Source organism: Chenopodium album, chromosome 11, assembly GCF_948465745.1.
Source record: "Chenopodium album chromosome 11, dcCheAlbu1.1, whole genome shotgun sequence".
Lineage (NCBI taxonomy): Eukaryota > Viridiplantae > Streptophyta > Magnoliopsida > Caryophyllales > Amaranthaceae > Chenopodium > Chenopodium album.
Genome location: NC_137844.1, coordinates 45,782,441 through 45,854,529, shown reverse-complemented (window position 1 = coordinate 45,854,529; position 72,089 = coordinate 45,782,441). Strand labels below are relative to the sequence as shown.

At 39.7% G+C, this 72,089-nt stretch overlaps 1 non-coding gene across 1 annotated transcript; it reads right to left on the bottom strand.

Moving 5' to 3' along the window:
* Nucleotides 1-31,984: 31,984 nt before the first annotated feature.
* LOC145569728 (small nucleolar RNA R71) lies at nucleotides 31,985-32,090 on the bottom strand. The gene has a single exon (XR_014096270.1). It is a non-coding gene; the product is annotated as a small nucleolar RNA R71 (small nucleolar RNA).
* Between the last annotated feature and the right edge of the window lie 39,999 nt (nucleotides 32,091-72,089).

The window sequence follows — 72,089 nt, the reverse complement described above, 5'->3', positions numbered from 1 at the left end:
AAAATATAAGTCCTGGGCTGAGGAGGCGAAGGAAACCTTGGTCAAACAAATGACGAAGGATTACAATTCCATTATGCGGATGACCTGTGAGGTTGTTTATCTGGGCTCTAACTACAAAACTTGGCAAGCCAAGTTTGATGAGGCCAACTATGAGTTCAACGTCCAGCTCCTGAAGCAAGCCGAGGAAGAAGCGACCAATGATGCTGAGGTGTCCGCCTCTACAGAGGACTCGACCTCCGGGATGATGATCAGGAGGTGATGAGTGTCATTTATGGCACTCATTTAGCCGCTTTTAGGAGGGATTTTAATTGCTTTTATAACTCTTTTATCTCTTTTTCTTTAGTTTTACTTGTTATTTCTCTAGTTTGTGTTTTCCTTAGTTGTTTTCCCATTTTCTTGCATTTCTTAGTTTATTTTTCCTTTTCTCCTTTATTTATTTGCTTCTCTTTGATTTCAGAAGATTGGTGATGTCTAAGGAGCTCAATGGCTTTTTCTCGGGACTTGTAAGGCTCAAGATGCAAGCCGGTCTCTCCCCTTGAAGCTCAAGTGATAAGGAGTGCAGAGTCCAAGTATTCTAGGCCGCGCTCTCAAGTTGCGTGGGCATCAAAAATGGTGTTGAACTCATCGTGGAGGCCTTTGGAAACTGCCACCTGTAACATGCATCAAGTGGAGCGCACGGAAGCATCAACGGACGCACGAGAAGGAGCTGCCCCACTCCTAGAAGCGGGCACGCACGAGGGCGGCGCGGGCGCGTAGAGTAATGGCGCAGGCGCGCAAGTGGGAGGTGCGGCCGCGCAACCCTTCTCCCCCTGTTCCGTACCCATTTCATTGCGGCCGCGCATGATGAGGAGAGGGCGCGCCTATTGGGGTTCTTTTTGGACATTTAACTAACTCCTCCTTTGTTATTTTTACTATATATAGAATTTCTTCATTTTTAGAGAGAAGAGGAGACTAGAATTTGTAGTAGATTATATTTTTGGAGAGAGAAGCTCTATTTGGGGAAACTTTTGTTCTTAGATTCTAGAGAGAGAAACTTGGTGATTTTGATGAATGCTACTTTCAATCTTCTTCCTCTTTGATTTTGATCAAAGCTTTATAAGAATTCTTTACTCTTTAATGTAATTTTAGTATTTGATTCTTGATAGTTGGTCAAATTACTTGTTGTTTGTTTGATTTGATTTTGATAGCTTGAGTATATTTTGAATACAATGTTGATGATGAAATTGGTGATTAGTTTAGGTTTGCTATTTAATTTTGCAATGTGTAATGAGTAAATAGGGATGTGGTGAAGCATGTATGAGTGATTAAAATTGTGATTAAATTGGTTGGTGAAATTTGTGCATTTGTTTGGTGTCTTGAGGAGTGATCAACATTAACTATCAAGCTAGATTGCATAACAGTTTTCATTGATACGACACATTGATTTGGAAGATATTATTATTGATTGATCTTGCCTTGCGTAGACACCAAATTGTGTCTCCCCAAAAACCAAACCCAGTGATGAGTACTTTTCACGTCATTGAATATCGAGCAACGTCAAATGTTGAAGAGTCTCGTGAATTCTGCTGTTTTCTAAAATGATTTAATAAAAATAAGTCATTTTTGTTTTCGAAAATCATTCATTTCGTATCTGTAGACACCCAAATGTGTCTCCCCAAAAACCAAACCCAGTGATGAATACTTTTCACGTCGCTTGATTAACGAATGAGGTGAAATTGTGAAAAGTCTTGTGATGCGGTCATTTTAATAAAATACTTCTTTTTGTTTTTGAAAATATTTATTTTCTTACTCTATTTTATGAAAATAGCCAGTCTAATTTAGTTTGGTCCATGATAAGGGTCCAATAATATTGTAGTTGGATGGGGCTTGAAAGGAGTTTTCCAACGATATATTATAAGCCCAATTCCGATGAATAATGAGGAAGTTATGGTTCAAATGCTAATTTGGGTCTGAAATGGTTTTATGGCCCAATGATCTAGTGGAGGGACCATTAATTATTGTTCCTAAAATTATTAGGATTAATTATAGTCTTCTGAAATAGTTTGGAAGGTTATTTTGAGTTTTAATAGCATTAGGATTGGTAATTAATATCTTTGATAATTGATGAATTTGGTTTAAAATAAAACAAGTGTTTTGTTTTGATGAAATCTGATTTGAAATTGATTGAAACGGAGTTTTAATTGCTTAATTATATTAAGAAAAGGTCCGTACAAAGTGCATTTTATCTTTTAATTGTCGCAAAACGACAAGCCTGTCGCCAAACGACAGAGCTTGTCGCCATGCGTGATTCTTGTCGCATGGCGACAGACTCTGTCGCTCGCGACAGGGAGCGGTTTTATTCCAATTCAAATTCTGATTTGTCTCTATCGATTCCGGACTATTTTCTTTTAAATAGGGGTCGTATTTTCCCGTTTTTATTCATCAACAATTCACAATCATCAACAACAATCTAATTCTATTCTTTTCCCTCTTTCTAAACCTTCCCCTTTTTACAAAATTCCGCAATCACGAGTTCTAGACACACCTAGCCAAGTTCGAAGTCGCCTTCGCCCTAGACGTGAAAGGTTGATAATTTCTGAGGGTTTGGTCCCAAATCTCTATTTCAATTATTTAATTTAATTGTTTGATTTAATATTTTCCTTGAAGTTACTAACGTGTGTATTTTGTTATTAGAAAAAAATACGAGGCATCCAAGTAAGTTGTTTTAATTGCTCTATTTCTATAGAAATCATGCTTTAATTATATTAATTCCTAGTATCATGTTTAGGTTGCTTCCTAATATTTCTAATATCATGTTAGGATCATGTTAGGGATTAAAGCTTTGATCTTTAATGCTTAGTGACATGTTAGGATTTGTTATTAATCTTGTTAGTATCATGCCTAGGATCTTGCTAATGTTATTATGCTTTGATGAGATTGAGAATAATATTATGATGATGATTGTAGTCATGTTGCTTGATATATATATTGTTGTTATTGCTTGATCACGCCCTCTCTTGCATGTTTAAAGGGAATTTGTACTTGTAATCACGCTTAATAAGATAATTAATAATCTTGCTTAGGTTAATATGATTATAATTCGAGTGATCGCCAATAATAGTTTTTTTTGTGCATTAATATACAACCAACATAAATTAAACAGGTTTAGGGTTAATATATTGATTGTATGTTAGTCAGAAAGCGCAAATGAATATGAGAAGAATAAAGTAGAGGCCTATTATTAGGGCAGGTTCAATCTCTTTTAGGTTGGATTTGTACCTTCATCCCCGAATATCCAGTCATGGTTCCGGACCACTATGGAGTTAGCAATCTCATGGATCGTGAAGGGGTATAACCTTCATCCTGTGAACGGTTTACAAGTTCCTAAAACTTGTTGGCGACACTTTGCTCTAGCTTCTTTCCCTTTGGACGTCACCATGCTTAAGTGTAAGATCACAGTGGGGCTCAAGTGTGGGATGCTTGAAATATTCCCTACAGTTTTTTTGGCGACTCTGCTGGGGACGATTTCTATTTTAATTCCTAAAATTTATTTTGGCAATAATTTAGAATGAGTGGATGAGACTCGATACGTTCTAAGTATTCATCTGCGTAATTTTGATTGACATTATTGGCATGAGCATAAAAAAGGTCCGCATTGGAAAGACCATCCGTAATGCGTCAAAAACATAGGATTTTTACACGTAGGAAATTTGGGAAATATCTTTCACAATTAGGATCTAAAAAACGCTACGAAAAATCGAAAAATTCAAAGAACAGAAAGCTGCTGAGGCATGTAGGCGCCGAGAAAACGGAGCCAGCGCCATGCGATGGCTCTGTCGCTGCGCGACAGAGCTATCTTTTGGCTCTAGGATAGGTTGTCTCGTGCCATGTTCTTCCAATACCGAGGCAGAAATCTACCTTCTTTGTTTCGACCGATTCTAGTACTTTTCGCTCGGTTCTACTTCCTGATTGAGTTTTTCTCACTTTTCTGAACCCATATGTGTTCTACATATGGCCATAACCCTCTGGGAGTTCATGCTTCATCTACCCAATCGAACGCTCATAGCAACGAAGGGTACATCCGAGTTTGTTGAATTCACCAAACCGTGGAAGCGAGAACTCGCGGGGTCCCATCCACACGCGCCAACCCTTCTAAAGGTAAGGCTTCCGTGCGGTGCATCCGGACTCATAACCATGGACCCTCTTTGACTAACCCATAACCTGAACTTTAGAGAACTAGAGCAATGGTTAGGTTGCAAACTCATTGCATCATATTGTGATTACTTGACTATTTGTGCATTCTTACTTGTGCATAGCCTATGTGTGCTCACACTAACCGTTTGTTTGACTTGTGCATAAGTTTTAATAAACTAATTAATGACTATAGGACTTTTCTTAATTAATTACTTAATTAATACGAGTCTAAATAATTTAATTAAACCAGACTTAGTACGACTATAGGCCATCCTTTTAGGGTAAAGCACTGGAAGCAGACCTAGACGATTGCTCCAGTAATGGTGCAGGAGTTTGGACTATGGCTCAACACGCTAGTGTTCAGCGCTATGCGATAACTCTGTCGCATGGCGCTGGTATTTAGCATGTGGCGACAGTCCTGTTGCTTCAGCGACAGTCTAGTTCCTTGCTCGAGTCCTCACGCCGAGTCTAATTAATCGATTTTCAGAATATTTATTTAGTTCTTAATTGATTCTAAGCACATAGTCCCATGGTCTTACACAAGTGTCAAAGCATACCACTTTCACTCACTATTAAGAGCACGCACTTTAGATTTCACATTGACCATATCTAGAGAGTCTTGTGTGCGCGTGTTTTCCGTCATTTTTATTATGGGGGTAAGTCGGATATTAATCCTCCAATTAAACCATAATGGTTGAACCTTAAACTTGATTCTCAAAAATATACACCCTATTTTTACTTTTTTTTTTTTTGCCTTTTTTTTTAAAAACCAATAAAATCAAAGTCAATCTAGTCAAGTCATTAAAATAAATGGTTTAATTTACAGTACTTGGTCAAGAAGAGAACGTCGGCTAATCAAAGACAACTCTTTTGTTCAAATCTCCCTTTTTGATAAACTGATTCGTCAAAAGAGAAAGGCTAAGAGATTAATGGCAACCCAAGAAGAAGTCAATCAACTTAGGCAAGTCAATGACCCTGCGAGACAACTACAAATGCAACAAATGGAGGAAAGTTTGAACCAACTCTCCAACGATTAGAAGTTCCAGGGCATTAGCTCACAAGGGGTTTCCGTGAAAAAGGAGCTTCTTCCGCAGAAATTCAATGGCAATGACATCCTTAGGTTCAAACCTATTGACAATCCTTACTTCCACTTGAGAGCTTTTGAAACTATAATGAATATTAAGGGGATAGATAGGAAAGTCTTTAATTCTTTGTTCTCTCTATCTCTTGAAACCGTTTTCCAACAATGGTTCTTTTCTCTTGACAAAGAAAAGATTTCTACTTGGGATGGGATAGTGAACGCTTTCATTGATAGGTACAAGTGTAATGCAAGTTGAGATTGATCATAGAGAGCTTGAAATGCTTAGCAAAAAGAGAACAAAGGTTTCACTTCCTTCTTCAATAAGTGGAGGGAAAAATCTGCCAAAATGGTTGAGGTACCTAGTGAAAAAGAATCTGTAAGGATGTTCATTAAGAACCTCTAGGAAAAATATTCTAAGCATCTCAAGTACCAAAGAAATTTGAGTACTTTCAAGGCCGTTTACGACGTAGGAATCAACATTGAAGACGACTTTGCAAAATAAAAAGCTTCCAATAACTCCAACAGTGGCTGGAAAGGAAAGAAGAACGACAATCCTTCTTCTTCCAAAACCACCCACTGAAACAATGTTAGCACCTTTAATCTGAATGAAGTCCTTGCTATGAATAATTAAGGACAAAGGAAGCCATTTAGAAAGAATTATATCCCTATTAGCATGAGTTATGACACCACATTTGATCGTCTTCATGAAAAAGGCCTTATAACTCCCATTAGACCATTTGGAGATCCACCGTCGAAAAAAGGACGGCTAGTTGGAACCCCAATGCACATTGCAAGTACCATCAAGGTAGGGGTCACCTTACTGAAAACTGTTGGAAATTAGAGGAAGCCATTCAAGATTTGATTGATAGCAACAAGATTCCATTGCCTCCTGCAAGTAAAAAGCCAAGTATCAACAACGCTCCACTTTCAGATTCCTTGGCTATTTTCAATGAGGAAAATGATATTGACCCATTATCCCTCATCGAACCAATTAAAGAAACTCATGCCCTTGAAAGAGAGGAGGAAACCTTTTTCGACGCCATGAGTGATCTTCACTCTACTCAACAACTTTCCACAAAGGAGGAAGTAAGGGCCCTTAATCAATTGATGAAGGAAGTATTGGCCGTTTGTAGAGAAGCCCTTGATTACATAAAGACGACTCAAAATAAACACAACGTTCAAAAGGAGACACCTACAAAGGCTATCAAGAGAAAACCATTTTCTCTACAAATAGTTGAAACACCTAAAAAGAGTGACAAGTCTTACACTCCAATTGGGACCTCCTATGCTAACACGTTCCAAATGCTCTTCGAGAGTGGGAAGATCAAACCTCTTGAGCCAAGACCATTTGAATCATTGAAGAGAACAGACAAATTCTAATGTCCATACCATCAATCACGAGGACATATCATAGAGCACTGTTTCAAATTCAAAGATCTCATCCAGAAATTAATCGACAATAAGAAGTTGGTCCAAATCCCACTAGAAAAGGATGTTAGCATCAACGGAGTATGGGAGAGTGATGATGAGGATGTTTACCTCAAAGATGTAGAGGAAACCCCACTTTCCACAATATACCTAGTAGGTGACATTTGGGATGAAGAAGATTCACCCATAGATGTCCTTACAAGATCAGGGAGAGTACAACCTCCCATCACTACACAACCTATCCCTACCACTCAACAAGTTCCTATACTGATTATAGAAGACAATGACGTTGTCAAACAACTGAAAAAGACTAAGGTCAAAATGAACGTATGGAAGTTATTAGCCACATCTCGCGAGCATAGAGTCACAGTAATGGATGATTTTGCTAAGGTGGGATAGATTAAGAAACCACTCCTGAGGGGTTAGCTAATTTTCTCACAAGTGATCTTCCAAGTCCCATAAATCTAATCACCTTTTCCGGCAAAGACTTACCTCCAGAAGGTGATAAACACAATAAAGCCTTGAACCTCACAGTAGTCTGCAAGAGAATGAATGTCCCAATGATTCTTGTAGATAATGGGTCAGAAATTAATGTCTGTCCACTACGAACTGCAAGGATGTTGGGGATAAGAGACGAAGATTTGTTTCCATCAACACAAGGAATAAGAGCTTATGACAACACTCATCGCCAAGCTCTTGGGACCATTACCATGAAAGTCACCGCGAGAGTTATAGAGCACGCTACAACTTTCTAGGTGGTTGACATCAAAGCCGCTTTCAACTTATTGTTGGGACGCCCTTGGCTCCATGACCTTAAAGCCGTCCTGTAGGGAATATTTCAAGCATCTCACACTTGATCCCCACTGTGATCATACACTTAAGCATGGTGGCGTCCAAAGGGAAGGAAGCTAGAGTAAAAGAGTCGCCAACAAGTTTTAGGAACTTGTAAACCGTTCACAGGGTGAAGGTTACACCCCTTAACGATCCAGAAGATCATTAACTCCAATAGGTCTGGAACCATGACTGGAAGTTCGGGGATGAAGGTATAAATCCAACCTAAAAGAGATTGAACCTGCCCTAATAATAGGCCTCTACTTTATACTTCTCGTATTCATGTGCACTTTCTGACTAACATGCAATCAATAGGTTAACCCTAAACCTGTTTAATCTATGTTGGTTGAATATTAATGCACAAACAAATCTATTATTGGCGATCACTTGAATTATAATCATATTAGCCTAAACAAGATTATTAATTATCTTATTAAGCGTGATTACAAGTACAAATTCCCTTTAAACATGCATAAAAGGCGTGATCAAGCAATAAAAAATAATAATATATATCAAGCAACATAACAACAACAATCATCATCATAATAATAATATTCTCAATCTCAAAGCATAATAATATTAGCAAGATCCTAGGCATGATACTAACAAGATTAATAAGAAACCTTAGCATGTCCCTAAACATTAAAGATCAAAGCTTTAGCTCTAACATGATACTAACATGATATTGATATATTAATTATTATTAGTACGTAGCTATTGATGGTGTTATATATCTTTACACATTTTGGTGTACTTACATATTATTGTTAATTCAATATTACAATGATGTTACTTTTGATATGATATATATATGTAATTTTTATTTCATGTTATTATTGTATTATTATTAATAATATTAATGTTAATAATAATAATAATATTATTATTATTATTATTATTAATAATATTAATATTATTGTGACAGGTCCCTATTATAATTAAGACATGACTATTTATATTAAAACAGGTCACTAATTATATTATTACAAATTAATAATAATTTTGGCAAAAAAAAAAAAAAAAGGAATGGCAAGTGGTTTAGGTTCAGAACCGCTTCCCATTTGAAGAGAATGGCAAGCGGTTTGGCGCCAAAACCGCTTGCCATTCACATCAAAAGGCAAGCGGTTCTGAACCGCTTGCCATTTGAATGGCCATTGGCAAGCCCCCCATTAGGGAGCGGTTCAAAACCGCTTGCCATTGGGGGGTTTGAACCGCTTGCCAATTTGTTTTTTCTACTAGTGATATGATATTAGAAAACATAGGAAACACCCTAAACATGATACTAGAAAGCAATAATAATATCCTAACATGATGCTAGGAATCAAAATAATCAAAGCATGATTTCTATATCAAAAGATCAACAATTATATTACTTACTTGGATGCCTCGTATCTCTTTCTAATAACAAAATACACACGTCAGTAACTTCAAGGAAAATAATTAATCAAACAATTAAATTAAATAATTGAAATAGGAATTTGGGACCAAACCCTCAGAAAATTAAACCTTTCACGTCTAGGGCGAAGGCAACTTCGAACTTGGCTAGGTGTGTCAAGAACTAATGTATGAGGAATTTTGTGAGAGGGAAGGTTTAGAAAAAGAATAGAGAGAGAAAGCTTCTAGCTTTTAAAGAGAGAAAGAAAGAGATGATTGTTGTTAATGTTGATGAATATAGATGATGATTGTAGATGATTTCAAAACAGGGAGATACGACCCCTATTTATAAGAAAAATAGCACGGGATCAAAGAAAATCATATTCGGAATAAAACTCCTCCTGTCGCAAACGACAGGAGCCAGCACCAAACGACGAGCGTCGTCGCCAGGCGACGAAGGCCAACGCCAGGCAACGAAGGTCAGCGCCTAGCGACGACACCGTCGTCTCGCGCTGGTCCAAAAGTCAACGCGCTTTTCCACGCGTAATTACCTTCAACACCGGTTGCAGGTAATTAAGCATCCGAGCAGTTTCCGAAATATATTTTATTCTAAATAAAACATCCCCCTTTTTTAGTTAATAGTTAATAGGCCCCCCTCTAGATCATCGGGCCACCTTTAAAAATCATTAGGTCTAATCTAATTTAATCCATAACTTCCTCTTAAGTCATCGGAATTGGGCCTATAATATATCATTGGAAAGCTCTTTTCGAGCCCAATCCAACTACGCTATTATTGGACCTTTATTATGGACTTAATCAAATTGGACTGTCTATTTTTCACAAAATAGGAGTAAGAAAAGAAATATTTTTAGAAAACAAAAAGAGAAATATTTTAATAAAAACATCCTCATCATTAGACTTTCCACGCCTTCACCTCGTTCGATAATCAAATGACGCGAAAGGTATTCATCACTGGGTTTGGTTTTGGGCAGACACATTTGGGTGTCTACACGTCCCTTCATCACTTCATCAACAAGTAAAGGCCATAGTTGGAGGAATCCCTATCACAATCGATGCCTCCCAATTGAGAATAAAAGCATTGATAAACCTCTCGTAAACGTGGAGCACGATGAAAATGATGAAGACTTATGGGGCTTTAAAGCAGAAGAGGTCTCCTTAATTGAGGAAGATGAAAGGACCCCTCTTTGTCATGATCTCCATTCAAACATGATAGTCTATGGCATACTCCGAAAACAAGGACACTTTCCCGCAATGACTCTAGGAAAGAAAAAAGGAGTAGCCACGCAAACGAAATCTCCTAGCCTTCCTAAATTAGATACTTTTGGACTTGGTTTTGAACTGACTCCAAAAGACTATAATCAAGCCCGAGAAAAGGCTAATGCGCGGAGGAATGCTCGTACCCACAAGAAAGAAATCCCAGTGGATCAATATCCCCTCACATTAAATGGACAATTTGTAAGAGAGGGTGAAGATTATCCATGCTACGAATTTCCCGAGCCCTTTATCAAAGATGGAATAAGACAACCTGGGTTCGAGATCTTCCTAGATTGCCACTTCTTAGATGACATCCCAACTCCTATCTATAAGGAGAAAGCACCTCCATGCTTTGACTTCAATGTCATGGGACTTCTTTTTGGGCACGAGAAAAATAAGCCGAAGTATGTTGAAGATAACTCCGCGCTCATTCAGACAGCAGTACAAAGTAAGAGCTTTGACCCCTCCAAGCTTATCACTCCAGTAGAGGGACTAGTCAAGGGATGGCGAAAGACTGTGAAGGTGACTACACCAAGATCTCTATAACAACAGGACACAGACCCATATTTGAAGAGTCGTCTAAGTCAGAGTCTGAATCTGAGTCCTCCCCCATCGAGTTTTTGAAATCTTAGATATAACACCTATCCCTAGCTCTTTTACTTTGACATCTTCTCCCAAGATAGTTAGTAGTCAAGTCCCCACGGACATTTCTTTGTTTGACTTAATGGTTTCAGAATTTAATAACATGTCTTCTTTCGCTTACTCCTCGTGTCATTCCTTAACTCAAGATGACGAGCATTGCTTAACTAACAATGAAAATGACAAAGAGATAATTAAAGAAGTGGAGACACTTGAAAATAAAACACCAATAATAGAAGACTCTGAAATAGTGGATATTTCAAAAAATCTAAACATAAAAAGAGAAGTTAAAATCGGACTAACTCTTACTAAAGAAGAAAGAACCGGTTTAATTAATCTACTAAAAGAATTTATCGATGTATTTGCTTGGTCATATGAGGATATGCTAGGAATAAATAGAGAAATAGCTCAACACACAATACCACTAATCCCAGGAATGAAACCTGTAAAACAAAAGTTACGTTGAATGAAACCCGACGTAGCTCTTAAAATAAAAGAAGAAGTTCAAAAACAAATTACTTCAGGTTTTATTAGGGTATCCAAATACCCAGAATGGGTTGCAAATGTGGTGCCAGTTCCAAAGTGGAAGGGTAAGAATGTGTGTTGATTATAGAGATCTAAATAAGGCAAGTCCAAAGGACGACTTCCCTTTACCACACATCGACATTTTGGTAGATAATACAGCAAATCACGCGCTTCTCTCGTTTATGGATGGTTACGCGGGGTATAACCAAATTCTCATGGCCGAGGAAGATATGGAAAAGACTACATTCATAATGCCATAGGGAACTTATTGTTACATGGTAATGCCATTCGGGTTGAAAAACGCGGGTGCCACTTACCAAAGAGCAGCAACTGCCTTATTGCATGACATGATGCACAAAGAAGTTGAGGTCTATGTGGATGATATGATCGTCAAATCAAAAGATCGTCCAGGACATCTAATAGCTTTAAGAAAATTCATCGAAAAGTTGAGAAAATATAACATGAGGTTAAATCCATCTAAGTGTGCCTTTGGAGTAACTTCAGGAAAACTCTTGGGATATGTTATTAGCTCTAGAGGAATAGAGATAGACCCAGCCAAGATTAAAGCAATCATATCAAAGCCGCCGTCCAAGACTGAAAAACAGATTCGAGGATTCATTGGCTAATTGCAATATATAAGTAGGTTCATATCCAAGTTAACCACAATATGTGAACATATATTCAAGAAATTAAAGAAGAACGTGCCAGTTATATGGGACGATGAGTGCCAAAAAACCTTTGAGAAAATCAAAGCCTATCTCGCTAATCCTCCCGTACTAGCACCTGCGCTCCCAGGAATCTCTCTTAGGTTACATTTAACAGTCACAAAAGAGACAATGGGGGCTATGCTCGCACAAGAAGTAGAAGGAAAAGAAAACGCCATCTATTACTTAAGCAAAAAGATGCTCGAGTATGAAGTACGCTATACACCACTTGAAAAATTGTGCCTCGCATTAGTGTGGGCCACAACTAAGTTAAGACACTACATGCTCGTTCATACAGTCTATGTAGTATCTCGGATGGATCCACTAAAGTATCTCTTCGAGAAATCTACACTTAATGGGCGAATATCAAGATGGATAGTCAACTTAGCCCAATTCGATGTAAGGTTTATGCCCCAACAGGCTATAAAAGGATTAGTGGTCTCGGACTTCTTAGCATATTTCTCAATAGAAGATTCGACCCCCATACATGAAAACGAGTTTCCAGATGACGATTTAATGCTTACAGAGGATGATACATGGACGTTATACTTCGATGGAGCATCAAACCAAAAGGGTTGTGGCGTGGGAGTATTATTAGTATCGCCAAAAGAAGAACATATCCCAATCTCTATAAAGTTAGATTTTGACGTTACCAATAATGCTGCAGAATACGAAGCATGCGTGTTAGGCCTTGAAACAGCTTTAGCATTGGGAGTAAAGAAACTCCAAATATTCGGAGATTCATCTCTGATCATCAACCAGATTTCTAAAAGGTGGAAAGTAAGGAGTGAAAGCTTGGCCCCTTACCAAACATATTTGGAGACTCTCACTAATCAATTAGAAAAGGTAGAATACACATATCTACCAAGAGAGGAAAACCAATTTGCTGATGCTTTGGCAAGGCTAGCCTCAATGGTTACAATTCCCACAGAAATCAAGCATATGCCTTTAACAATAGAAAAGAGGCATAAACCGGCTTACATTCAAGCAATAGAGGACGATGAGGTAGTTCAAGAAGAAGAAGCAGAAGAAGAACCTTGGTATACAAACATCCTCAAATACATCACCAAGGGACAATATCTACTCCATGCTGACAAAAGACTTAAACGAGCCCTAAGGCTTTTGGCTTCCCAATATGTACTCATAAACAACGAGCTACACAAAAGGGTACTGATAAGTGACTTTTATGTCACTTTTAGGGTGTTTATCGAGTCGTTTCTCGGCTTATTTTTCCAATAATTTAACCCTTTTTGTCCTTTACTTCTTTTATTTACTTATTCTCGTCTTTTATCTTTATTTCGAGTATTTTAGTAGTTTTTAATAGTTTTTAGCTTATTTTCTTAATTTATTTAAATTATCTTATTTTCTTTGTTTTTATTTTAAGTTTTTAGTTCTTGTTTTTTAATAAGTTCCTAGTTTCTTTTATTTTCTTATTTTATTTTCATATTTGTTTTACTTTATTTTATTAAATTTCTTTTGATTTTATTTTTAAGTTTATTTTATTTTATTTTATTTTTATTTTATTTTGTCTCGTGGTTATACCCTCGTGTTTTGGTTGTAGGTGTTCCGGGTTTCAAGTTCAAATCGTGTTCGGGGTCCGAGGTTCGAGGCAAATGCACAATGTCCCTGCTCTTCCCCTGCTGCCACGTTAACCATCACCACCCCACACCTTAACCTCCACCACATCAGTCACGCACCCATCTCCCCTGCTCCCTACTCTCCCTCACGCAAAACAGCCCAACAACAACAACCAGCAGCACTAATTAAACCACCAATCAAACCTCCAGCCTGCAATCCCGCAAACACCACACACAATAACACCACCTCCAATACACCATCACCCCGCAATATCCCTCACAACAACACCTCCAATCAGCCTCGCAATTCATTCACCCACGCACTCCACCGAAACCACTCACAGCCACCACCACGCAAACCCCAACAGCCTCCACAGCCACCGCCAAAACCGCCATTAATAAACCACCAAAACAACTCCATATCAGCCCCCAAACTCACCAACACCAACTCACACCAACAACAATCAGCGTGTCAATCAAACCCGAATCCGCAACAATTGCATTCCCCAAGCTACCCAGACCTTCGCGGCCGCGCAGCCCTGTCAGAAGGCGCACCAATTGGACTCCAAAATCAGAGTCGAGGCAGTAGCTATTGTGCGACCTCTGCGCGACGTCTTCGCGGGCGCACAAATGAGGGTAAATCACGAGCTTTTCACGTGATTTTTAATGAGAATTGGACGGCCACGATTTTGGATGCTAGATGACGATGATGCGATGAACGGAGCTGATGCGTGTGATGGTTGATGATGCGCTGATGGTGTTTGAATTGGAGCAGCAACGAGAAAGAGGAATTGGGGGGAGTCTGATTGTTTTATTTTGTGGGTTGCTGGGTGTTTTTCCCCTTTTAATTTCTTTTTCCTTTTTACTTAATTTTCTAGTTTTAGCTTTGTTTTTTTTATTTGTTTTAGTTTAGTTTTATTTTCTTTTTAATTTCTTTTATAGTATTTTAGCTTTGTATTATAAATACCCCCTTTGGGGTTATTTTATCACAACTTTCAACTCTAAACATTATTTTACCCTAGATTAGATTAGAGTAGCTATTTTATTTTCTCTCTCTTAGGGTTAGATTAGGATTTTCTCTCTCTAGTTTAGGAGTAGTTTAGAGAGAGAAAGCTTGGATTTTTCATGGAGTTTTGAGAGGTTGAAGATACAATTTGTGGATTTTTCTTCTCATTAATTCAATGAGTCTTTCTAACTTTCTCTCACCTTTATTGCTTTCATTTATTATTGTTTTTTCTTATTTATTTGTTGTTTTGAGTAGATTAATTAGTTTAGTTGTTTGATTCTTGCTTTTATTATTATTTTACCTTGTTTTCCATGTTTTTGTTCATTATGTTAGCTTAGATTTTGTTCTAGGGAAATGGATGAAGGTTATGTTAATTAATTTAATGATTGATTGTGATTAGTATGAAATTGTTTCTTGATTATTGTGTATGGACGATGCTTTTATGGATTAGAATCTTTCTAGCTAATTGATTCTATGTTCTTAATTGTATTTTCAATCAATTGCGCGAGAGTGAGTTGGTTGAGAGCCCTAAATTCCTCCATACCTTTGCTAGGCTAGTTGCACGAGAGTGAATTAGTTTAGTAGGATTATTAACATGCTTAATTGTGCGAGAGTGAGTTAAATGTGTTAATCGTTCCTAATCATGGTCATTTTCATCTAATTGTATGATGTTATTGAATGCATTGATGTAATTGGATTCCACTTTCCCTAGTTTTAGTTGTTTGTTCTTAGTTGTGTTTATTTTAACCTCTCTCTATCTCACAAGCCTCCCTAGTAGTCTAATTAGCATAGATGGATACACTTAGTCCTTTTGGGTTCGACCCTTTACTTACCCCTATACTTGTATTAGGGTAGTTTAGGTTTTATAAATTTCTAATTTGATTAGGGGTAGTAGTCGCAACGACCTACTTAATCCCGCGATCAGGTACCTAAAGGTCGAGCTCTCTTATGCATAGGCAAAAAGGAAGCCCAAAGGGTAATGAGAATAGTCCACGAAGGAGTATGTGAAACTCATGTGAATGGCAAGATGCTAGTCCAAAAGATAATGCGCGAAGGATATTATTGGGCTACCATGAATAGGGACTGTTATCACTATGTGAAAAGATGTCCTAAATGCCAAATATACGCCAACTTGCAGCACGTTCCTCCATCACTTCTTTATACTTATACTTCACCATGGCCATTCTCAACATGGGGAATAGATATTATTGGAAAGATTACTCCTCCTAGGACAGGAAGTCACGAATACATCCTATTAGCAATCGATTACTTCACGAAGTGGGTCGAAGCAGCATCATATGCAAAACTCACTACAAAGCATGTAGCACTCTTTATCGAAAGAAACATTATATGTCGATATGGAGTCCCACATGAAATGATAAGTGACAATGGAACTCACTTTCGAGCTGAATGTGAAGAATTGCTACAAAAGTATGGTATTCAACACCATCATTCTTCCCCATATAGGCCTCAAGCAAATGGTGCGGTAAAAGCAGCCAATAAAACTTTAAAGACTATCATCGAGAACATGGTGGAAAATTACAAAGATTGGCCTGACAAACTCCACTTTGCTCTTTGGGGTTATCGCACGACAATTCTCTCATCAACAGGAAATACGCCATTCTCCTTAGTCTATGGAATGGATGTCGTACAGACTAGAAATACCTTCCCTACGCATTGCGTTGGAGAGTAAACTCGATGAAGTCGAATGGACTAGAGCAAGATATGAAGAGCTAATTCTACTTGATGAAAATGACTAGAAGCTCTACATCATACTCAATGTTACCAAACTTGTATGGCTAGGAACTTTAATAAAAAGGTCAAGACAAGAAACATCAAGGTAGGAGAATTGGTGTTAAAAGCATTAAGGAGGAATATTCTAAACCCAAGAGGCAAATTTAGGCCTAACTGGTCCGGACCATACATTGTCAAAATCATCATATCAGGAGGTGCTGCAAAGTTAACTGACATGGATGGTAATGAATTTTCAAACATGACAAATCTTGACCAACTTAAGAAGTACTACCCATAATTACTTGAGTAGGAAACTCAAGAGAGCTACGTTTGGCCTGATTCCTTAGGAAAGGATACGTAGGCAACCCTTTACAGGGTGCGACCACTTTAATTTTAACAAACATCGGTTCGTCAGCAACGGAACAGTTGGCGCACAAAGATTAAGTTCAGCGCGACACAACGCAGCTGTCGCATAGCAACAAAGGTCAGCGCATCGCGACAACTCTTATGGATGGCGACAAAGTCCGAATCGAAGCGCCAGATGTTCCACATTAATCTGGGCAAATTTCGGTATTTTTTTGAAATTTTCGACTTCCGTACTCGAATAATTTTCAAAATAATTCAAGTTGTTTTCATTGCTTTAAAAAAGAATTTTTAAATTTAAAAAGCTAAAAATGCATTAATAAAATAAAATAAAAATTACATTATTGATGGAATTTTAAAAAGCTTAAAAACATAATCGACTTATTTGTCTCATAAATTGAAAGAAAAACAATGCTCTAATCTATCTTCTCCTTCCTAGCTCTCTTCCAATTCTCGTCTGCTTCCTCTTCATCATCCATTACTTTTGCTAGTAAACACCCTTTTGAAGATCTACATTCAATCTTGGTGTCAATAGTTTCTCCAATAGCCATTACGCCGTGTTTCTTTTCGATCCACACTTTCTTTTCTGTAGAGTCAACCTTTATTTTTCCTTTACCTTTAGAACTCTTCTTCTTAGGCATGACAGGAGTCTTGAATTTAACTTTTTCACCCAGACGCTACTTAAGAGGTATTTTCTTTTCCCCTAAGCGGTCTTTCACATTGGTCTTATTAAGTTTCCGAGCTTTGTTCTTGTTCATTTTGAGATCGACCAAGCAACCATTGCTTCAAATCCCTGTACAAAGAAGGAGGAATCTTTTGGGTAACAACTTCCCATAAAGGTCTAGCACAATAATAATCATCAAACCTTTCTACATCCTGAGGAACAGGAAATTCGTAGGGACGACGAAGATCACCAAACGGAACAGTTTGAGCTAGACCTTATTGTCTCCTCACCCTGGAAGGATAATAAAAGGTCAACTTTGTCAAGCTAGGGAGACGACAAAAAGTTTGGCTATTGACACCAACCATCTTCTCAATCTTCCACCAAGGAACGACCCACTTGATGGAAAAGTCGCAAGATTCAAAAATCCTACTCCATTTCCGGCGGCCAATCTTTATGGAAAAGCGTTTCTTCCGTATTACAAAGCAATTTGGAATATAGTTGTCCACATTGTCAGGAGGGCCAATTAGTTCAAGCCTCTCCATTAGCCACATCTGTAAAAATTCAAATGCAAATATTTATTATTACTATATAAAGTTAAATATTTTTGATTTCCGTAATTAAAAATACTGATTTTCTACCTGTAATAATATTGGAGAACCTCGAAGAAGTGTTTTTAGATCCTTTTTCTGTTCATCTAAACCAAGCATGGTTTCTCTAACGATCAACGGCATTGGATTTCTGCCTGATTCAATTTGCTCCATGACAGGTGCTAAAATAGCTTGACCCTCATTAATATTACCACTAGTAAGAAGATTTTGATTCAATATGCAAAAAAGGAAGGCTCTTCTCCTATAAGCATGAAAAGATTTGGAGCGTGGTCTATCAAAATAAAAGCGTGCAAATTCTTTCAAATTCACTATGTTACCATGCACAATATATTTCAAATCCTTGTCCTTAAGGTTAAGGAAACACTTAAAATCTTTATAATAATACTCGCTTACTTTTAGAATTACTGCAAGATTTAGGGAAGGGAAGCCTAGTATGGCACCAAATTCTACCGGTAAAGGACAGATTTCATCATAACCAAATCTAAAGCAGTGAGTATCTGAATCCCTATATTCTAAGGCGGTATGAATAAAGTCTATGTCAAGATTTACCCCCTTTATACCATAGATACCCCCCATATGGAAAAAGTTAAGTTCTTTTCTCTCTTTAGCAGTCAAAGACCGGCACCACTCATGAGTGAAATCGCTGAAACTCTTAGACATAATCCCAGCGTCAACGATAGAAATCACGCATCGCGTGATGCCTGTCGCATCGCGCCAGCCAAGATCCGGTTGCGCCAGCCTTGCTCGCTACGCAAACCAAGTTTTCTTGACTTTGACTCAGTTTTGTACTAGGATTTTACGCTTTTATCCTTTCTTTTCAGAAAATTAGCCAAATCCGTCCTCACTGTAAAATTTTTATAATATTTTTGACAAATCTTTAGTTTAATCAAGTTTAAGCTTGATTTTTTTTCTCTTTTTTTGGGGGAGAAAGTCGGATACCCTCCATAGATAATAAAAATGACGGAAATTTTTGCACAAAATTAGTCATAATTTTTTCACACTTGCTTGCATAAATAAAACGAAAAATAAAAATGCAAAGCTAAAAATAAAAATAGAAATCATATATATACAAGCATCCGAGTCAAATAAAGCAAGTCCTACAAGGTCAAAATAAATACAAATACAGGTACATCTATGATGGTGGACCCGCAAATCTAAAGGAGCACCAAACATGTCAAAAAACTGTACAGTCCGAGGAGTCAATCCCTCGCCAGCAGCCTGATCAGAAGGAGCCGAAGACGAGAGAGTAGGGCCAGCCTTTCCAGGCTCACCTTGCTGCACTCCTAAATGTTGAGGCTGCTGCGACGACGAGCCAACCTCGTACGTCCCACCACCCACTAAAGGAGCTGTTGTCATGCCTCCTTGGCCAGCCGGCCCCCCGATGCACTTTCAGACGAGGAGCCAGAACCCTCTAATTTGACAGTATGATCCGACTCTAATCGACCGCCCTGATTCCCAGCCGAGGTTCAACGACGCCTCGAGTCAGATCCCGATAACACTCTCCTAGTTTCAGGTCTCGTACGAGTGCGCGTCGGAGGAATGGGCTGAAACACAAAAAGTAAATCTAGTCAAGCACAGAAGGGCAAATATAAACATAAAAGAAGTCAAGAGAAATACCTCCATGCCGTCGTCACCACGACGACATATAGCTCGGTTGCTCAACCTCATGAGCTGGTACCGAAAGGTGTCCATGCCCCTCGCCATCCTCAGCATCACCTCGCGAGAAAACTGCCAAGTCACAAAGCCAGAGATAACCAAAGAAATCACACGACAAAGATAATAGATAAAGTGACTCACTAAAGTCTGGTGTCGAGGAATCGACTCCTCTACGAAGTGCCATGGCTTAGGGGCCAAGGGAACCATCTCCTCAACAGGAACAAAAGTGCCCTGGTAGACGATGGATACCGGTGGAGGCACGAAATCTCTGGTCGAAGCCTGTCGAATCAAACCCGAATAATTAGGATTGACTTGGGGGCTATCAAATGAACAAATGGAAAATGCAAAAAGCATACCTCTCTCGGCTCTAGCAAGGTGGTGGAGCCAAGCATGGCAAAAGGCTCTCCTCATAGAAACACTCCGAATGGATATGACTCCTCCAATCTGAACCCGTTGATGTCCTAGCCGCCCGGGCTCTCAACCTCTTCTGATCGAACATGTGACTAGGAGGGCGAGAAGGAACTATAGGGGACTCTAAGGAGTGCTGAGTCGCAACTCTCTTGAGATAGACCGCAGCATCGTATGTCCCCTGAAAATACCGACGCTGAGCAGTGTACTGCACGGCCAATGCAGGAAGGACAAAGTCATCCCACGACCGAAATCGAACCTCGGGCTCCTACAAGATGAACATCCATAAGCTCCAATTCCGCTAAGGGTAAAAAATAAACGCAGAGTGTTAAGAAGAATACTGAGAGAAGTAACTCTCGAACACGAGCAGTAGCGGTCTGGTCGTTCACACGGCCTCCACAACTGGCGGCAATGGGGAGCGCACGAGGCGAATGCCTCGCTGGTGAAAAAGAAGGGAAATACTCGTAGAACCAGACTTGTGAGACAAGATAAAGTGTCAGCAAAAGCTAAACACAGAACCAAAAACAAGCTCTGGTTATAAGAAATATACCTCTACGATCCCCCAGATACTGGAAAGCGTGACTTCCCCGTCCAAACTACGATGGCGAAAAGCGAGTCGGAATCCAAGCAGGAAGTCAGCATAGGCCAAGCTGGCCCAATCATATGATCTGACCATGCGAAGATCACGAAGAGCAGGCAAGTAGTAGAGTAGCACACGGATACCCTTGTCAGGGGAAAAGGTCCCCGATAAAACGATCAAGGCAAAGATGCGTACCTGTTGCTCAAGGGTAGTCGCACCGTCCAGAAAAGCCTCCATCAGCATGGTCCGACGAATACACCGAGTGCTGATCTGTGTCGATTGAGCCTCGGCACGAGCTCGAATGGCTATGAGGTCGATCAACTCCTCTATCTCCGGAAAGTAAACAGTGATGTCGCTGCCGAAAGGGACCGCGGTCGCCCGAAACTCTAAACCAGTAATAAGAGAAAAATCGAGAGGAGTGATAAACATTTCACCCCACAGAAAATGAAAAGTGTTAGTGGTGTCCAAAAAGAACTCCATTAGAGCTCGAACTAAGCAGCGGCCCGACGAGAAAGAGTGCACGGCCCGCGTAGTCAGTAGAAGAGGAGTCAGACCGCAAGACTCCCAAAGCTTGCGTAACTCAATGTTGTTGCGAAAATATAGGTTGTATATCTGACCGACAGATACGTTGCCTGAGCCGTGACAACGAATACAGTCGCCTGTCATCCCGAGCCGCACACGCTCTGAGATGTAAAGATGAGGAGCAAAGTAGAGAGTGCACTCATTCCACTCAGGGAACTCTCTTAAGCTGGTAGAAGCTCCCTCGCCTCTATCAACAATCTTGTCTTCCCGATGAGCGTCACGGGAGCGAAAACCAGAGCCGCGATGTCTAGCCATGCTAAATTATGAAAAATGATGATAAATCAAAGGTTTTATAGTATCCAAGGTTCGCCTAGCCGCATGATATTATGTTCTAAAAAAAAAACAGAGTACGTAGTACTAAAAAAGAGTATGATTTTGATTCAAGCAGAAATAGCATTTTCAAGTAATTAAACAATTTCTTACAATACTATAGCAAAAATTATGACAAATTGAGTATGGATAGCTGGAAAGAGCATCAAGAATTAGCAACATTATTCTCACGAACTCAAAGGAGTCAACAATTGCAAAATGTTCGTTTCTTCACCAAATTGAGTCAAACAAGTCTCAAAACACTCTCAAGGAAATATACAAGTATAAGCAAATAGATTCATGACATAAAATTCAATAAACACGGCAAATTAAGCAACATAAGTTTTAAATTTTCGAAAAACTCACGAGCAAATATGCACAAAATTGTGCAAAACCGAGGTGAGTTTGAAGGAAACTTATATGGATCAGGAAAGTAGAGATCGAAAGCTTCAATTTGCAAGAAACTCGAGCAAATTCGGTTGAGAAACGAGCAAGAACGAGTAAGATGAAGTTTTTGCAAGAAACTCGAGCAAAATGAACAGCAGCAGCGAAATGAAGGAGAAGGGGTTTAAATCCGGAAAACCCGACTCTGTCGCGACAAGATATATGCGTGGCGACAGCAGGTTCCTACGCGCGCTGGCTCAGCGACAAGACATATGGCCCCCATACTCGATTATGTGGACCTCATACAGCAGTTTGGATTCCTTGGTACGCCAGTTAGCCCCTATAAGCAAATTGACATGATTAGTAGTCGGCTCGATTACAATCGCAATAGGTGATCGGCCTGACAACGATTGTCTCATTTAGCTTAAAGCCTCTAAGTATTGGCTCATCACAAGCACCAAGGAAATGTTTCACAAAGCAAGTATAATCACCGAGGTAATGGTTCACAAGTAAGCACAAGCGCCAAAGTACCGGCTCATTACAAAATACGCCTAGGTACTGGCACAACAAGGAATCACAATGAAGTAACAACAAATAGCAAAGCAAAGTATTAGCGCTGAGGATTAATAAGCAGTGATCTTCGATAACTTTCCTAAGAAAGTTATCACGCAAAACTGAGGATCATTACAAGCAGAATGGTCTTCGACGACGTTTCCTAGCATGTGGAGGGTTGTCACAAACAAGTGAAGAAGACTACAAGCAGAGTCAACTTCGATGACGGAAGTTGTCATAAAAGTGGAAGATGGCTACAAGCAGAGTTATCTTCGATCGTGTTCCCTAGCTTGCGGAAGATGGTCACAAAGCGGCAGAAGAGTGCTACAAACAGAGAAATCTTCGATGGTGTTCCCTAGCTTGAGGAGGACTGTCACAGCGGAAATTAAAGGTAGGTACAAGCAGAGCAGTCTTCAGGCGATGTCCCCTAGCTTGTGGAGGTCGTCATAAATTCAGCAACAAAATCGGTTACCCTAGAGACGTGTGCTCGACGGTATACGTGTTTCTTAACTCTTTTATCTGTTTAACTAATTCTAGTTTGCAGGTATCAGCGTTACAAGAATGATTTAGGATCGCAGAACGTTCTAAATTATTCTCCATCCCTATCGCTAATTTGGGTCTGAAATGGTTTTATGGCCCAATGATCTAGTGGAGGGCCCATTAATTATTGTTCCTAAAATTATTAGGATTAATTATAGTCTTCTAGAATAGTCTAGAAGGTTATTTTGAGTTCTAATAGCATTAGGATTGGTAATTAATATCTTTGATAATTGATGAATTTGGTTTGAAATAAACAAGTGTTTTGTTTTGATAAAATCTGATTTGAAATTGATTTAAACGGAGTTTTAATTGGTTAATTATATTAAGAAAAGGATTCCGTACAAAGCGTGTTTTATCTTTTAATTGTCGCAAAATGACAAGCCTGTCGCCAAACGACAGAGCTTGGCGCCATGCGTGGTTCCTGTTGCATAGCGACAGACTCTGTCGCTCGCGACAGGGAGCAGTTTTATTCCAATTCAAATTCTGATATGTCTCTATCGATTCCGGACTATTTTCTTATAAATAGGGGTCGTATTTTCCCGTTTTTATTCATCAACAATTCACAATCATCAACAACCATGTAATTCAATTCTTTCTCCCTCTTTCTAAACCTTCCCCTTTTTATAAAATTCCGCATTCACGAGTTCTAGACACACCTAGCCAAGTTCGAAGTTGCCTTCGGCCTAGACGTGAAAGGTTGATAATTTTTGAGGGTTTGGTCCCAAATCCCTATTTCAATTATTTAATTTAATTGTTTGATTTAATATTTTACTTGAAGTTACTAACGTGTGTATTTTGTTATAAGAAAGAAATACGAGGCATCCAAGTAAGTTGTTTTAATTGCTCTTTTTCTATAGAATTCATGCTTTAATTATATTACTTCCTAGTACCATGTTTAGGTTGCTTCCTAATATTTCTAATATCATGTTAGTATAATGTTAGGGATTAAAGCTTTGATCTTTAATGCTTAGTGACATGCTAGGATTTGTTATTAATCTTGTTAGTATCATGCCTACGATCTTTCTAATATTAGTATGCTTTGATGAGATTGAGAATAATATTATGATGATGATTGTTGTTATGTTGCTTGATATATATTGTTGTTATTGCTTGATCACGCCCTCTCTTGCATGTTTAAAGGGAATTTGTACTTGTAATCACGCTTAATAAGATAATTAATAATCTTGCTTAGGTTAATATGATTATAATTCGAGTGATCGCCAATAATAGTTTTTTTTGTGCATTAATATACAACCAACATAGATTAAACAGGTTTAGGGTTAATATATTGATTGTATGTTAGTCAGAAAGCGCAAATGAATATGAGAAGAATAAAGTAGAGGCCTATAATTAGGGCAGGTTCAATCTCTTTTAGGTTGGATTTGTACCTTCATCCCCGAATATCCAGTCATGGTTCCGGACCACTATGGAGTTAGCGATCTCATGGATCGTGAAGGGGTGTAACCTTCACCCTGTGAACGATTTATGAGTTCCTAAAACTTGTTGGCGACTCTTTTGCTCTAGCTTCCTTCCCTTTGGACGCCACCATGCTTAAGTGTATGATCACAGTGGGGCTCAAGTGTGGGATGCTTGAAATATTCCCTACATTATCCTATTTATAAAAAACGTCCAATCCAGTTTAGTATAGTCCATAATCAGGGTCAAATAATTGTGTAGTTGTATGGGGCTTGAAAAGACCTTTCCAACTATATTTTGTAAGCCCAATTCCGAGTTATAATGAGGAAGTTATGGTGAAAATACTAAAATGGGTCTAAATGAGTTTGATGTGCGACCCAATGATCATGTGGAGGGTCCATTAATCTTAATTATATTTATAAAAAAATTAGGTTTAATTAGAATCTTCTATAAGTTTCTAAAAGATCTTAATTATCCTTTTTAAAAAGAAAAGATAAAGAGTTTAAAATTGAATAAAACTCCTCTTTTTGAAAGTACTAATTTTATTCGAAATGAAAGACGTTCAAAGATGATCAGATATTATTTTCATGCCTCATAAATTTTATCCAAATGTTAAATGATTGAATAGCTCTTGAAATTATCTTTCCAATGATATATTATAATATTAATTCCGAGCTATAACCAAAAAGATATGAAAGAAATACGAAACTCTATCCAAAATTGACACCTTTCCACTATTTCGGTTATATCTTTTATTCTACCAAAGATTTTAATTTGATTCCAATTGGATTAGAAAGTAGACTTCAAGAGAATTCCAACGACATATTATATGACTTATGACTTATTTTAACTTCTTGATCAAAAGTTATGATAAAAACAAAATCCGGAAAAAAATTGTATTTATCGCGCCGCGATGGTCCCATCGCGCCGCGATACTTTATATCTTGCCGTGTCAATAAGAATTTTACTCCGATTCGAATTCTAAATCTTTTCTATCGTTTATGGATGTTTTTCTCTATAAATAAGATTGATTTTCTCTGTTTTAGATCACCAACATTCAACAATCATCTTTCTATTCTCTCTCTCTTAAAGCTAGAAGCTTATTATTTCTTTCTCTTTCTTGATTTTCTAAACCTTTTCAAAAGCTTTTCAAAATACACAATTCCTCCATCACGAGACTTAGACACACCTAGCCTAACTCAAAGTTCCCTTAGGACTCGACGTTAAAGGTTGATAGTTCTGAGGGTTTGGTCCCAAATCTAATTTCAATTATTTAAATTAATTGTTTGATTTAATATTTTTATTGAAGTTACAAACGTGTGTATTGTTTTGATAGAAAGAGATACGAGGTAAAAAAGGATTCTAACGCTCATTGCAAGTACCATCAAGGTAAGGGGTATACTACCGAGAGTTGTTGGAAGCTAAAAGAGGCCATCCAATATTTGATTGATAATAACAAGGTTCCCATATCTCCAGCTGGCAAAAAGACCGAATGATGATAGAGCACAAGACACGAGGCGAGCTTCAATGATAAGATTTCGTGACCTCTTTTTCTATATTTTTATTCCTCCTTTCCCCAATAATTCTAGCATAGGCATTCCTCATCTTCCTCATTAGATTTATTAAGAATTTTTTTTTTTATCCTTTTCCATTTTAATAAAATAAGAATTTCTTTTCTTGCATATGATCATTGCATTGCATTGCATTAAAAAAAAATCCATGTCGAACTAAGCACAAGGTATACTAGTGATTTGAGGCACCCCTTGTAGCCATATCATATCACTTTCACCTTTCAAATATACAATCCTTTCTTGATAAAACATTTTGAGCCTCGTCTAACAAAAGACCTTTCTTTTTTCAACCCACATCTACCTAACCTTGGGATGGGATGTTGTGTAACTTATGCAAGTACTAAATACAAAAGCTTTAGTGATTTTACCTAGATCTCAAAAATTCAAAAAAGCAAAAAATAATAAAGTGTGCAAAAGGGCAAGTGTTCCAATGTCGTTGATATGAACATGTCTTTGATATGAATACGTCTCAAATTACATCTCTTATCGAGTGCTCGGTACCGTGCTTGAGAAACATGAATGCGAAGTAAGTGATAGACCGCATGATCAAAATTGCCTACACTTATCAAAATTAAAAAAATTGCAAAAGCAAAAAAAGAGAGAGTAAAAATATAAACAAAAGAGAGTTCAAAAGTGAAAAACCTCAAGCATAAAAATACCAAGATTCAAAAGCAAGGTTGCACACCTTGAGAGCTTATCTAGGGTCTTGAGCCTTTATCCCCTTCTTCTTCAACCTTTAGCTTAACCACGTTACAACCCTTAAAAGACCTCTTTGAGGTGTACACACACTTGTGCGAGGTTCGGCTAGAACTACGTTCGGCCTGATTCCTAATGGATACATAGGCAACCTCACATTGAGGTGCAACCGTAATAAAAATGCATTTATATTCATATTTACATTCATCATGATCATATTAAGGGATCTCCAATGCTCATCCCTATCCATTTAGAGCTAGACTTGGGGGCTTGATCCCTACATCATTAGCCTACCCAGCCCAAGAGTCACCATCATTTGATTCTTTTTGAAATACTTTTCTACACCGTTAGCCTTTGCGGCCAAACTTTAGTGTCACTTTCATACACATCACAGATACATGGCTAAATAAACCTTCCCTTAGGAACCTTTTGTCATGAAGTCTTAACACAACTTTAAAGCTTGCCTTTTTATACCAAAATCACTCACTATCATAATCATCATTACATCACAAAGCACGAATTACTTAGCCTCCGAGCCTAAGCTATCAAAAACTTTCATCATCGAGTCATCAACTAGGATAGCCTAGGATGCTATAATCCTTTCAACATGAGATACAACATCAATGCATACACTTGACTAAGCTCATTCAACATGCACCACAAACGTTCAAACACTTCACTTCGATTCTTTTTCGTGTCTTTCTTTTTCGGGAGAAAGTCGGTACCCTCCACAAAAATGACGGAAATTTTTTGCTTTTTCTTCATTTTCGAGTCGCACGAGAAAAATCACAATACAATGCTCACACGAGTCATGTACATTGAGTCATGTCGTGTTACAACACATTGAGTCGAGTTAATTTAAACACACCGAGTCACAAGTACCCTAAACCTTGAGTCAACCTCAAGTCAACCAAACAAAATGAGTCAAACATAGCAAGCCTTAGGTTAACCCTAAGAAAAACATAAGCAAAGTTCTGTAGTCCAAAACATAGATGCAGGTGCACTAAGTCCCAGACGGACAAGTGATCTTTACGAAGGTCTAAGGCAAATGACGCTAGTTTTTTCAAGACATGATAAGCTATCACTTTCAAGGCGTGAAGACGAGAGAATTTGACAAGACGACTCAAGGCGTAGTGATCTTCGACAACATTCCCTAGGATGAAAAATTTGTCCCCCGATTTGAGAGTATAGCTTAAGGCGAAGCAATCTTGGATGGCGTTCCCTAAGATGTGGAGGCTGTCGAACAAAACAACTTTGATTCAACAAGAATTTATTGTGTCCTGAGGCATGGACGACTCACACAACAAGTTTCTCTAGGCGAAGAGATCCATAATTACCGGACAAGTTTTCCCAAGATGAAGAAAAATTGTCGATTGATGCACACTTCTCAAGGCGTAGAAGTAGGCGATTGCATCCCAAGGCGTGGGTACTTAGTGGTATTTCACTTGCGAGCTACTCAAGGCGTAGAGGCTCATGGCAGGACTCTCAAGGCGTAGAAACTGTTAAACTATTAGACTTCCCAAGACGTGGAAAATCATCATTCAGAAGACTGCTCAAGACGAAGGAGTCTACGACATGTTGCCCGAGGCGAGGAAATTTGTCGTCATTCATTTGTGAGTTGCTCAAGGGGTAGAAGCTCACGATAAGGATTCCCAAGACGTGGAGGACCGTCATCCAATGGATCGCTTGAGACGTAGTGGTTCAGTGGTTCACAATAAGAATTCTCGAAGCGTGGAAGATTGTCATTCAGTGGATTACTCAAGGCATGGTGATTCGCGATAGAATTCCCGAGGCGTGGGAGATTGTCATTCAGTGGATCACTCAGGGCATAATGGTTCGCGATAGGATTCCCGAGACGTGAAAGATTATCACTGCAAAACTGAAGATAGCTACAAGAAGCGGTCTTCGGCGATGTTCCCTAGCTTGTGGAGGTCGTCACAACATGAATGCTGCAACAAACAAAATCGGTTACTCTAGAGACGTGTGCTCGACGGTGCAAGATACACATTTCTAACTCTCTTATCATCTTAACTAATGCTAGTTTGCAAATATCGACGTTACAAGAATGATTTAGGATCGCAGAACGTTCTGAATCATTCTCCGTCCCTATCACTACTTTGACTTTTGTTTTCGAAAATTTTGTTTCTCCAAACTCAGTCAAAGTGGGGGCTTATGTAGCCACCAAACTATGTCTCCCCAAAAACCGAACCTAGCGATGAGTAATTTTCACGTCATTGAATATCGAGCAAGGTGAAATGTTGAAGAGTCTCGTGAATTCTTTTATTTTCTAAAATGTTTTAATAAAAATAATTCATTTCTGTTTTCGAAAATCATTCATTTCGTATCCTACTTATGAAATCGTCCAATCTAGTTTAGTATAATCCATAATCAGGGTACAATAATTGTGTAGTTGGATGGGGCTTGAAAAGAACTTTCCAACGATATATTATAAGCCCAATTCCGAGTTATAATGAGGAAGTTATGGTCAAAATACTAAACTGGGTCTAAACGAGTTTGATGTGCGTCCCAATGATCATGTGGAGGGTCCATTAATCTTAATTATATTTATAAACCAATTAGGATTAATTAGAATCTTCTATAAGTTTCTTAAAGATCTTAATTATACTTTTTCAAAAGATAAGATAAAGAGTTTGAGATTGAATAAAACTCCTCTTTTTGAAAGTCCTAATTCTATTCGAAATGAAAGACGTTCAAAGATGATCAGATATTATTTTCGTGCCTCATAATTTTTATCCAAATCTTAAATGGTTGGATATCTCTTGAAATTATCTTTCCAATGATACATTATAATATTAATTCCGAGCTATAACGAAAAAGATATGAAAGAAATACGAAACTCTATCCAAAACTGACACCCTTCCACTATTTCGGCCGTATCTTTTATTCTACAAAAGATTTTAATTTGATTCTAATTGGGTTCCAACGACATATTATATGCCTTATTTTGAATTCTAGATCAAAAGTTATGATATAAACAAAATTCGCAAAAAAACTGTTTTATAGCGCCGCGATACTTGTTATATTGCCGTGTCAATAGGAATTTTACTCCGATTCGAATTCTAACTCTTTTCTATCATTTCCGGATGCTTTTCTCTATAAATAGGAATGATTTTCTCCGTTTTAGATCACTAACAATCAACAATCATCTTTCTATTCTCTCTCTCTTAAACCTAGAAGCTTATTCTTTCTTTCTATTTCTTGATTTTCTAAAACTTTACAAAACCTTTTCAAAATACACAATTCCTCCATCACGAGACTTAGACACACCTAGCAAAGCTCAAAGTTGCCTTAGACCTCGACGTTAAAGGTTGATAGTTCTGAGGGTTTAGTCCCAAATCTAATTTCAATTATTTAAATTAATTGTTTGGTTTAATATTTTTATTGAAGTTATTAACGTGTGTATTGTTTTGATAGAAAGGGATACGAGCCAACAAAGTGAGTAATTTAATTGTTATATCTTTAAAAAGCATGCTTAAATTCTTTTAATTCCTAGTATCATGCTAGGATGTTATTTATTGCTTTCTAGTATCATGTATAGGTTGCTTCTTATTTTCTTCTATCATGTTAGTATCATGTTAGGGATATAGCTTTGATCTTTATTGTTTAGTGACATGCTAGGATTTGTTATTAATCTTGTTAGTATCATGCCTAGGATCTTGCTAATATTATGCTTTGATAAGATTGAGAATACTATTATAATGATGATTTGTTGTATCAATATTATGATGTCGCTTGATATTATTGTTATTGCTTGATCACACCCTCTCTTGCAGGTTTAAAGGGAATTTGTACTTGAAATCACCCTTAATAAGATAATTAATAATTTTATTTAGGCTAATATGATTGTAATTTAAGTGATCGCTAATAATAGATTTGTTTATGCATTAATATTCAACCAACATAGATTAAACAGGTTTAGGATTAATATATTGATTACATGTTAGTCAGAAAGCGCACATGAATATAAGAAAAATAAAATAGATGCCTATTTTTAGGAAAGGTTCGATCTCTTTTAGGTTGGATTTGTACCTTCATCCCTGAATATCCAGTCATGGTTCAGGGCCACTATGGAGTTAGCGATCTCATGAATCGTGAAGGGGTATAACCTTCACCCTGGGAACGGTTTACAAGTTCCTAAAACTTGTTGGCGACACTTTTGCTCTAGCTTCCTTCCCTTTGGACGCCACCATGCTTAAGTGTATGATCATAGTGGGGTTCAAGTATGGGATGCTTGAAATATTCCCTAAACCTTGCGATTTTCCTTTGAATGTCAGTCGTAGGGACCTCTAGCTTGACCCTTGGAAATAACTTTACAAGTGATTTTGATTGCATATGCAACCTTCCCTCATATTGTTCGATTGGTTGAATTCTTACCCAATTAGTATGATTGTCGTGAATGCATGTGGATCCTAATTCCCTAACATCTTTAATATTGTTCTTTATATTCATTTAGTAGCATTGTTTAGTTTGTTTAGACCAACCCTTATCTAGACTTGGAGATAGCTTAACTTGAGACTTTAGCTTATACCTCATTCCCTTGGGTTCGACCCGGACTTACCCCTATACTTAGGGCTGGGTTTGGTTATAAATTTGGTTTTGATCGGGGGATACTTAGAATTCAACGACCTAGGTTTTCCTCCCGTAAAAAATGGCGCCGTTGCTGGGGAATGGCATGGTTATTTGCTATTGCTGATTGAGTCTATTCCATCTTACTTGAAAATACAAAAAGATTTTCTTTCTTTTAGGCTACATTTGTAGCCGTGCTACTAACCTTTTCTTTGAGATTGTATGCGTAGATCTTGTGTTCATTCTCTATTGCCTTTTGATCTGGAAATTGAAAGGACAATTACAAAGTTGAGAGTTGCTAGACGTTCTCCAAGGCAAGAAGAGGAGCAAGTCATCATGGGAGATAACCAAAGAGTGGCATTAAAGGAGTTGGGAGTTTTGGGAGCCTATAGGTATGAGAGTGGGATTGCTCTACCTACAACACCGGCAAAAGATTTTGAGATTAGACCGGCCATGATTATCTTGATGGTAAGGCGTCAATTTAGTGGTGAAAAGCATGAGAGTCCCCTCAACCATCTTAAGGAATTTGAGAAGTATTGCAACACTATCAAAGTAAGTGGGGTTTCTCAAGAGTTTATTCGCCTTAAGCTTTTCCCTTTTTCTCTCATTGGACGTGCATTTGAGTGGTTGGACAAGGAGATGAAACCAAAATCCTTAAGGACATGGGATGAGGTGACAAAAGAGTTTTTATCTCGATTCTATTCTTAAAAGAAGACGGTCGAAGCAAGAGATCTCATTCAAAGATTCAAGCAAAAACCCAATAAAAGTCTTTATGAGGCATGGGAGAGGTACAAGGAATACCAAAGAGAGTGCTCACACCATGGGATTCCTACCTATCAAGTCATCCAAGTCTTCTATGGCGGTCTAAGCCCTCGTGGAAAATCTTACCTTGATGCGGGAGCCGGAGGACCAATAATGAACAAGATGGAGGAGGAGGTGGTGGACATAATTAAAGATGTAGTGAGGTATTATATGGGTTGGCAAGATGATGAGAGTGAAACAATAAGCAAAAGTGGTACTTTGGTGTACTCGGTTGATCACATCAATGCCATCAAGAACTTGTCCTCACAAATCTCGGAATTAGGGAAAGAAATGACCTCCATCAAAGCCAAACTTGAGAGTGCTTCATCACAAGCACCAATTCTTCCCTCCCAAAATAAGGGGAGAGGTACATTTCCTAACTTAAATTTCCTTCCCCTTCTAGCAACATGTCTAGGGGCTATATGTTTTATGATTTGTGTGATTCATATGATCATGATGCTTCAAATTGTCCTAATACTTCTTTTGATGGATGTGATGACTATGTTGGCAATGAGAATGAACATGTGAATTATGTGTCTAATAACAATGTTGGACCTAGATTTGATAATCAAAGAAATAATGGGAATAGGAACTATCATAATGGGAATTTTGATAATTATAACCACAATGGGGGTTATGAATACCAAGGAAACCAAGGTTTCTGAGGCAACTATAACCACCAAGGTCATGGTGGTCAAAACCAAGGCCAAGGATATGAGAACCATAATCAAAATTATGGTAGTCATAACCAAAATGGCCAAAATCAAGGTCGGGGCACTTAGAGTAACCAAAATCGGGGCATTTTCAAAACAACAATCAAAGGGGTCCCCCACCCGGTTTCACTCCAAAGGTTCAAGGTCAAAATCTACCCAACCATCTTCTTCTAGAGGTAGTTTAGAGGATGTCATTGAAAATCAAATCAAGGTGTTGAACACTTACATGTCATCTAGTGATAAGAAGTTTAATGACATGATGATTCATAGTAAGATGTTGGAGAATCAAATTTTTCAATTGGCAAATGTTTTGAAAGAGAATGCTAGCCCTTCTTATTTACCATCTCAAGGTTTAGATCCCAAGAGACCAATTAATGCCATAGTGACAAGGAGTGGTAAGATTCTTGAGAATGTAGTGCCTAAGAAGAGTGAGGCTAAGGAGAGTCCTAATGAAGTTTTGGTTGAGGATGAGGAAGGAAAAAGCTCTTTGAGTAAGGATGTAAGTGAGAAGCCAATTGAAAAAGAAAAAGAGAAAGTAAGAGAAGTTATCAAACCCAAGCTCCCATATCCCTAAAAGTTCAATAGGCACAAACTAGATGAACAATTTGGCAAATTCATAGAGATGCTTAGGCAACTTCATCTTACCTTTCCATTTACCGATGTCATTGACCAAATGCTAAATTATGCAAAAATCCTCAAGGAAATCTTGAGTGGAAAAAGAACTTGTGATGTGACGGAAACGGTTAGCTTGACCGAGAATTGTAGTGCAATTATTATGAACAAGATGCCGCCCAAGTTGAAAGACTCTGGGAGCTTTTCTATCCCTTGTACTATCTATAAGATGAAAATTGATAATGCCTTGTGTGACTTAGGAGCTAGTGTTAGCCTTATGCCATATTCGGTTTATTAAAGACTTGATTTAGGGGAACTTTTGCCTACCAATATTACCTTGCAACTAGCCGATAGATCAATTAAGATTCCAAAAGGTAAGATAGAGGATGTTCCTTTAAGGGTAGGAAAGTTTGTAATTTTGGTTGATTTTGTTGTTCTTGAAATGGATGAGAATGCCAATATTCCTATCATACTTGGTAGACCTTTCCTTGCTACCTCGGGTGCCATGATTGATGTTAAAATTGCTAAGATTTCTCTCAAAGTTGGAGAAGAAGTCATTGAATTTGATTTGAATGAAAGCATGAAATATCCTTCTTCTTCACTTGAAAATTGCATGAGATTTGAAATCTTGGATAATATTGTGAATTCTATGCATGAGCACTTTCTCACTTCTAATGATACACTTGAGTGTGTTTTGTTGAATAAGGAAAAGATAGGTAAGAATGGCAAGGAAATGGCATTCTTTGAAAGAGTCATTGATGAGAGAATGGAAGAGAGTGATGATCATATTTGCATGGGAATCTCAAGTCAAGATGCGTTGTAAGTAGGCCTCAACTAAGGAAGGTAAAGGTGTCCCAATGGTAGAGCTCAAACCCTTACTATCACACGTTAGGTATGAATTCTTGGGCCCAAATTCTACTTATCCCGTTATTATTAGCTCCTCCTTGAGTGAGAGTCAAGCTCAAGAGTTATGTGGTGTTTTGAGAAGGTACCAAGGTGCTTTGGGTTATACAATTGATGACCTCAAATGTATAAGCCCGGCTTTATATTCACACCATATCACTCTTGAGGAGGGCACCTCACCTAGCATTGAAAGGCAACAAAAGCTACACCCTCAAATGGGGGAGGTAGTTAAGAAGGAAATCACTAAACTATTGGATGCGGGAATCATATTCCTCATCTCTAGCTCTAGATGGATTTCCCCAGTCCACGTTGTCTTAAAGAAAGGAGGCATGACCGTTGTAGAGAATGAGAGAGGTGAGCTCATTCCTACAAGGACGATCACGGGATGGCGAATGTGTATAGACTATTGACGTCTAAACATATCCACCAAAAAGGATCATTTTCCCCTTCCCTACATTGATCAAATGCTTGAAAGACTAACAATTCACAAGTATTATTGTTTTCTTGATGGATATTTCGGGTTTTTCTAAATTCCTCTTCACCCGGATGACCAAGAGAAAACAACTTTTACTTGTCCATATGGAACTTTTGCCTATAGGAGAATGCCATTTGGGCTTTGCAACACCCCCGCCACTTTCCAACGATGTATGATGAGCATATTTGGAGATATGTTGGAAAAAGAAATAGAGGTGTTCATGGATGATTTATCGGTAGGTGGTGTTTCATTTGAACCTTGCCTTGAGAATCTTGAGAAATGTTTCGCTCGATGTGAGAAGGTGAATTTGGTTTTGAATTGTGAGAAATTTCATTTCATAGTTGAGGAGGGCATTATCCTTAGTCACAAGATCTCCCACAAAGGCATAGAGGTGGACAAGGCGAAGATTGAAGTGATTAAAAAGCTTCCACCTCCGGTTAATGTGAAAGGAGTGAGATCTTTCTTAGGACATGCCGGGTTCTATAGAAGATTCATCAAGTATTTTTCTCTTATTGAAAAACCTCGCAATGATCTTCTTCAAAAAGATGTCGTATTTGTATTTAATGATAGATGCTTGGAAGTTTTTAACAAGTTAAGAAAAGCTTTGATCTTTACTCCCATTGTCCAAGCCCCGAGATGGGATTTACCTTTCTAGTTGATGTGCGATGCTAGTGACACAACCATTGGGGGAGTGCTAGGTCAAATGGTGGATAAGAGGCATGTCATCTACTATATGTTAAAAACCCTTAATGGAGCTCAAAGGAACTACACAACAACAAAAAAGGAATTCTTGGAAATTGTGCATGCTTTTGAAAAGTTCCGTTGTTACTGTAGACACCCAAATGTGTCTCCCCAAAACCAAACCCAGTGATGAATACCTTTTGCGTCGAATGATTATCGAATGAGGTGAAAGTGTGAAAAGTCAAGTGTTGCGATTGGTTTTTATTAAAATTCTTTCTTTTTGTTTTCGGAAACAACTCTATTTTATGAAAACAGCCAATCCAGTTAGTTTGGTCCATGACAATGGTCCAATGATGGTGTAGTTGGATGGGGCTTTCAAAGAGCTTTCCAACGATATATTATAAGCCTAATTCTAATGAATAATGAGGAAGTTATGGCTAAAATACTAAACTGGGCCCGGTTTGATCTTTACATGCGGCCCAATGATCTAGGGGAGGGCCCAATGTTAATTATTATTTCTAAAGTTATTAGAATTAATTATAGTCTTCTGGAATTCTCTAGAAGGTTCTCTTTAATCCTAATAAGATTAGAATTAATAATCATATTTTGATAAAGTTTTATTTGGAATAAAATATTATTTTATGAAAAATACGATTTCGATTTTCATACGGACTTTACAAATCAATTTTGATTCATATGTGGACTCCGTGTTGAAAGCGCGTGGAAATCCAGCCTGTCGCCTGGCGACAAGGTCGTTTTGCAGCGACAGCGTGGAGTTTTATTCCTTATCAAATTCTACCTATTTCTGGACTATTTTCTTATAAATAGGGTCATGAACCTCCATTTTTATTCATCTACATTCACAATCATCTACATCAATCAATCATCTCTTTCTCTCTAAAGCTAGAAGCTTTCTCTCTCTATTCTTTTTCTAAACCTTCCCTCTCACAAAATTCCGCATTCACGAGATCTAGACACACCTAGCCAAGTTCGAAGTTGCCTTCGCCCTAGACGTGAAAGGTTATAATTTCTGAGGGTTTGGTCCCTAATCTCTATTTCCATTATTTGATTTAGTTGTTTTGTTTATATTTTCCTTGAAGTTACTAACGCGTGTATTTTGTCATTAGAAAGAGGCACGAGGCGTCAAAGTATGTAATCTTATTGCTCTATTCCTGTAGAAAGCATGTTTAAATTTGTTTAATTCCTAGTATCATGTTAGGATGTTATTATTGCTTTCTAGTATCATGTTAAGGGAAAAGGTTATAATATCAAATATGCTTATTATGATTCTTGCAATGCTTCTTATTCTCTTTTCTAATATCATGTTAGTATCATGATAGGGCTAAAGCTTTGATTTTTATTGTTTAGTGACATGCTAGGGTTTGATATTAATCTTGTTAGTATCATGCCTAGGATCTTGCTATTATATTTAAGCTTTATTATTAACATGATTATAATGATGATTGTTATTATGTTGCTTGATGATTATTATTGTTATTGCTTGATCACGCCTTTTATTCAGGTTTAAAGGGAATTTGTACTTGTAATCACGCTTAATAAGATAATTAATAATCTTGTTTAGGGCTAATTTGATTATAATTCAAGTGATCGCCAATAATAGTTTTATTTGTGCATTAAGTTCAACCAACATAGATAAACAGGTTTAGGGTTAATCTATTGATTGCATGTTAGTCAGAAAGCGCACATGAATACGAGAAGAATGAAGTTGAGGCCTATTTAGGGCAGGTTCAATCTCTTTTAGGTTGGATTTGTACCTTCATCCCCGAAGCCTATTTGGTTCAAGACCTTTTGGAGTTGACGATCTCCTGGATCGTTAAGGTGTGTAATCTTCACCTTGTGAACGGTTTACAAATTCCTAGAACTTGTTGGTGACTCTTTTGCTCTAGCTTCCTTCCCTTTGGACGCCACCATGCTTAAGTGTATGATCACAGTGGGGTTCAAGCTTGGGGTTAATGGGTTGAAATATTCCCTACAGTTTTTGGCGACTCCACTGGGGAGGATTTCTATTTTAATTCCTGAAATTTATTTCGGCAATGATTTAGAATGAGCGGATGAGACTCGAAAAGTTCTAAGTATTTCATGTGCGTAATTTGGATTAGCATTATTGTCATATGCATAAAAAAGGTCCGCATTAGATAGACCATCCGAAATGAGTCAAAAACATAGGATTTTACACGTAGGAAATTTGAGAAATATCTTTTACAACTAGAATTGAAATAATGCTGCGAAGTCTGGAAAATTCTAAGAGCGTAGATACCTGCTGAGGCATGTAGGAACTAGCGCCTAGAAAACAGGGCTTGTCGCCTGGCGACAGGGGTACTTTTGCGGTGACAATCCCTGTAGTCTGGCGCCAAGTTCTTCCAATACCGAGCCAGAACTCTGCCTTCTTGTTTTGACCATTTCTAGAACTGTTGGCTCGATTCTACTTCCTTATTGAGTTTTTCTCACTTTTCTAAAACCCATATTTGTTCTACATATGGACATAACCCTCTGGGGGTTCACGCTCCATCTACCCAATCGAACGTTCCTGGCAACGACGGGTACATCTAAGTTTGTGAATCCACCAAACCATGGAAGCAAGTTTTTAACTTGCGGGGTCCCATCCACTCGCGCCAACCTTTCCAATGGTAAGGCTTCCGCGCGGTGCATCCGGACTCATAACCATGGACCCTCTTTGACTAACCCATATCCCGAACTTTAGAGAACTAGAGCCATGGTTAGGTTGCAAATTCATTGCATCATGTTGTGACTACTTGACTATTTGTGCATTCTTTGCTTGTGCATACTTTATATGTGCTAACCGTTTGTTTGACTTGTGTTTAAGTCTAATAAACCAATTAATGACTAAACAGGACTTTGTCTAATTAATGAATTAATTAATTAATTTGACTAATTAAATAATTAATTTGACTTAGTACGACTTTAGGCGTGTCCCCTTAGAGTATAATCACTGGAAACAGTCCTAGATTAATGTTCCAAAAATGGCGCAGGAGTTTGGGCTGTGGCGCCGCAGTTTACTGCTTGTCGCCTGGCGACAGGTTTGTCGTCTGGCGACAAGCTTTAAATTGTGGCGACAATTCTGTTGTTCCGGCGACAGTCCAGATTTTTACTCGAGTCATCACGACGAGTCAATTTAACAGTCTGCTAATCAGTTTAATCAATTTAAAACCTTAATTGAGTCTAGGAACCTAGTCCCATGGTCATACACAAGAGTCAAAGCATGTCACTTGCACTCACTTATAATAAAAAACTTAACGTGTATGTCACACCTTGACCATGTTTAGAGAGTCTTGAATGCGTGTTTTCCGTCATCTTTTTTAGGGGGGTAATTAAGATATTAATCCTCCAATTAAACCACTTGTTTGAACCCATTCCCAAAAATACACACCCTATTTTTTGTTTTTAGCCATAAAGTCAAAATCGATTTGAGTTAAGTCATTAAAACAAATATGGTTTAATCTACAGCGCGTGGTTAAGAAAGGAAGGGTGTCTAATCAAGGACAACACTTTTGTTCAAATCTCACTTTTTGATAAGCCAATCAATCGAAGAAGGAAAGCTAAGAAGACAATGGCAAGTCAGGAAGAAGTCAACGAACTCAGGGGACAGGTAGCTAACGTGGCTGAAATGTTGAAGAGTCTGACTCTTCAAATCAATGACCCTGCAAGACAACAACAGATGGAGCTAATCCAGGAAAGCTTGAGCAGATTATACAATGATTATAGATTCCAGGGCATTAGCTGCAGAAGTTCAATACCAATGACATCCCGAAATTCAAAGCAATGGATAACCCTTATTTTCATTTAAGAGCTTTTGAAACTGTAATGAATATTAAGGGAATAGATAAAAAAGCTTTTTCATTCTGTATTTTCTCTATCTTTAGAAACCGTTTGTCAGCAATGGTATTTCTCTCTCGATAAAGAGAAAACCTCCAGTTGGGAGTCAATTGTAAACGCTTTCATCGATAGATATAAATGCAATATTCAAGTTGAAACTGATCATAGGGAACTTGAAATACTCAAGCAGAAAGAGAATGAAGGCTTTACTTCCTTCTTTAATAAATGGAGGGAAACTTCTGCAAGGATGGTTGAGGTGCCTAGTGAGAAAGAATCTGTGAGGATGTTTATCAAGAACCTCCAAGATAAATATTCCTAGCATCTCAAATACCAAAATAACTTGCACACCTTTAAGGCCGTCTATGACATTGGTATCAATATTGAAGATGACCTAGCTAAACAGAAAGCTGCTAACAGTACCTCTAGTAGTGGCTGGAAAGGCAAGAAGAACGACAATCCTTCTTCTTCCAAAACCACCCACTCAAATAATGTTAGCACCTTTAACTTAAGTGAAGTCCTCGCCATGAATAATCAAGGACAAAAGAAACCACTTAGGAAGAACTTTACCCCTATTGGTATGAGTTATGACACCGCATTCAATCGCTTACTTGTAAAAGGTTTTATAACTCCCATAGGACCGTTTGGGGACCCACCCGTCGAGAAGAGAACGGCTAGCTGGAACCCCAATGCACATTGCAAATATCACCAGGGTAGGGGCCATCTCACAGAAAATTGTTGGAAGCTAAAGGAAGAAATCCAAGATTTAATTGATAACAACAAACTTCCATTGCCCCCTGCAAGCAAGAAGCCAAGTATCAATAGCGCACCACTATTCTTTGGCTATTTCCGATGAGGAAAATCAGGTTTACCCCTTAAACCTCATCAAACATGTCGAAGCTATTGAAGAAGAGGAGGAAATCTTCGAAGATGCCGAGGATCATTTTCCTTGTGGACAAGAACCTGCGACAAAGCAAGAAGTGTGTATCCTTATTCAGGTTGTGTTGGAAGCAAGAGAATTATTACGCGAGGCCATGGAAGTGGTAAAGGAACGAAACGAGCTACTCAAAAGTAGACCTTCTCCTAAAGAGAAGAAATCATTCTCCCACTAAGTACCCAAAAGGAGCAAAAGGCCATACACTCCAATTGGAACTTCTTATGCAAACATGTTCAAAATGCTCTCCGAGAATGATAAAATTCAACCTCTCGAACCGAGACCATTTGAATCACTAAAAAGGACAGATAGGTACTACTTTCCGTATCATCAATCGGGAGGACATACTATAGAAAGTTGTTTCAAGTTCAAAAACTTGGTCCAAAGATTGATTGATAATAAGAAGCTAGTTCAAATCCCACAAGAACGAGATGCTACCATTAATGGGGTTTGGGATAGTGATGATGAGGATGTCTACCTTAAGGACGTCGAAGAAACTCCACTCTCGACAATATACCCAGTAGGTGACATTTGGAATGAAGGGGATTCACCAATAGATGTCCTCACAAGATCCGGGAGAATGCAACCTCCCATTACTACACAACCTATTCCCACTACTCAACAAGTTCCCATACCAATCATAGAAGACAACGATGTTGTCAAACAATTAAAAAAGACTAAAGTCGAAATGAACGTATGGAAACTTCTAGCTACATCCCGAGAACATAGAATCGCGGTCATGGATGCCTTAGCTAAAGTAAGGATAGAATCGGACACTACTCCTGAGGGGTTGGCTAATTTCCTCACAAGTGACCTCCCAAGTCCTACTAATTTGATCACTTTTTCCGACAAAGATCTACCGCCGGAAGGTGACAAACACAACAAAGCTCTCAATCTCACAGTAATTTGCAAGAGAATGAACGTCCCTATGACTCTTGTAGATAATGGATCGACAATTAACGTTTGCCCACTTAGAACTGCAAGGATGTTGGGGATAAGGGATGAATATTTATCTCCATCAACACAAGGGATAAGAGCTTACGATAACTCACGTCCCCAAGCATTGGGCACAATTACCATGAACATAACGATAGGAGTAATTGAACATGCCACCACATTCCAAGTGGTAGATATTAAGGCTTCATTCAACTTACTGTTGGGACGCCCTTGGCTTCATGACCTCAAGGCCATCCCTTCATCTCTTCACCAACAAGTGAAAGCCATAGTTGGAGGAGTACCAATTACAATCGACGCTTCACCCATGAGGATCAAAACAGTAGAAAACCCACTAATCAACGTGGAGCACGATGAGAATGACGAAGATCTGTGGGGCTTTAATGAAGAGGTCTCCTTGATCGAGGAAGATGAAAGGACCCTTCTTTGCTACGACCTCCACTCAAACATGATAACCAATGCTATCTTGAGAAAACAAGGACACTTCCCTGGAATGACCCTAGGAAAGAAGAAAGGGATAGCAAAACAGATGGGACTACCTGGCCTCCCTAAATTAGATACTTTCGGACTTGGTTTCGAACCGACTCTCGAAGATCTAAAGCGAGCCCAGGAAAAATCAAAAGCACGTAGAAATGCTCGCGCACAAAAGAAAGCAGTCTCAATGGATCAATACCCTCTTACCTTAAATGGACAGTTCATAAGAGAGGGAGAAGATTATCCATGTTACGAATTTCCAGAACCCTTTGTTGTAAACGACATAAGACAACCAGGGTTCGAAATATTCCTGGATTGTTGCTTTCTAGATGAGATTCCAACTCCCGTACATAAAGAAAAAGCACCCCCATGCTTTGACTTTAACGTCATGGGACTTCTCTTTGGACAAGAAAAGAATGAGCCAAGATACATAGAGGATAACTCTTCACTCATTCAAACAGTCCTACAAAGCGAGAACTTTGATCCCTCCAAGCTCATCTCTCCAGCAGAGGATTTAGTGCGAGGATGGCGCAAGACGGTAAAAGTAACTACTGCAAACGGAAAAAAGATCTCAATAACTACAGGACAAGGGCCAATGTTCGAAGAATCGTCTGAGTCAGAGTCTGAGTCGGAGTCTTCCCCTATCGAGTCCTCTAAGTCTCTAGTTGTAGCATCTCCATCTACTCCTAGGATAGTTAGCAATCAAGTCCCAACGGACATTTCTTTATTCGATATAATGATTTCTGAGTTCAATAATATGTCTTCTTCCCCTTATTCCTCGTGTTTCTCTTTAGCTCCAGATGACGAGTATTGCTTAACTAACGATGAAAATGACAAAGAAATTATTAAAGCAATGGAAACACTTGAAAATAAAACACTAATAATTGAGGACACTGAAACGGTTGATATCTCAAAAGATCTAACCATCAAAAGAGAAGTTAAAATCGGACTCACGTTAAACAAAGATGAAAGAACCTATTTAATTAATCTACTTAAAGAATTCATTGATGTATTCGCATGGTCATATGAAGATATGCCAGGCATTAATAGAGAAATAGCTCAATACACTATACCACTAATCCCAGGAATGAAACCTGTAAAACAAAAGTTGCGTCGAATGAAACCAAAATAAAAGAAGAAGTACAAAAGCAAATAACTGCAGGTTTTATCAGGGTATCCAAATACCCCGAATGGGTCGCAAATGTAGTCCTAGTTCCAAAAAAGGATGGTAGGGTTCGAATGTGTGTCGACTATCGAGATCTAAATAACGCAAGTCCAAAGGACGACTTCCATTTACCACACATCGATATTTTGGTAGATAATACAGCGAATCACGCACTTCTCTCATTTATGGACGGATACGCAGGGTACAACCAGATCCTCATGGCCGAGGAAGACATGGAGAGAACAACATTTATAACACCTTGGGGTACTTACTGTTACACGGTAATGCCATTCGGGTTGAAAAACGCGGGTGCCACTTACCAACGAGCAACAACTGCCCTACTCCATGACATGATGCACAAAGAAGTCGAAGTATACGTGGACGACATGATTGTGAAATCTAGAGATCGTCCAAGACATCAAGAGGCCTTAAGAAAATTCTTCGAGTGGCTAAGAAAATATAACATGAGGTTGAATCCATCCAAGTGTACTTTTGGAGTAACCTCAGGAAAACTCTTGGGATACGTCATAAGCTCTAGAGGAATAGAGATAGACCCAACCAAGATCAAAGCAATCATGTCAATGCCACCGCCCAAAACCGAGAAGCAAATTCGAGGATTTATTGGCCGGTTGCAATATATAAGTAGGTTCATATCTAAGTTAACGACAATATGCGAACCAATATTCAAGAAGCTTAAGAAAAATCTGCCAGTAATATGGGACGACGAGCGTTAAAAAGCCTTTGAGAAGATCAAAGCCTATCTCGCCAATCCTCCCGTATTAGCCCCAGCACTCCAAGGAATTCCTCTAAGGCTGTACTTAACAGTCACCAAAGAAACAATGGGAGCTATGCTCGCACAAGAAGTAGAAGGAAAAGAAAACTCCATCTACTACCTAAGCAAAAAGATGCTCTAATATGAAGCACGCTATACACCACTGGAGAAATTGTGCCTCGCATTGGTGTGGGCCACAACCAAGTTAAGACATTACATGCTTGTTCACACAGTCTTTGTAGTGTCACGAATGGATCCTCTCAGGTACTTATTCGAGAAATCCACGCTTAACGGACGCATCTCAAGGTGGATAGTCAACCTAGCCCAGTTTGATGTAAGGTTCATGCCTCAGAAGGCTATTAAAGGATCTGTAGTCTCGGACTTCTTAGCGGACTTTCCAATAGAAGATTCGACACCAATACATGACAATGAATTTCCAGATGAAGACTTAATGGTCACGGAAGATGATACTTGGACTTTATACTTCGATGAGGCCTCAAACCAAAAGGGATGTGGCGTAGAAGTCCTACTAGTATCACCTAAAGAGGAGCATGTTCCAATCTCAATAAAGTTAGATTTCGACGTTACCAACAACGCTGCAGAGTATGAAGCATGCGTGGTAGGCCTTGAAACAACTTTAGCATTGGGTGTAAAGAAACTTCGAATATTCGGAGATTCTTCCTTGATCATCAACCAAATCTCCAAAAGATGGAAAGTAAGGAGCGAAAGCTTAGCCCCTTACCAAACCTATCTGGAAACCCTCACCGATCAATTGGAAAAGGTGGAATACACATATCTACCTAGAGAAGAAAATCAATTTGCCGATGCCTTGGCAAGACTAGCCTCAATGGTTAGGATTCCTAAGGAAATCGAGCAAATGCCTCTAACGATAGAGAAAAGACACAAACCAACATATATTCAAGCCATAGAGGATGATGAAACAATCCAAGAAGAAGAAGAAGAAGAAGAAGAACCATGGTATGCCGACATACTCAATTATGTCACCAAAGGAGAATACCCTCCTCATGCTGACAAAAGAGCAAAACGAGCTTTGAGACTTTTGGCTTCCCAATACATACTCATAAATGATGAGCTACACAAAAGAGTACCTAAAGGCCGAGCCCTATTATGTGTAGGCAAGAAGGATGCTCAAAGGACTATGAGAATAGTCCACGAAGGAGTATGTGGAACACATTTTAATGGCAAAATGCTAGTCCAAAAGATAATGCGAGTAGGATATTATTGGACTACCATGAATAGGGATTGTCATCAATATGTAAAAAGATGCCCTAAGTGCCAAATTTATGCAAACTTGCAACATATTCCTCCATCCCTTCTCTATACTTACACCTCACCATGGCCATTCTCAACATGGGGAATCAATATAATTGGAAAAATCACACCTACTGGAACAGGAGGTCACGAATACATCTTGGTAGCAATCGATTACTTCACAAAGTGGGTAGATGCTCAATCATATGCTAAACTCACTGCAAAACATGTAGCACTCTTTATCGAAAGGAACATAATTTGTCGATATGGAGTCCCACATGAGATGATAACTGACAATGGAGCTCACTTTCAAGCCGAATGTGAAGAATTATTACAAAAGTATGGTATTCAACATCACCATTCTTCCCCTTACAGACCTCAAGCAAATGGAGCAGTTGAAGCAGCTAACAAAAATTTTAAAACTATCATCGAGAAAATGACAGAAAATTACAAGGATTGGCCTGACAAACTCCATTTTGCACTTTGGGGGTATCGCACGTCAATTCAAACGTCAACAGGAAACACGCTATTCACTTTAGTCTATGGAATGGATGCCGTACACCCTGTGGAACTAGAAATACCTTCTCTACCCATTACGTTAGAAAGTAAACTCGATGAAGTGGAATGGACTAGAGCACGGTATGAAGAGTTAATTCTACTTGATGAAAAACGACTAGAAGCTCTACATCATACCCAATGCTACCAAACTCGTATGGCTAGACACTTCAACAAGAAGGTCAAGACAAGAAAAATCAAGGTTCGAGACTTGGTACTAAAAGCACTAAAGAAGAATGTGTTGGATCCAAGAGGCAAATTCAGGCCCAATTGGTCCGGACCATACATTGTCAAAACAATCCTGTCAGGAGGGGCTGCTCAGTTAACTGACATAGACGGCAATGAATTCTCAAACATGACCAATCTTGACCAACTTAAGAAGTACTACCCATAATTACTTGAGTAAGACACTCAAGAGAGCTACGTTTAGCCTGATTCCTTAAGAAAGGATACGTAGGCAACCTTTTAAAAAGGGTGCAGCCACTTTAATTATCAAGAATTTCGCGTCCCAGCATCGAAAAAAAAAATTGTCGCCAGACGACAAGTCAAAAGTTTGGCGACAGACTCGTATGAGCGACGCCAATTTTCTGCGTATATCTGGACAACTTCGGTGCATTCTGGAAATTTTTTCGACTTCCGTACTTGAAGAAATTTTTCGGAAAAAATATTTTACGTTGTTTTCATTACTTCATATGAACAAATGTAAAGTTAATTTAATTAAAAAGCTTAAATTGCATTAATAAGTAAAAGAATTACATCATTGATGGAATTCAAATAAAGCTTAAAAAATTAAAATTAACTTAACATATCTAATAAATCAAAGGAAAAGCAATACTCTAATCTTTCTTTTCTTTCTTCTTCCTTTTTCCAATTTTTGTCAGAGGCTTCTTCTTCATCCATCGCTTTTGCCAAGAGAGATCCATTAGAGGCTCTACATTCGATTTTAGTATGGATAGTCTCTCCCACAGCTAAAACTCCATGCTTCTTCTCTACCCAAACCTTATTTTTTGAAGAGTCCACCTTTCTTTTCCCTTTGTCTTTCTTAGCACTCTTCTTTTTAGGCGTCACAGGAGTCTTAAACTCAACTCTCTAACCTAGGCGTTCCTTAGCAGGCATTTTCTTGTCACCAAGGCGAGTCTTCACATTGGTCTTCTCTATTTTGGTTCGGCCCTTCTGAGATCTACCAGTCAACCATTCCTTCACATCATTGGACAAAGAAGGTGGAGTCTTGTGGGAAATCACTTTCCATAAAGTCCTAGCACACCAATACCTGTCAAATCGCTCAACTTCTTGTGAAACCGGGAATTCATAAGGGCGACGAAGATCTCCCGTAGGAATGGTTTGAGCAATCCCATATTGTCTCTTTACTCTGCAGGGATAATAAAAGGTCAATTTTGACAAACTAGGAAGATGACAAAAGGGTTGGGTATTACAACCAATCATCTTTTCAAGCTTCCACCAGGGAATGACCCATTTAATGGAGAAGTCACAAGAGGCAAACACTTTTCCCCACTCATGGCGACCCATCTTCAAGGAGAAACGCTTCTTTCGCCGAACAAAGCAATTGGGGGTATATTTGTCAATATTATCAGGAGGGCTAATTAATTCTAGTCTTTCCATGAGCCACATCTGTAAAAAAATCAATGCACATAATCAGTATTGCTATACAAAAATATATTTTTAATTTCTATAATTAAGAATATTATTTTTCTACCTGTAATAAAATTGGAGAGCCTCGAAGAGGTGCTTCTAGATTCTTCTTTAACTCATCAATACTAAGCATAGTCTCTCCAACAATTAATGGCATTGGATTTCTCCCAGACTAGATTTGTTCTAGCACAGATATAGTAATTGCTTGACCATCATTATTTTTACCATTAGTAATAAAATATTGGCTAAGCATGCAAAAGAGGAAAGCTCTCCTCCTATAGACATGAAAAGATTCGGAGCGTGGTCTATCAAAATAAAAACGTGCAAATTCTTTTAAATCAACATTATTACCATGCACTATGCTTTTTAGATGTTTACCCCTAAGGTCAAGAAAACGATCATAATCTTTGTAATAATACTCACTCACCGAAGGCATTACCACAAGATTTAATGGAGGAAATCCTAGAATGGCACCAAACTCTTCTAGTTAAGGGAAAATTTCATCATAGCCTAATCTAAAACAATGAGTATTAGGATCCCAATATTCTAAGGCGGTATGAATAAAATCTATATCAAGATCTACCCCCTTTATACCATAAATACCCCCCATATGAAAAAAGTCGAGTTCTTTTCTCTCCTTAGCAGTTAAAGAACGACACCACTCACGAGTGAAATCACAAAAACTCTTTTTAATTAAAGCCATGATTAATTTTTTGAGTTAATCTGTCCGAATTATACTGAAATCGGCAGATTTGGGGGCTATTTATAAACAATTTTTTGGCAGATTTCGAATTCTGTAAGGATTTGGAAATCCAAGTCTGTCGCCTAACGACAAGTTTGTCACCTGACAACAAAGTCTGTCTCTTGGTGACAAAAGGATACGCGTGGCGACAACGCGTCTGAGCAAGCGACAATTACGCGCTATGCAACCCGCGTTTTTCTGACTTCGATTCGACTTTGATTTTACACATTACACCCTTTTATTCAAATTCATTCCATATTACCTTTCTTCCTGTTGGTTAAATTGAGCTTAGGCTTATTTTTAGTCGACATCATTTTATTTTCCATTTTTTCTTTTGGGGGAGAAAGTCAGATACCCTCCATTGATAATAAAAATGACGGAAACTTTTGCGCAAAATTAAGTCACAGATGCACACACTCACACTCACATGCACATAAAATGAAAAATAAAATAAAACAGGCTTAATATAAAAAGTTTGTTATACAATATGAGTTAGACAAAGTCCTATAAAGTCAAAAATAAGTACAGATACAAACTATGGCGCCGGAGGCCGTAAATGATGAGGTACGCCCATCATATCAAAGAACGATGTAGTCCGGGGAGTATGCTTTTCACCATCTCCTGACCCGTCAGTCGGTGGAAATATTAGCTCAGGGCTAGTCCACCCAGGCTCACCCATCGACAACGGCTGAGGCTGCAAGGGCTGCTGCGACGACGAGCCGACCTCATACGTCCCACCACCCATCGAAGGAGCCGATGTCGCACCTCCTTGGCCCGTCGACCCAGCAAAGACATCCTTAGGAGAAGAAGCCGAGCCCTCGGTCGGAGCAGCCTTAGACCGACCACCTCTGTCGTTATCAGAAGTGCGGCGACGCCTTGAGCCAGATCTACTCGGCTCTTTCCTAGCCTCGGGTCTCGACCGAGTGCGGGGTGAAGGAATAGGCTGTCCCTGCAAAGGTAAATCAAGTCAGACACCAAGGAAAGATATAATGAAAGGTGATACAAAAGACAAGAAAATACCTCCTCAACGTCGCTCCTCCGACAGGTAGCTCGGTCTCGTAACCTCACGAGCTGGCTACGAAAGGCGTCTATACACCTCGCCATAGCAGTCACCACCTCGCGAGAAAACTTTCAAGGGAATAATGTCAGTGATTATACAGAACAAATACAAAAGCAAGAAAATAAGATAAGCTCACCCGAGTCTGGTGACGAGGAATGGAGCGCTCCACAAAACGCTGATCCTCAGGGGCTGGAGGAATCATCTCCTCGATCGGTCCGAACGTGCCCTGGTAATAGATAGACATCCTCGGAGGGACGAACTCCCTAGGCCCAGCCTGATAAAATAAAATTCAAAAGATAAGAATTCACTTGGGGGCTACCTAAAGAGAAATAAAAGCCAAAGCATACCGCTGCCTCCTCAGACAAAATAGGGGCCGGAGCTAGCAAAGGCAGCAAGCTATCCTCGTAACTCTGCCCTGAATGGACATGAGACCGCCAGGGAGTGCCAGGAGATGATCGACTCGCGCAGTCACGCATCAACGCCTCATGAAACATATGTTGAGGCGGGCAAGCGGGGACGACGAAAACATCCGAGGAGTGCTGGATAGCTACCCTCTCGCCAAGATACACTGTAGCGTCATACATCCCCTGAAAGTAACGACGCTCGGCAGTATATCGCGCAGCCAGCGCAGGTATAGCTAAATTAGCCCATGGTCGGTATACCACGTCAGGCTCCTACAAAACAGCTATGTAAGATCAATGCACTCAAAAAGGAATATCAAAAAATGCTCATGAGAACCTACCGAGAGGATCCGGTCTCGAATGCGTGCGGTCTCGACCTGGCTCGCACGACCTCCCCAACCAGCGCCAACGGGAAGCTCGCGAGGTGAAGGTCTCACCAGTGCAAGCGAGGGGAAGTACTCGTAGAACCAAATCAACATAGATAAGGAAAAGTCAGCAAATGCTTGCACAAGTCTAGAGCTAATTTCAAAAGGATGGAAATATACCTCTACGACCCTCCAAAAACTGGAAAGTACGACCTCTCCAGACAAGGCCCTATGACGGCAGGAATGTCGCAGGCCCAGAAGGAACTCAGCATAGGCCAAGCTGGCCCAGTCATACGTCCTGACCAGAGAAAGGTCGCGAACAGCTCTTAGGTAGTAGAGAAGCACTCGACTACCTTTGTTAGGAGAAAAGGTCCCTGACAGCAAAATAAGAACAAAGATGCGCACCCGTTGCTCACGAGTTGTCGCATCATCCTCAAAAGCTGCTACTAAGGTAGAACGACGGATGCACCGGGAACTAAGCTGTCCCGGTTGAGCCTCGGCACGGGCCCGAACAGCAATCGAACCCAATAACTCCGAAATCATCGGTGAGTAGACAGTAATATCACTTTCAAATGGCAGTGGAGAAGAACGAAACTCCAGACCTGTGATGAGACTGAAGTCGGCGGGAGTAACCGTCATCTCACCCTAGGGAAAGTGAAAGGTGTTGGTGGTGTCCCAAAAGAACTCCACCAAAGCTCGGACAACGATGTTACCCCCATCATAGGAGTACATGGCCTGAGTAGCCCGAAAGAGGGGAGTCAACCCACAGGAATCCCAGAGCTATCGCAACACCTCGTCTCTACTGAAATACACTTTATATAGCGTATTGATGACGTTGTTGCCTGAACCATGACTGCGAGTCTCCCGCTAATGAGCCCGCGTCGCACCCGCTTGGAAATGCGGTGCTCAGGTAAAAGAAAAGAGTGTGCTCATCCCACTCTGGAAGAGGCCCAAGTCTAGTAGAGAGGTCCTCACCCTCGCCGACGGGCTCGTCCTCCTGGCGTACGTCCCTCGACTGAGAACCAGAGCCGCGCTGCCTAACCATGCTATATTATGCAAATAATAAGGAATGAGGCTCTATGGTATCTAAGGTTCGCCTAGCCGCATGATACTATGTTCGAAAAAATGGAGTACGTAGTGAGAAAACAGAGCACAATTTCAACATGAGCATAATCAACATTTTCAAGCAATCAAATAATTTCTTGCAATAATATGACAAATATTGTGACAAATTATACTAGAAGAACTAGTAAAAACATCAAGAACGGATCACATTGTTCTTCACGACCTCAAGAGGTCCAACAATGGTGAATCGCTCATTTCTCCACCAAATTGAGTCAAACAAGTCTCAAAACACTCCCAAGGCAATGCATAAGCGTAATCAAGCAAGTTCAAGGCATAAAATTCAGAAAAAGAAGCGAATTAAGCAAAAACATGTTCGAATTTCTGGAAAATTCGCACAATTCAGCAAAAACCGAGTTGAGTTTAAATAAAACTTACATGGATCGGGAAAATAGATGGAATAAGCTTTGATTTGAAACATGTTTGAGCGAATTCGGTTGAGAATTGACTGAGAACGAGAAGATCGAAGTTCTTGAGCAAATGCGAAAAACAGAACAGCAGCGACGGAAAATGAAGAAGAAAGGGAGGGTATTTAAAAAATCCGACTCTGTCGCCAAACGACAAGTTTGTCGCCTGGCGACAAGAAGAAAAAGCGGTGACAAGAAGTTCTGACTAGCGCTGGAGCGGCGCTAGAATACTAGGCTCCATAATATGGTTATGTGAACCTCATGCAGTAATTTCGGGTTCCTAGGTACGCCAGTTATCCCCTTTAAGCAACTTGACATGATTTAAATGATCGGCTCGATTACGATTAAATCAAGTGATCGACCTGATAAAAGATTGTCTCACTTAGCTTAAGCACCTAAACATTGGCTCATTACAATGCACCGACATAATGGTTCATAAACAGCAGAGGCACCGACTTAATGGTTCATAAACAGCAAAGGCATCGACGTAATGGTTCACAAGCAGCAGAAGCGCCGACGTACTGGCATAGCGGAAGCAAAGATCAAAGCGAACTTTAAAGGATCAACAGGCATTGGTCTTCGGTGATATTCTTCGGAATATTGTCGCAAAAAAATGAAGATGGCTACAAGCAGAGTTGTCTTCGATCGTGTTCCCTAGGATGTGGAAGATGATCACCAAAAACTGAAGATGGCTACAAGCAGATTTATCTTTGATCGTGTTCCCTAGGACGTGGAAGATGGTCACAAGCGGCGGAAGATGGCTACAAGCAGAGTTTTCTTCGATCGTGTTCCCTAGGATGTGGAAGATGGTCACAAGCGGCGGAAGATGGCTACAAGCAGAGTTGTCTTCGATCGTGTTCCCTAGGATGTGGAAGATGGTCACAAGCGGCGGAAGATGGCTACAAGCAGAGTTGTCTTTGATCGTGTTCCCTAGGATGTGGAAGATGGTCACAAAGAACTGAAGATGGCTACAGGCAGAGTTATCTTCGATCGTGTTCCCTAGGATGTGGAAGATGGTCACAAGCAGCGGAGAATGACTACAAGCAGAGTCGTCTTTGATGAAATAAGAGGCAGCTACAAGCAGAGCGGTCTTCAAGGAATGCAACAAAAATCGGTTACTCCCGGAGACGTGTGCTCGACGGTGCAAAATACGCGTTTCTTAACTCTCTTATCTGTTTAACTAACGCTAGTTTGCAGGTATCGGCGTTACAAGAATGATTTACGATCGCAAAACGTTCTGAATCATTCTCCGTCCCTATCGCTACTTTGACTTTCGTTTTCGAAACTTGCGTTTCTCCAAACTCAGTCAAAGTGGGGGCTTCTGTAGACACCCAAATGTGTCTCCCCAAAATCAAACCCAGTGATGAATACCTTTTGCGTCGAATGATTATCGAATGAGGTGAAAGTGTGAAAAGTCAAGTGTGGCGGTTGGTTTTTATTAAAATTCTTTCTTTCTGTTTTCGAAAACAACTCTATTTTATGAAAACATCCAATCCAGTTAGTTTGGTCCACGACAAGGGTCCAATAATGGTGTAGTTGGATGGGGCTTGCAAAGAGCTTTCCAACGATATATTATAAGCCCAATTCCGATGAATAATGAGGAAGTTATGGCCAAAATACTAAATTGGGCCCGGTTTGATCTTTACATGCGGCCCAATGATGTAGGGGAGGGCCCAATGTTAATTATTATTTCTAAAGTTATTAGAATTAATTATAGTCTTCTGGAATTCTCTAGAAGGTTCTCTTTAATCCTAATAAGATTAGAATTAATAATCATATTTTGATAAAGTTTTATTTGGAATAAAATATTATTTTATGAAAAATACGATTTCGATTTTCATACGAACTTTACAAATCAATTTTGATTCATATGTAGACTTCGTGTTGAAAGCGCGTTGAAATCCAGCCTGTCGCCACGCGACAGACCCTGTTGCCTGGCGACAAGGTCGTTTTGCAGCGACAGCGTGGAGTTTTATTCCTTATAAAATTCTACCTATTTCCGGACTGTTTTCTTATAAATAGGGTCCTGAACCTCCGTTTTTATTAATCTACATTCACAATCATCTACATCAATCAATCATATCTTTCTCTCTAAATCTAGAAGCTTTCTCTCTCAATTCTTTTTCTAAACCTTCCCTCTCACAAAATTCCGCATTCACGAGATCTAGACACACCTAGCCAAGTTCGAAGTTGTCTTCACCCTAGACGTGAAAGGTTATAATTTCTGAGGGTTTGGTCCCTAATCTCTATTTCCATTATTTGATTTAGTTGTTTTGTTTATATTTTCCTTGAAGTTACTAACGCGTGTATTTTGTCATTAGAAAGAGGCACGAGGCGTCAAAGTATGTAATCTTATTGCTCTATTCTTGTAGAAAGCATGTTTAAATTTGTTTAATTCCTAGTATCATGTTAGGATGTTATTATTGATTTCAAGTATCATGTTTAGGGAAAAGGTTATAATATCAAATATGCTTATTATGATTCCTGCGATGCTTCCTATTCTCTTTTCTAATATCATGTTAGTATCATGATAGGGCTAAATCTTTGATTTTTATTGTTTAGTGACATGCTAGGGTTTGTTATTAATCTTGTTAGTATCATGCCTAGGATCTTGCTATTATATTTAAGCTTTATTATTAACATGATTATAATGATGATTGTTATTATGTTGCTTGATGATTATTATTGTTATTGCTTGATCACGCCTTTTATGCAGGTTTAAAGGGAATTTGTACTTGTAATCACGCTTAATAAGATAATTAATAATCTTGTTTAGGGCTAATTTGATTATAATTCAAGTGATCGCCAATAATAGTTTTACTTGTGCCTTAAGTTCAACCAACATAGATAAAAAGGTTTAGGGTTAATCTATTGATTGCATGTTAGTCAGAAAGCGCACATGAATACGAGAAGAATGAAGTAGAGGCTTATTTAGGGCAGGTTCAATCTCTTTTAGGTTGGATTTGTACCTTCATCCCCGAACCCTATTTGGTTCAAGACCTTTTGGAGTTGACGATCTCCTGGATCGTTAAGGGGTGTAATCTTCACCTTGTGAACGGTTTACAAGTTCCTAAAACTTGTTGGCTACTCTTTTGCTCTAGCTTCCTTCTCTTTGGACACCACCATGCTTAAGTGTATGATCACAGTGGGGTTCAAGCTTGGGGTTAATGGCTTGAAATATTCCCTACAGTTACTTGTTGGGTTCTAAGACCATTGTCTTTACGGATCATGTGGCTCTCAAATACCTTTTTGCCAAAAAGGAATCCAAGCCTCGGTCGATCCGTTAGGTGCTCGAACTTCAAAATTTTGATATAGAGATTAGAGATAAGAAAGGAGCGGAAAATGGTGTGGCGGACCATCTTTCTCGCCTTGATGATTCCCAAATCCATGATGATGGTTCTCCAATTGAAGATAGGATGCTTGATGACTCCTTGTATGCCATTGATGTGAAGGAGCTCCCATGGTTTGCCGATTTGGTCAATTCCACCTTCATTCTCCAAGAATCAAAGAAAGAAGCTCAAGAGAGAGGCTATGCACTATTTGTGGGATGATACCCTCTTGTACCAATGAGGATTTGATGGCTTGCTAAGGCGTTGTGTTCCAAATGAGGAGTTGCTAAATGTTTTGAAGATGTGCCACTCGGATCCTAGTTTTGAAGATGTGGTCATATGGGTGTTTCTAAAACCACTACTAAAATTCTTCAAAGTGGTTTATAGTGGCCTCATCACTTCAAGGATACATAGGGCTTTGTTAAGTCATGTGATCAATGTCAACGAACCGGGAACAATTCAAAGCGAAATGAGATGCCTCAACAACCTATCCTTGAGTTGGAAGTATTTTATGTGTGGGGAATTGATTTCGTGGGACCGTTTCCTTCTTCTTTTGGGAACCAATACATTCTTGAGGCGGTGGATTATGTGTCGAAATAGGTTAAGGCCATTGCCTCCCCAACAAATGACTACAAGGTGGTGATGAAATTGTTCAAAAAAGTCATTTTCCCAAGATTCGGTGTTCCCAAGGCGGTGATAAGTGACAATGGCTTGCATTTTGTGCACAATGCCTTTCGAAAGATGTTGAAAAAGCATGGGGTTTGTTGACTCGAATGAACAATACAAGAGGGGGGTGAATTGTATTGTAGGGAAACTAGGGTAATTTTTGCGGAATTTGTAAAGAAACTAAGCGAAAAACTTAAAGTGCACAGAGAGATTTTACGTGGAAAACTTCTTGGCCCTAATCAAGAAGAAAAACCACGACCACAAGGGATTTTAAAACTCAACTCTTAATTATAATAGGGCAAACAACCTATTACAATCTAAGACTCTAACTCAAGTTCCTCAACAAACTTGAGTTCCCCTTCAACCGATCCCTCAATTAGTTGAACGCTTAAAACTCTCTCTATCTCCTTGCTTCACTCAAAGCAATAAACACTCTAGAGTTCACTCAAACTCTTACCCCAAATTACAACTCAATGAATTAAACTCTAATATAAATCACAAGGACACTTTTAGACTCAAGTGGAATAAGTAAGAATAAATATGCTAGAATGCTCAAGTGTGTTTTTGCAAACTGAAGAAAGCGTTATTTATAGAGTTAGAAATGTTTCCACTAATCAGTTTGTTTGTTCCACTAACTCCATGTTCCTCAACTAGAGGAGCACGTAGAAGTGAAATACTTGTGTTGCTAGTGAACGTAACTAACCCATGATTTTTTTAAACTCTTTTACTACTTCCTCAATTTTTTCAACTAATTTGACTGAGAAAAACCCACGTAAAATATTTTCCAAAAAAAATCTTTTTCTCAAAAATAAAAACAAAATCAGTTAAAAGATATTTTAGAAAGATATTTCCTTCAAATGATATTTTCCAAAAAATAATTATTTACTTAAATAATATCTAATAGAAATCTAGGAAAATATAATTAATTTAAATAAGATAACTATTCCACTTGACTCCTACTAATGTCAATATGATTTATACGTACAAGAAGCTAAAAAGATAACCTATTAACTTTTAAACTCCTTGCTTTCTCTAAGGATTCTTCGACTCTAAAGTTTCCACTCTTTAGTTCCCTCGGGGAACTAATGTCCTGCTTTCTTGATTTTATCTTCTCGCTTAGTCTTAAGTCTCCTTTGTCTTCCAGTATGCTCGTTCCTCCTCCTGTACATCATCACATACTTTAGTTTCCTCCTCGAAACCTAAGACTTACAACACTTAAAGACACTTGTTAAAACGTGTAAGTTTGCTTGAGTCATCATCAAAACACATAAGGGTCAACAGGGTTCATCAACGTTTTGGCCTTCCTTATCATCCTCAAACAAGTGGACAAGTTGAGGTGTCCAATCGTCAAATCAAGTTAATTCTTGAGAAGACGGTTGCTAGAAATAGGAAAGACTGGGCGGACAAGCTTGATGATGCCTTGTGGGCATATCGAACGGCTTTTAAGACTCATATCGACACCACTCCATATCATCTTATCTGTGGCAAATCATGCCATATTCCAGTGGAACTTGAGCACCATGCTCTTTGGGCGATCAAGAAAATCAATTTTGATTTAGCAAGTGCAGGAGAGAAAAGGTGGCTAGATCTTAATGAGTTAGGGGAGCTTAGGCTTGATGCATATGATTGTGCTAACACTTACAAGGCGCGTTCTAAGGAAGCTCATGACAAGCTTATCGTGAAAAAGGAGTTTTGTGTTGGTGACAAGGTCCTCCTCTACAATTCCAAGATGAAGTTGTTCCCTGGAAAACTCATGTCTAGATGGAGTGGTCCTTTCTTGGTGCAAGGTGTTTTTCCTAATGGTGTTGTGTAAATTTCTTCGTTGGATTCATCATCTTCTTTCAAAGTCAATGGTCATCGGCTCAAGAATTATTTCGATAGTGTTTTTGTCGGCCTTATTCATAAAATGACTCTTTATGATCCACCTTGAGAAAGGTAGAGAACGTCAAGCTAATGACGTTAAACAAGCGCTTCTCGGGAGGCAACCTGACTTTCTAACATTCTTTCCATTTTTCTTTTGATTTTATCTTTCTTCTTGATGTTTATGGAATAACCAATTTTCTTTGTTTGTTGTGATTTTAGGTAGTTTTAATATGATAGAAGTTAGTTTACCAACAATCTTGGTATCAAATTTTAAAGATGAAGTGTTTTTGTGCTTATTGGAAGTATTGAGTAAGAATTGAGTCTTGGTGGGTGCAAGATGGTGGGTTCATGAAATATAAATGTTGAATCCATTACCAAGGGGTTTAGAAACTACTTATGTTCGTGTTTATCATCATCATAGACGTTGTGCGCACGAAAAGACTCGGAGGCATGAGCAACCTCAAAGTGCACGGGCGCGCGCAAGGCCTGCACGGGCGCGCGCAAGGCCTGCACAGGCGCGCAGGGGGTTGGCGCGGGCGCGCAACCCATAGGCGTGGGCACGCTTGTCTGCTGCGTGCTCCCTTAAATGCACCTCCTCTCTTTTCTCTTTCATTCTTCATCCATTTCGTTTCATTTTTCATTGTATTACTTAAATTTTCCCTAATTTTACCATTATATTTCATCAAAAGATCATCATTGTTCATCTTCCTTGATTGATAATCACTTCAAATCCCCAATTTTATGCTCTACAATTGATTTTCTCTCTCCAAAAGTTGGGAATTTGGGTATTATTGATTGGATTTTCGACACTTGCAAGTTTGGGATTGATAGCTAGTATTTGTGTTTTTTGCTCCATTTCATTTGATTTAACCACTCATTCAAGGTATGAATTCTCTATTTCACTTGATTTTCATGATAAATTTCTCACCTTGTATGGTCTTGTTGGATTTGAATGTCATGGTGTATGCTCTAATGGTGTCTCTACTTTGCCTATCTCATGACCCCAAATTTTGTATTAATGATGATTATTGATGTATATATGAACTTATGTTGTTATGATTTTGCTTGATCGAACTACAATTTTGTTACCACCATAGTTATGATTTTGAAATGGTCATAGATGCTTGTAAGAATGTTGTTGCTCACTCTTTATTCTTAAATGGTTTATGAATCCTTGTTTATATTGTATATTGAATGTGCTTCCATACTTTTTATGTGTCAATTTATTCATTCTATTTCAATATTGGTAGTGGATTCATTCACTTTTGTTATTCAACTTGTTGTGAGCACCCTATCTTTCATGCTTTTGAACTATTTACTTGGATTGTTTGTGTTGCAGATGGCACCACTTCGACGTCCCAAAAGAGCCCACGGCTCTAGTTCTTGAGAAGTGGTGCCTCCTCCACCAAACGTGAGAGAAACTTATGGAATAAAGTTTGCCAAGAGCGAGCATTGGGAGAACTTCATCCGTCTCTCCTCCCGAAAACTCCTATCAACAAGATTTTATGATCGTTCAACAACTACGATGCTAGGAATCGACGATGATGTGAGGCGTTTGGCCCAGAACCTTGGTTTGGAGGATTTCATAGGCCTAAATACTCCAACTTATGCTCGTCTCACTTTAGAGTTCCTCTCTTCTCTCGAGGTGCATGAGGAGAAAGAAGGTGGCGAGCTTGTTTGTACCTTGAAGTTCCAAATGTTCAATAATGACCACTTCATCCCGCTTTCTTACCTCAATGAGATATTCAAATTCCCTGCACCTTTGGAAGAAACCGAGTACATCTACCCGGCCTTCGAGGAATTGCAAAATAATCATGGATATAACGAGGGTTGTTGGTGGAGGCATATATCGGTGGAAGGGTTATACCAACCTCAATATTCCAAAGTGGCTTCAATCATTTATTCGGCTCTGAGGTATTTCAATAGGTTACTTACCTATGTTTTCTTCTCGAAGGAATCCCTCGGTGCCATCTCTAAGGAGGAGTTAATTTGGTTTTTGTTGGCGGATCAACCATTTATAGATGTCGGGGTCATTGACTTTGGGATTCAATTGCTTGATCAATTTGTTGATATTCGTGACGGTGTCTTTCTTTTCGGGAGCATCCAATTGGGAGGATTGATCACCATCATTGCTCTTTCTCTCATCAAGAAGTATGAGAAGATGATCTTGTCTCTTGATCCCATTTGGAAAGTCTCCATCCTATCTCCTCAACACTTATGCTTTGATCAACCAAAAATTCTTGGTGCGGACTTCTAAAGAGGATTTGTACATTTGGAAAGTTTCAAGGACTACCGATTGGTGCCCAATCCCTCATTCGGAGGCTACCGCTCGGTGCTTGGACACCACTCTCCTTTGGCGGCCCAACAAATGGCCTATCGACCCATCTCTCAAGAGGACTCCTCTGCCTAACCTTCGCATTAACCTGCTTGCTCTTGTTCGTACTCTCTCTCATGATTTGCCCTCGGTATCTCGGGGAGGTACTCCTATGATCTCTTCTTCTTCTACTTATCAATGTGATTTGCCTCGTTTGCATGCAAAAATTGATTCCATTGCTAATGTGTTAAATGCTTCCCTTTGGGAAATGACTTTGTGCTTGGTTATGACTATCATGCTAGGAAAATTTATGACTTGCATGTAAGGAGAGGAGAGCTTGAGCCATATTTGAACAACCCTTACCTCCAGGTCCAACAAGGACCCGTGCCTGAGTAAGTCCCTTACGATCCGGACCAAGGGCCATCTTTGTGCTATCCTTATTGGGAGGGGCCTTATTTGCCCCTCAATGCAATTAGAGGGACCACCCCGGCCTCCTATGAATATAAGAGGCCCGGGGGTTGTGATTTTACCTATGAAATGGCTAACCCTATCCCCTTCCCTAATCCCGAAACCTTTGGTCGATGGGGGCTATCGGATGAGCTGACTCTTGATGATTGGTCTCACTATTTTGCTATGGATAAGGTTCGGAAGGAGATTAGGTTGAAAGGAAAAGGGCCGATGGTGGTGGATGATGTTGTTAGCCAAGTCTTTTCTGAGGTCGGTAAGGGGAGTACCCATTCTACCCTTTACCATAGCGCTGAGTGGTACCATATTAGCTACCCTCCCTTTTATGCTTGTTTTGCATTGATGTTGTTCTTTTGCCTGCTTGTTGCTAAGATTTTAGCTTGGAGGGGGGGGGGGGGTAGCTCATTTTAGGCTTGAGGGAGTATTCTTATGATTAGATGTGCTTCTTTGGTCTCCCCTTTGCTTCTATAGTTCGCTGCGATTTTGTCTTTGAGTTTCTATCTCATTTCTGATGATGATTTCTTTCTTATGATGATGATTTCTGATGATGATGATATGATACTGGTCTATTGTTGATCGTTATTTTCCTGCTGATTGATTAATTTTCTGGTTGGATGAGCTTTTTCTCTGCCTTTCATTCCGTTTCTCTGATTCTACGATCATTTCTGTCTCAGCTTAGTTATATCGTGCTTTTGCGTGGAATTTACTGATAGTCTTTGTATAGAGTATTTTTATTTCTCACTTGGCGTATTATCCTTGCCTTTTCTTTTTAGGGCATCGTGACGGTTTATGCTTTTTCATGTTTCTCTACATTAGCATTGCTTAGAGTACCCGGTGAGATCTTTCTTTCTTCTCTTCCCTTTTCTTTCTTGTTTTCTTAGAATAGGATTAGTCTAGGAAGAGTTGATTGTTCTAGGTTGCTTGTCTTGTAACACCATAGAGTGTTTGGGGTCATTAGCAATGTTGTCGAATGACCGCTTGTATGTCGATTGGGTTTTACATGTCTTGCATGCATTCTCTTGCCTTTCTTTCTCTTTTTCTTTCCCTTTCTTTCTCTTATTTCCCTTTTTTTTTTTACTATTTTCTAACAAATATGAAAAAGACAAAAAGATTTTGAGGCTTTGTTTTCGTCTTTTTAGTTGTTTTGCCTTTAAATTTGGACATAATACCATCCGAGCTTTTGCTTTTGAGTGAATAATTTCCTATGTTGTATCGGTGTGCATGTTTTGAGAGTATCTTTGGTTGATTCTAGGATAGGGTATGCTAAGGTAGTGGCTTAGACCTTTTGGGACGTTGTAGCCAGATTCCATTGGTGTGTGGTAAGAAGGAGGTGCTCCCTTTAGTGGATTTGAAGCTAATTGTGAGTTTTTGCTACATCCATGTGAGGTTTTAATTCTTCTTTCTTTCAAAATTTCTTGATTGAGTGGCACATGGATCCTTGACTATTGTTTGCCTTATCTAGACTTTGACTCTCATGTCCTAAGATCACGACAGAGCCATTAGGAAGGACAAAAGCATCTTTTTAGGGTGGTAATTTTTACTTTTCTAGAATAGTTTTCTATTCTTTGTTTTGGGTTTACATTTGCCTTGTTGCTAACCATTTGAGCCACATACTTTTATTTTCAAGCCACATCTTTAGCTTTTGAGCCTTTTGTTTTATTCTTGTTCCCATCTTTGGTTTTCGTGAAGCATTTGGTCTTTATTGTTGGAGTATTTGGTGGATGAGATTGATTGTTTGGTTCTTTTAACGTAAGCAAGTTTGTGTTGTAAATATCTTGTGAATAAAAGGCAAATGTCAAGTTGAAAAAGCCGTCCATAGTTAAAAGAGGCGAGGACATTGCAATAAAGTGAATCATTTGAAAACATGAAGAAATGAGAAAAAGCAAAACACATTCAAAATGCTTTGGTATAAGTGAATAATTGTGAAAATGAAAAATTACAAAAATATTTTGATGTAAGTATATTTCTCCCTATTTTAAGCATTGAGGACAATGCTTCAATTTAGTTTAGGGGGAAGCGATCTACGCTTTTTGTATATATGATTGTGATTTTGGCTTTGAATAAGCTTGGGGGTGTTGGTGTTTTTGTTTGGTGATTACTTGGTTTTGGTGTTGAGCTGCTTCACAATTTAGGTATACCACCAAATTTCAAATTTTAGCCTACCTTCACACTTTTCACCCTTACATTACAACCCTTTTTCAAGACCTTTTGACCTTTTTGGTTGAGTCACAAGTCGGTGGAAGGAGATGTGAGTCAAGCCTATGGAGCGATGTGCATAGTCAAGATGTCGAGCAACCCTAAAATCTCTTATTTTTCGGTTTCTTCGAGGAATCATTGAGATGCTCACTAGAGGAGGATTTGAAAATAGTTGGAAGAATGTGGTAAGATTGTTTGGGATCAAGGTGAATCGTGTCACATTAGTTCTCTATGCTTAGCATATCTTATGTTTCAATCAACCTTGGATATCTTGGAACGTGCATACCCTTATTGTATAGAAAGTTGTTTATTCTCTTGCATTTGATCATTTGTAAAAGTCCATTTCAAAAGCTATTTGTTTAAATTTTCCTTTTTTGATTTTACTTTCTTTTTCATGATTTGCCTCATTTTTACCGTTAAGAGTATGGGTCAAACTCTTTAGAGACCCTTACGAGACCTCACTCGTGCTCATTGGCGACTTTGGGGTCTAAAGGGCTTGTTGTAGCTAAAAACAATTGTGATTCCTACGAAAGTGAGTTTTAGTGTACATTCTTATCTTTATCTTCCCTTTTTCTCGTTTGAATAAATTTTTCATCCTATTTCTACTTGCCTTTGTTTTGCTCGAGGACAAGCAAAAGTCTAGCTTGGGGGAATTTGATGAGTGTCATTTATGGCACTCATTTAGCCTATTTTTGGATGGATTTAATCGCTTTTATAGCTCATTTATCTCTTTTTCTTTAGTTTTACTTGTTATTTCTCTAGATTGTGTTTTCCTTAGTTGTTTTCCCATTTTCTTGCATTTCTTAGTTTATTTTGCCTTTTCTCCTTTATTTGTTTGCTTCTCTTTGATTTTAGGAGATTGGTGATGTCTAAGGAGCTCAATGGCTTCTTCTCGGGACTTGTAATGCTTAATATGCAAGTCGGTCTCTGCCCTTGAAGCTCAAGTGATAGGGAGTGCAGAGTCCAAGTCTTCTAGGCCACGCTCTCAAGCTGCATGGGCATCAAAAATGGTGTTGAACCTGTTGGGTTTCGATGAGTCTGACTCACTGCGAAAATAAAACCCAAGCCCAAGAACAAACTCACAATTAATATAACAAAATGCATAAATAACAAGAGTAGAGAAAAGACTAAATTACCCTTGTAGCGTGCTTCGCTCACCCGGATGGAGCTCTTACTTGAGAAAAGCCGGACCTCACAAATGGCAAGGACCTCCAACGAAAGTCCACCCACAACTCGACCCGACCAGTCTACTACTTGGAGGTTATCCAAGTCCGACCAAAAACTACCCGAGTAATTAATGGGCTTATAGGTTTTCTCTCAAGTGGAGATGCCTAATTGAGCTCTTACTCAAGTGTGTTTTCCCATATCCCAAGTTGGGTATTTATAGGGAAACTCAAGTGAGAAATCCACTCTCCCATTAATGTGGGAGAGTTGGTAAAATCAATTTTTTCCTTATATTTTTAAATCAAAAACAAAAGAAAATAGCCAACAACTAATTAATCAACAAGTGGCACACTTAGAGGAGGGGTTAGGTAAGGACCACAAGGGAAAGAGGGGGGGAACCAAACTTGAACCCCAAGGCTTGAGGAAAACCGGCCCTTGTGCTCCACTTACCCCAATCAGAAGCTGCCATGTGGCAGGCCAAGCCAAGCACCCAAGCAGCCCCTAGCAGGCGCTTGGTGTGCGGCTGGCCTGCTGCTAGCCTGGCTGGCACAGTACCATTTGCACCATGCTGCTGCGGGCTGGCGCGACATGCATGCTGGCCCTGCTGCTAGCTGCTGCGACATGGCTGCTTGGTAGCACGCCATGCGCGCAATGATGCTAGGTAGCTGCGGCTGCCACACACATGCTAGCATGGCTTGCTAGCCATGTGCTGGCAGCCTTGTTAGCCGTGGTGCGCTAGCACGCACCAGCCAGCCTAGGCTCGGCTTGGCGCACTTGCTTGCCACCTTGGCTATACCAAATGCCCTAGAACTCGGTTTGCTCGGGGCATTCTGATGCTAGTGGTACTTAGGTAAATTGTTGATTAATTAGTGATTTTACCGTCTCGTCTTCAATTAATTCGACTTGACTTGCGATGCTCGGTTTTGACGCTCCTAGCTCGATTTCCGACGTCTAAATATTAATTATTCAAGCGACTAATTAATTCCTTTCGAATTAATTCGTCGTGTCGGATCATTAGTTGCTTTGGCGTGACCGGAAGGGCTCGGTCAAGATTAAGCTGTAATATCAATTATGCATTAATATTACTGATCGGAAGCGGCCTCCACCTAGGCATTCCGATCACTTGAACTTACTAAATAAATAGCTTTTTAGTAGCTCCGAACCCTCCATTAGAATAATACACTTGTTCAAAGGACACCATTCCTATCGGAACCCACCGTGGAGGCCTTTGGAAACTTCCACCCCCAACATGCATCAAGCGGAGCGCACGGAAGCATCAACGAACGCACACGAGGGCGGCGCGGGCGCACAAAGCAATGACGCAGCCGCGCAAGTGGGAGGTGCGACAACGCAACCCTTCTTCCCCTGTTCCGTACCCATTTAATTGCACTCGCGCATGATGAGGAGAGGGCAAGCCTATTGGGGTTCTTTTTGGACGTTTAACTAACTCCTCGTTTGTTAGTTTTACTATATATAAAATTTCTTAATTTTTAGAGAGAAGAGGAGACTAGAATTTGTAGTAGATTTGATTTTTAGAGAGAGAAACTCTATTTGGGGAAACTTTTGTTCTTAGATTCTAGAGAGAGAAACTTGGTGATTTTGATGAATGCTACTTTCAATCTTCTTCCTCTTTGATTTTGATCAAAGCTTTTTATGAATTCTTTACTCTTTAATGCAATTTTAGTATTTGATTCTTGATATTTGGTTTGATTTGATTTTGATAGCTTGAGTATATTTTGAATAATGTTGAAAATGAAATTGGTGATTAGTTTAGTTTTGCTATTCAATTTTGCAATGTGTAGTGAGTAGATTGCTTGTTAGGGATGTGATGAAGCATGTATGAGTGAAAATTCATAGTTAATTAGGGGATTTTGATTGATCAACATTGTGATTAAATTGGTTGGTGAAATTTGTGCATTTGTTTGATGTCTTGAGGAGTGATCAACCTTAACTATCAAGCTAGATTGCATAATAGTTTTCATTGATACGACACATTGATTTGAAAGCTATTATTATCGATTGATCTTGCCTTGTGATTTTCCTTTGAATGTCATTCGTAGGGACCTCTAGCTTAACCCTAGGAAATAGCTTTACAAGTGATTTTGATTGCATATGCCACCTTCCCTTATATTATTCGATTGGTTTCTTGCCCAATTAGTATGATTGTCGTGAATGCATGTGGATCCTAATTCCCTAACATCTTTAATATTGTTCTTTATATTCATTTAGTAGCTTTGTTTAGTTTGTTTAGACAAACCCTTATCTAGACTTTGGTAGCTTAACTTGAGAATTTAGCTTATACCTCATTCCCTTAGGTTCGACCCGGACATACCCCTACACTTAGGGTTGGGTTTGGTTATAAATTTGGTTTTGATCGGGGGATACCTATAACTCAACGACCTAGGTTTTCCTCCCGTCAGGAGAAGGGGGAGGAAAAGGATAATGATGAGCAGCCGCCTAAGGGCAACAAGGAGGATGCGGCTGCCAACACTGAAAACCTCGCTCTGAATACTTAAGATTTTTGTCTTTTCTGCGGCAAAATGACCATCTGTTATTACTTCCAGCCTGCATGCCTTGTATTTCTGTATCTTTTACCGACCAAGGGGTCGGGTTAATCAACCATTGTCGTCGGCTGTACCGGTTAACATTTGCAGTCGTTTGTAGGGACGACTGGTATAATTAATGAATCACCCGGTCATATGACCTATTTATATCATATTGGTTTTGTTTTTTCCTTAAAATTTTTAAAGCTGTCGAATTTGATTGGAATGCATAGATTTAAGCTAAATATTTAACTTGCCTTACACTATGCGATTGTTTGCAATACCGGGTGTCTTTGCCCCTAGCCGGGTGTTCGCTTGGTTTCAAGGGTGGGTTGATTAACTTGGAAATTATTAATACTTAAAAGAGTATGATTGGTTTCTAAGTCAATCAATAACTAGGGTGATTGCCCCAAACCAAGCGGACAGTCGTCCATCTTAAGCAGACGGGTAAGTGCTAGGAATATCCGGTCATGGGCCTTGATGAGTTGTTTATAATGAAACTTAAAGCTGCGAAGTCTTCGGACTTAATGTATATTTATTTAAAAAGAATCTGTCTGCCTGTATTGCCCTAAACCAATAATAGGTGGTGACGTATATATGTTGGAGCCTCTAAAATGAAATAGTGGTCGCTTCCCGTCTGCATTAGATCAGTTGAGGAGCTAAGCTTTTTAGGTTTCAAATTAGATTAAGTCAAACAGCTGCGAGCGTTATCTTAATCCAGATAGTCAGTAGGCCCGTGTGTTTTTTTGGTTTATAAAGCAATGTACCACCCAAATGGGAGATGCTCTCTTCGACAAATTCACCCAAATAGGCATCGCCGGTTTTCGTACTCATGTTGGAGCAGACGGTCATACTCATGTTGGAGCAGATGGTTGGTTTTTTTTATATTATATCCGGCCATTGGCCTCATCAACTCGTTTTTTGGAACGAGGGTTTAGCTGCTGAGTTTTCGAACTCAGCTTGTATTAGTTAAGTGAATGCAGGTTGTATGCACATTGTGTAGGCGGTACCCTCATATAAAGCAATAAATATGCAGGATTGTAAATAAAAAGCAACTTTTTCATTGATTAAGCTTTTCATTCAAAAATTTACAAAATTTCAGAAGTAGTACTTTTTCAAGTTATCTACATTCCAAGTTCTGGTTTGGTAGGGGCCTTCCCAATTAGGGGTTAGCTTTCCTTGTTCATTCGCCCTACCGACTGCCTCCATTTTTCGTAACACAAAGTCCCCTACTTTTAAGGGCCACTTGTGTACTCTTTTGTTGTAGGCTCTAGTCATTCTTAGACGGCAAATATCATGTCGTAGGGCAGCGTTGCCCCTGCGCTCGGGAAGTGAGTCCAATTGTAGCCGCATGGCCTCCCAATTTTCCTCTTCGTCATATAGCATGACTCGAAGAGTTGGCTCGTAGTAATCAATGGGAAAAATGGCCTCTACGCCGTAAACCATGAGAAATGGGGTCTCTCCAGTTGCCCCTTTTGCTGTTGTTCTGATAGCCCATAGGACGTGAGGTAACTCATCCGCCCATAGGCCGCCAGCTCTTTCAATTTTCTTTTTTATGCCATCTGAGATTAGCTTGTTGAAGGCTTCAACCTGGCCGTTTGCTTGGGGTCGGCCGACTGATGCAAAACAATGTGAGAATTCTTAATCTCCTAACTAAGTCTTGAGTTGAGGTATTTCAAACTGAGGGTCATTGTCAAAAACCATAGACATAGGCACCCCAAACCGGGTGATGATGTTCTTCCAAATGAAGGAGATGGCGTCCTTTGTCTTGATGTTTTTGACCGCCTCTGCCTCCACCCATTTGGTGAAGTAATCCATGGCAACAAGGATGTACCGTCGTCCGCTTGATGCCGGAGTATACGACCCAAGAATGTCCATGCCCCATTTGCGAATGGTACTGGGCTATGTATAGTTGTTAGATCCGTGGCCGGACGGTGTATTAGTTTACCAAATTTTTGGCACTTGTCACATTTCTTTACCAAAGCCATGGCATCCTCCTCAAGGGTGGGCCAGAATTAGCCCTGCTGCCTGGCCCTTTCTACTAGAGACCTGCCTCCTATATGTGAGGCATAGAAGCCCGCATGCAAATCCTCTAGAATCTCCTACATGCTTTCTGGGGTGGTGCATTTCAAGAGGGGTTGCAGAAACCCTTTCTTAAAAAGCTCTCCTTTGTGAATGTTAAAGTTGGCCGCACGCTTTTTCAGTGCGACTGCTTTTGGAGCTGAGTCTGGCAGCGTGCCGTCTAGCAGATATTCCCAGATGTTATCCATCTAGGTAGAGGTTGGGTTAAGTACTCCAATGGAATTTTCTTCAATGCTACACTTTTCCATAACTTCTCAAAAGACTGACCGTGGTGTATCGCATAAGGCGGATGTTGCCAGCTTAGAGAGAGCATCCGCCTGATTGTTTTCGGACTAGGGCACTTGACTTAGATTGAATTCTTCAAGTGTCCCGGCCTAAGCTTTAACTGCCTACAGATATTTGATCATAGCTGGATGGGTGGCCTCATAGTCACCATGGTATTGTCTAACGACCAACTGAGAATTAGAGCAGGCGTCAATTTTAGTTGCCTCTGCCGCCTTGCACATGCGGATACCGGTTATCAGGGCTTCGTATTCTGCCTCATTATTCAAGGCCTAAAACTTGAAATGTAGTGCATACTCATACTCGTATCCTTCAGGAGACTGATATATAACCCATGTACCACAGCCGTTCATAGTGGAGCTCCCGTCTAAATACACTTTCCAAACCCGATCGGTGTTTTTCGGCGCAGCCGGCCAAGTCATTTTGATGATAAAGTCGGTGAATGCCTGACCCTTTATCGCCTTCCTTGGTTCGTAAGTCATTTTGGTTCGTAAGTCGATGATTCCAGGGTTATCATGGGCCGCTTGATCGGTTGGTCGGTATAGACCATACTGGATGGGCCAAGAAGTAGGGTTTCAATTTCTTGACAGCCATAAAAAGAGCAAGGCCAAAATTTTCAACCATGGGGTACCAAAGCTCCGCATTTATGAGAATATGGCTGATGAAATAGACGGGAGCTAGGTGTTGTCTCTTTCAGCAAGGAGAACAGCACTGAGAGCCTGATCTGAGACAGGTAAGTACATATAGAGCATCTCTTTGGGCAGAGGGCTAACTAGCCTAGGCAGAGAGTGCAAATGTTGCTTTAACTTTTGGAAGGTCGCCTCAACATCATCCCCCCCCCCAGTCAATCAAAGCTTTCTTCCTGATTGCTTGGAAGAAGTTAAGGCACTTGTCACCTGACCGGCTGAGGAATCTCCCTAGGGCCGCCAGATAACCTGTTAATTTCTACACTTCTTTGACAGTCTGGGGTGACTTCATGTCAATGACCGCTTGTATTTTCTTAGGGTTGGCCTCTACCCCCCTTTGGTTAATCAAGAATCCGAGAAACTTTCCAGACCCAACACCAAAGACACATTTCTTAGGATTTAGCATGACCTTGTGCCACATGAGTGTGGTGAATGTTTCTCGGAGGTCAACAAGGTGATTCGCCTGCTTCTTGGATTTGACTATCATGTCATCGATGTTCGCCTCTACATTCCTCCCAATTTGATTAATGAATACTGTATTAATCATTCATTGGAAAGTATCAGGCGCATTTTCAAGCCAAACGACATCACTGTATAACAAAATAACCCCTGATCAGTGACGAATGTCGTCTTCTCTTGATCCTTTTTCCACAAGGGAATCTGATGAAAGCCTGAATATGCGTCTATGAAACTCATCAGGGCACGTCCGGCTGTAGAGTCGACCAGACTGTTGATCTTTGAAAGCGGATAATTGTCCTTCGGACATGCTCTATTTAAATCCGTGTAATCAACACACATGCGCTAGGTTCCATTCGGCTTCTTTACAAGCGCAACGTTTGCAACCCAGTTAGGGAAGTTACATGGCCGAATGAACCCAGCGTCTAACAGCTTTTTAACCTCGACAGCTGCCGCCTGACTTCTCTCCTCGCCGTGATTTCTTTTCTTTTACCGGATGGGCTTCTTTTTTGAATCCACGGCGAGTTTGTGGACAACAAGATCCGAGCTGATGCCTGGCATCTTTTCCACTTCAAATGCAAAAATGTCTTTGAATTCTTTTAGAAGAAGGTGCAAGTCTGCACCCAACTTTCCAAAAACAACCGTCCCACCTTTATAGTACGCTCTGGATGGCTGTCGTCTAGGGCGATATCAATGTGCTCACCTGTCGGATGGGGACGGAGGTCGTCTGACCGTTCCCCGGTTAGTGATTGCTATTGCTTCACCTTTTAACCACCACCAGCTGGTCAGATTTTCTTTTCTGTGCGGCTGGTGGGGGTTGGATCAGAATCCTTGACATTGTCAAGGTCTATTAGCTCCTTCCCCTATTCGGCTATTGTGGCCATGGGTTTGACGTCTGAAAGATAGCACTCTCTAGCCGTCTTCTGATCCCCGTTCAGGGAGCCAACAGAGCCATCATCCCTTTCATATTTTAGCAACATGAAAGCTGGGATGATGACGGCCTTGCACTCGTTCAAAGTGGGGCGGCCTAGAATAAGGTTATAGGCGGTCAGCTCTTCAACCACCAAAAACTAGACGACCATATGGCGCCCTTTTCCTTTCTCTCCCAGCCGGATGGGAGGTCAATCTGTCCGACTGGGTGCACGACTTTTCCTCCAAAACCATTAAGAGGGTGGGAGACGGTGCGCAGGCTGTCCTCCTTGTACTTCAGCTTGGACAGGCACTTGTAGCTGATGATGATAGAGGGATCTGTGTCTATAAGGATTCGACCAACAAGTTAGTTGGCGACCTTGCATTCAATGACAACTGGGTCGTCATGCGGCCGGCGGACCTTGCCCCGATCTCGTTCGGTGATGACGACCTCTGGGAAGGTGTTATTGGCAGACGCCTTCCCTTCATCAACAGCATTGACCATCTTCCTCAGATGGTCCTTAGTGCCCTAGACGGTCGGGACACCTTCATTGAATCCTCCTGCTATGGTGTAGACTGGCTACTAATCAGTGTCCGAACTACCAGCAGGCTGGGGAGTCTTTTTGGACGACTACCCAAGATTCGTCTTGGAAGTCACTTTGGACTTCAAGACATAAGATTTCAGCGCTCCTTTGTCGGCCAGACGGTCAAGCAGCCACTTGAGGCTGTAGCAGTCGTTGGTGTCCTGAACGACATCCTCATGGTAGTGGCAGTGTTTATTTTTGTTCCAACATTCAGCGGAACCTTTCATTGGATTCGGCTTCTCTAAAGTCAATCGGTCCTTTATCTCCATGAGGATGGAGTAACTGTCCTTGTTAAACTCGTACCTTAGAACGTACGGTTTAATTCCTTCTTCTTCTTCTGGGACGGCTGATCAGAGTCGACAATCACCTAGATCTCTTTTCTATTTTTGCTTTCTTCAGACTTCTGAGCCGGCTGAGCAGGCCGACTCTTTTTCTACTTATCAGACTTTTTAAAGTCCGATTGCTTGTTGGAGGAGCAGAGTTTGGTTGCCCGTATATAGGCTTCCGCCTCCTACAAAGCTCCCTGAAGGGGGTAAGCTTTCTTTTGGACAAGGTCAAACTTGAAGGTCAACCCCTTCTTCAAACCCTTAAAGAAGTCTGTATAGGCTGCCTCGTTAGATAGCCCTTGACTCTAGATTCTCACCAGATTGAACTGCCTGACGTAGGAGCGTAGTCCTTCTCTATCTCCCATGCTACACATTGCTCAGATAGAGACTTGTTTTCTTTGCAGGGATATTCATAGAAAAGTTTAAAGAAAACAAGAACACAAGCATCTTGAAGCTGTTCATACATCCAGCCAGCAAATTTCCAGACCATTGTTGGGCTATGCCCTTCAGGGTAGCTGGGAAGCATCGACGCCAGGCAGCATCATCCGACCCCTGTAGATACATGAGGTGGTGTATGCCAAAAGGTGATCTTCTGGGTTGGTGGTACCATCATAGGTGCCCACCGATACATTTTTAACCTTAGCCGGCTATTCCGCCTAGGTTAGTTCCCTGTAGAACGCAAAGGGTTGTTCTCCAAGGTTTTGCAGCCGGAGCTGCCAGTCCATAGGCTGGAAATTGTAAGCCACCTATCCTCCAAAGAAGGTAGGCTGAATGTAAGGCAATGTAGGCGGCTTGTATAACGGCTGGGCCGCATACTAGGCCGAATTAATTACATTGGGAACCGTGTAGACGGAATGACCGCCTAACGGAGTTCCATGTACAAATTGTGAATTCCTTATTGAGGTATTCTTGAAGCTATCTGGGTAAGTCGACGTAGAAATCAACTCGGACAACTGATGATTTTTCTTTTGCTCGATGTAAGCCGAGCATCAGAAAAGGTCTTTTTACTGTCGTCCGGCTGAACATGTTGTAGACACCAAATTTTGATCCT